The following is a 62,181-nucleotide window of genomic DNA, read 5'->3' on the forward strand; positions in this document are numbered from 1 at the left end:
ACATCCAAATGGCTTTTAAACACATTCAGGGATGGTGACTCAACCACCTCCCTAGGAAGCCTTTTCCAGCACTTAACAACTCTTTCTGTAAAGAAGTTTTTCCTGACATCCAACCTAAACCTCCACTGGCACAACTTGAGGCCATTTTGCCTTATCCTGTAACCTGTGAGAAGAGACCAACCCTGCTCTCACTATAAGCACATTTCAGATACTGGAAGACAGCAATAAGTTCTCCTTCTCGGCCTCTTTTTCCCCAGACTAAATAGCCCCTGTTCCTTCAGTCGCTCCTCGTTGGACACATTCTCCAAGCCCTTCACCAGCCTTGTTGCCCTTCTTTGGACCTGCTCCAGCACCTCCATGTCCTTTCTGTACTGAGGCGCCCAAAACTCAATACAGTACTCGAGGTGGGGTCTCAGCAGTGCTGAGTACAGGGGAACGATTACTTCCCTAATCCTGTTACCACACCATACCATTCCTGATACATGCCAGGATGCCTCTGGCCTTCTTGGCCAGCTGGGCACACTCCTGGTTCATATTCAGCTGACTGTCCATCAGTACATCACACCAACAGAAAGTAAATGGTACTTTCTTTGGAGTTCTTACTGCCATGCTAACAGAACAGTATGAACTCTTCTGTAGATTAAAGTGTTAATTATATTGCACAGGGAAGGGGTGTGGGGGTTGGGGGGGGTGGGGTGGAAAACAAATGGTAACATGGCATTGGGCTATTCAGCTTTCTGACATGAGCTTGCAGCAACACTGAAATAAATCACTCAATAACTTTAAGTATCAATCATACACTCACTTTTCCATAAAATGTGATTTGTTGCCTTCCTTTTCCAATTTGACTCTGGGGACTAAAGATGCCTTCACAGTATTAATTGTTAATCTAAGTAATGTTGTAATTTTAATCTGTGCCTACGGCATCCGGAGATCAGCAAGAACTACTGACTAGATGCTAACAAGAAAACAAATTCAGTTTCAATATATGCAGGCTAAGGAAAAAAATTAAAGCAATTGCAATAATCAAGAAGAAAAATAAGATGTGTAAACTGACAGTACTCTTACTACTCTTAAAAAATACAAATCAGAAACATATTAATTTTCTGCTTTAAATAATCAGTACAGTTGCCCTATGTTGTTTATAAGAATCTTTAAAAATGTTTCTAATATTTGCAGCTGTGGCCTTCCTGCTGTTTCTGATGGCTTCTATTATTTCACAAAGCAGCTTTAAACAGGTCACAAATACAAACATAAAATATAGAACTTATGAATTAACAAGAATGTCAAATATATATCATGACAATCAAAGAGTTTTTTTCTGTTTTATTCATACTGTATGAAACATCAGATTACTTTTGTTCAGAAACCTAGGCTCACAGAACAGAAGAATGGCTTGGTTGTTCCTACTTACTTTGAGAAGAAATAACACAGACTATGTAGTATTTTGTTTCTTTGCATTGCATCTCTGTACTAGACTAAAACAGTGGACAGTAGGACACTGTGTGATGATTTAAATCTATTAAAAGTATGATAATTGTTACCAATAGCAACTAAGGGAAAAAAGAGACTACACAGATCGTGTATGTATACTAATACCTTTTTTTTTTTCCTTCCAGTAACACTTTACTTATTTGTTAATATTAAAACCTACTATTTGAGCAAGCTATGCTTGTGGTGTTGCCAAAGCCAGGGTTTGTGATTCTAGAGAGCAGAAAGCACATTCACAGCAAAGAAGGAAAAGACCAGTTTGCTTTTCTAATTCAAAGGTACACTGAAATAACCCATAGCACTGCAGCATAATGACAACAAAATATACATCCAATCAAGTGTGTTGCCAAAAAGCAGAAAAAATTATTTTTTTCTTTTTTTTTTTTTCTTTACACCACGCTAAGCAGAATGAAGTATATTTGCACTTCACAGAATGACTAAAGCAAATGTTGAATGATGCATGAAATAAAGACAACAACAAACCAAAAACCTCTTGTGACCTGCTGCTCAGAGAAAATGCGGATAGCATTGTGCTTTCATATTTAGGAGAGCTAGATCTGCTAGTTGTTGTGAAATATACAATCTGACAGCATAAACAAAGTCCAAGAAACCTCAAATATCTTTATATTCAAATCAAAATAAAAGCTACCCTCTTGACATTTCATCTGTTGTTTTTTTTTCCTCCTTTCCTTATGGAGCCAGTTACCTGTAATCACTGCAGAATGGAAAACCCTGCTTCTCACAGACTGCAGCTACACCCCTTAACCTTTAAAATAAAAAGCGAAAACTGGAGAGCATATATTTCAGTTTAACCTTGGAAAGATCTTTAACAACTTCTGAGTAATTTCATTTGTGGTTGTATTTTTATTTATTTTTTTTCATTTGACTGTTTCTTTTTTTTTCCCCCCCCTCATTGAATCCATAAACCAGTTTGTCTAGAGAAAAATAAAATGGAATTGCAAAGTTACATTGGAAGATGAAGAAAGCAGTTTCTAAGGGAAACAGAAAGACATTATTTATCCTGTTGTGGCAGCACAGCTGGAGTGCTCTCCGGGGCCAAAAATGTTCATGCTGAAAATTCAGTGGAAAAAAAAAAATCAATAGCAATAGCATCACCCTTTTATCATTTTAATGATCATACACTCAGCAAAATTTTAGAGTTCTGACTAATAGCATGATCATAAGTGAGAATGGCAAGTATTATAGAAGAAAACAACAGCATAATACCTACCACATCTTTGATTTTTATTTTCAGCACCCTTACAAGCTGAATATTTGTTAACATTATTCATGACTTGAGACCATGAGGTGCAATAGAAACTTCTTTATGATGATTTAGATTCAACTTATAACTATCTGTAGAACACTGCATGGGGCAAGTCCTGCTCTAATTAGAATGTGGAAGTTTTGCCAGCAATAAGACTGCAGATTTTCTGTGACTTTAGTATAATGTGCAAAAATACATTGTAAAAGAAAAGGTATTTTAGGAGACCATGCTTCACATCTCTTCATATCCTTAAATAACAGATAAAATTTTCTCTAGCAAGTCTAATGTCTGTTCTCTCCACAAGGTAGTAGAACTCTATCACTTTGTATTGCCTTCCTCTTTATTGCATCTTTTTCCTACTCTAATTGCAAATACGTATTTTTCAGCATACATAGGAAACACGCAAAGTATCTACAAAATGATCTCCTGGTTCATGAAAAATGATGCCTATTTTGTATTTACTCTGCAGAAAATCATCCAAATCCCATTATGTAAAGGAATTACTATGTTTGAACCAGCATTGAATCCAAATCTGAATGGATTTACCAGAAAAGAAAATCGCTAGAGTTTGACATCTCTGGTTTATCAAGCAGTCTGTGATACTGTCAGTCATTAACTCCACTTAAGTGAGAAACATAAGATAATGATTTTTTTTATAAATTATTTAGAGGATTAATATTTCAGTTCTATGAATATGCAGTTTTATTTTAAGATTTACTTTATGAACCAATTCGGTAAGTACATGCAAAAATGTGTATGCAAGTAGTGATAAACAGGGGATATTTTTTGACTCTTACTATCCAACAGCTGGCTACTATTGTTTGTTTACTAGGTAAATAAATTCATACTGATGGAGACCTGCATAGGATATGAAGAGTGGAGGGAATGATGAAAAAGGAGATGTTACCATCTTCTCCTTATATCTTGAATTGCACCCTAGTGAAATATCATGCTGTCATGGTGTCAAGTCTTGGTATCTACTGAGTTGGTACATAAACAGAAGTTGTTTAGATATGAGAAGCTTGTGGAAAAGAGAAACTTCCACACAGAAAATAGAACAATATTTCTCTTGATGAAAAAAGTTAAGTCATATTAGATGATGAGAAAAATAAAGAAGAAAACGACAGCTACTGCTACAACAAAATAGAAGGTGATAGTGGGGGATAGTTAGAGCCTAGAAAAGCAGAAGAAAAGGAATAAAATGACATGAAAGAAGAGCAGTAGATATTAATGAGGCTGAGTTAAATATCCAGTTGAACACAGAATTTGTTACTGATGGTACATTTGACAGATTCCTGCTAAAGTATCAGAAATGACTTAGCCAAACTGATAAAGTAAAAATAATAATAATAATAATAAAAGGCTTTCAAGTGTTATTTTTCCTCTTTTTTTTTTTTTTTTTCCTTTTTTCTTCTTTCTTTTTATTTTTTATCTGTTTTTTACACTTTTTTTTTTTAAAGTGGAAGAAGTAAAGTAACTGCAAAAACAGTCAGATGAATGGCCTGAATCAAAACCAAACTGAAAAGACAGAACAAACTGTAAGAACAATGGCAGGACCATTTTGGAACACTTCATTAATTACCTATGTCCTTCACCAAATTATAACAAATAAGAGGGGACCTTCTGCTAGAATCACAAAAATCACAGCCTCACGGGGGGTGAAAGGAACCTCGAGAGATCATAGAGTGCAACCCCTCTGCTAAAGCAGGTACCTTACAATAGGTCACACAGGTAGGCATCCAGACAGGTCTTGAATATCTCCATAGAAGGAGACTTCACAACCTCTCTGGGCAACCTCTTACAGTGCTCTACCACCCTTACCTTAAATAAGTTCTTTCATATATTAGTACAGAACTTCCTATGTTCAAGTTATAGGCCATTACGCTTTGTCCTATCACTATACACCACTGAGAAGAGCCTGGCCTCCGCTATTTACGTATCACCTTTAAATATTTACAAACAGTTATAAGATCCCCACTCAGTCTTGTCTTCTCCAGGCTGAACTGACCCAGGTTGCTCAGCCTTTCCTCACATGGGAGATGCTTCAGGCCTTTTATTGCATCCCTCCTCTGGACACCTCTTAGGAGATCCCTGTCTTTTCTGAACTGGGGAGCCCAGAACTAGACACAGTATTCTAGATGTGGCCTCATTAGAACAGAAAAGGAGGATAAACTCCCTTGACCTGCTGACCACACTCTTTTAAATGCACACCAGGATACTGTTGGTCTTCTCGACAAGAATGGCACACTGCTTTCACTCAGTTTTAGTAAGAAGTAACTAAGAGTTAGGGGTTGAAGACAATAGGAATTTTAGTTTAGGAATATGAAATTTCTTCATGCTAAAGAGACTGCACAGAAGACCTGAAAATGTTGTCTGTCTGCAAATCTTAATAAAGTACACTTGCCTAGGGTAAGTTATTCTAAAAATCACAGTTCATACATCTAACGATTTATTTATTTAGTGTTTTGTGTCTATTGGTTTCTTTTTTGTTTGCTGTAGTTGGTTTGACTTTCTTCATTTTTAGTTGTTCTAGCCTGTATGAAAGCATTTCAGGTTATCTGATTCTGAAAACCTATCATATAAATGCCAGCACCTTCTTTATTTCATGCATTCACAGCAATTAACTACTGTCAATACGACTTCAGATTTCTTCCAATTATTTAGAAGAAAATGCTGTTATAATTCCTAACTATATATAATTTCTCACTGTTCTTACCAGGAAGGATTTCTTGTGACATTTCAGGATAATCACATATGAAGCAAGCTGGAATTTTAATCAAGGATTCCTACCTCCAAAAGCATGAATGCCCGCCCGCCCCCCCCCCTCCTCCCCCCCTCCTCCCCCCCCAGTACTCAAATTGAGAGCTTTAGATTTAATGCTCTTGTTTGTTATTGAAAGGTGTGAGAGAGTCAGGAGCAAAAATACAGATATTGCGCTAATACTGGCAGTTTCAGTTCTGTATTTGTTGGCTTTTCCATATTGCAGCTGAACTCTGATAAATTATACCAATTTATAATTCTAAAGAGGTCCCATGAGTATCCTTTTCTTTTACATTCTGGCATGTAGCTGCAGTGATACAGTTTTACAGGTTCATTTTACACAGCAAATCTAGCAGAGCATTTTTCACTGTAATTGTCATGCCATGCAGAAGGACTGCATTAGGATTTGGGTAAAGGCCATTGCAAGTATCCTTTATTACACCTCTCACTTCAGATAATGTATTTTTTCATCCTGCAAGTCCTGGCATGATGTGAAAGAAGGCATAGAGTTATTTCTTGGTTTAACAGAAAGTAATTGGAAAAAGCCTGGGAAATATTTTAGGAAGTCAGTTCATCTCTTCATCCCAAAGACTACAAGAAGCAGTCCTCTACAAAACTGTAATATAAGCCTAAAACTTTCTGTGCTATGGCTGAAATAGAGTGTCTCAAGTGCGGTTATATGTTTGCTTGTAATTACACTTATCAAAACGCACACAATAAAATCTTTAAGAAGAAAAGCTAAATTTAAAAAAATACAACTTTGCATAATTTCTACATTTTAAAATTGTTTCTCAAAATTTTCTTCCATCATAGCTTTTTGCAAAATTTTAAAGCATGTGAGTTTCACTCATCTGCAGTTCTTTCTCTGTTCAGCTTGGATTACACTTTACAAGAAGGAACTGCACTTTTTTTAAACAGTTTTACCTGAGCCAGCACTTTCTACGTAAGAAGAAATACCCCAAACACAGTGAGGATTTTGAGGCTTTATATTGTTTTTGTTTTTAAAGAGATTTTTAGAACAGGAACATAATTTAAAGTGAAATACTAGAAGTCTTCCTTGATGTATATATTCCATTATCAATAATGCATTCAAGCTAAACCATGTTAAACTATTATTTTACAGTTATTTTAAGCTTGATTAATTATTAGTGGATCTTTATAATTTTAATTGTTTATGAATATTAACTCATAAATTTCTTAAGAGAATTATGCAGTCTTGATTCCCATAAAGTTGACTTAGCTAACAAAAATATTTGATCATCAAGAATAGGCTTTACCCTACATTACAATTCATCATTATTTCTGCCACTTTAGAGTTTATAATGGAATTAAGTGATGTTTATATATTTATTACTGTGTAATTTCATTATACGCTACTGAGTTTTATGACGTTTCTAAGTAAATTAATTATGTCTGTCTATTTCTCTGGTCTCCAATTTTGCACACACGATTAGGGGCCATTTGAATTAATATCTATAACTATCCTGAACAGAGGAGGTGTATTTGAGGTGCTTGACTATAAGAAATGCTTGACTATGGAAATGCCATTAAAATGCTAATAAAATAATAAAGGAACACCATTAAACAGATGTAATCGTGCTATACTATATGTAATGTGAGAGCTCATGCCTATGATAAAGACACTGAGAACATATTTAAACAACAGTAATTCTGACCAATGTAAAACTTGAACTGAATTATTATTTACTTAAAAAACTACTTTTTTTTTGTGGTACTGCAACATGAGACATTTTCAGCAAGTCAGTTGCGATCATGTAGTGATTCTTATTAATACCCATAATGGAATCACTTTCTTTAATTATCAAGTATATGCTAAAAGTAATTTAGTAATAAGTGACAATCTACCATAAAAATCTCACCAAGAGTATATATATATATTAATAGAAAATAGATGTTATTTGAAAATTCTCCTCTGTATTGTATATCTTATGAATGAAATTGCATCATTCCCACTATTTTGGGCAATGTTGAAGACTACTACTTGTATCTATGTAAACAACTTGTTATCCTCCAGACTGTGTTAGATTTAAATTTGTCACATAACAAGCCCACAAAGGATCCAGATTTTGCTGTCAGCCACCAGCAATTGCATGAATATAAGTGCAGCCTTGGATGTGAAACTATACACTTAACAGGCTATAAAGATCTAGAAAAAGAAACAACAAACTAGAGATTAGATTAAATGCTGGGTTTCATGACTTAATATATCTGTACATGCATTACTTGTGAAAGTAGACAGGAGAAAATTCAGGTTACACTTGAAAGGTAACATTATTATTCACAATGCTTTAAATGACTGCTGTTCACAATGACTTGGTATCCATGGATGCAAATAACTAGAAGTTATTTGGAAGACTAGATTTATGATTTTTTTTTCCCTGTTATTTGTCTATTGGGTTCTAAAGACAGAATTCACTGCTTGATAAACAGAAGTCTAACAGATAAATTGATTTAACCCCTCTGCTGATGTGCAGTCTTGTGTTTAAGTATTTTTGCAGTACTAAGGAATAATAATTGGTCCATATCTGCTAGTTTCAAAGTAATATGTTCTGCAAAATTATAATGCCATTTGATGGATTTAAAATTTTGAGGGCAAAGAAATACAACAAATAGTAACAGCAAAAATTTGTTACTCTGGAAGTTTTAAGCTGATTTTTAAACTGACAGTGGTTTTCTATACTGAGATAACTGAGACATAACTGAGACAATTAAGATGGTCTTTTTTTAGGTGAAGTTCATTGCCATAAAGCGCACAAATGGTGCTCAGTTCCAATATAACACCCAGATTCCTGTACCTGAATTTGATTGTTAAGCATAATATAAGACTAAAAGAATTGTTTAAATAACCTTCCAGTTAACCCTAAATGTACAAAAAAACAAAACAAAAACCAAACAACAACAACAACAAAAAAACCCAAAAAATGCCTCTCAATGCAGTAATCTGAGTTACAGAGATTCAGCCACAAACAGAATACTAATCACTTATTTTTGTACCATCACCCTGTACATGTCATCACAAAGCATTTTAGACAGGTTCAATCACAAGCAGCAGAGTAAAATGAGACAGTTCTTTAAATTAGTTTCTGGTTTTAAGTACAGGTGAAAGTGAGAGTGAGAATTTCCTATTCATTGACCACCCATTGTTTATAGGGTCTTATAAAGTCATAAGTTTGTAACATATCATTATCAATTGTGCCTGTGCAATTGGGATGCATTTTTGTCTGAAAATTTTAAAAAAAGAAAAAAAAAAAAAGCCTAAAATAACAACAATGTATTCAAAACATTATGACCAAATCTTTGTAAATTACTAGAGCTATTGATTCAGGCACAAGTTTGAACATTTGGAGGAGTCTGGTCATTGTTGTTCTCCCCCCCCTCCCCCCCCTCCCAATGTCACATTTTTCTTACAGTGCATGAGGACAACAGAAAAATAATCAAGTAGGACTGTACCTTTCTAGTAAGAACATCAAAGTACTTGTTTAACAGAGCATGAAGATTTGTATAGAGTATTGAGGAAGATTTCTAAATGCTTTAGAGGCATGACTTCTGAGACAAACAAAAAAAGCCTTCAGGAAATAACTATGTCAGAATCTGGGTCAACATGCAAAAAAATACAAAGGAAAAAAATTGATTTAGTGATAAATTATGTACTTACCAGTAAACATATGTGCAACACCATGTGAATAAAATATTTTTAAGTAATCATAGAAATGTGCTTAGGAAAATGGAGCACCTCATGCAAGGAGAGGCTGAGAGACATGGAACTGTTTGGCACAGAGAGGTGAAAGTTCAAGGCAATCTTCTCAGTATATATTAACACCTGATTGGAAGAGCATACAAGACAGAAACAGACTATTCTCAGTGATGCCCAATGAAAGGAAAACAGAATGATTATGCACTGAAATGCAAGAAATTTCATTTAAACAAAAGAAAAAACTTATTTACTGTAAGGGTGACTGAACACTGGAACAGAGTGCCCAGCCTGATTCTGTATTCTCCATCCTTAGGGATACTGAAAACCTGAAAACATGGTCCTGAGCAACACGCTCTTTAGCAGAAGGTGAGATTACATAATCTCCCTTCCAACCTCAGCCAGTGATTTTGTGATATATGATATGGCAGTGGTAATGAGTAAGCATTCTAAAGAAACCATGCATGCAAAAAAGACTGTAGAATTGACTAGTCTCCATTTGTCATACTTGCCATTTAAATGTTTTGCTTGCATTCTTTATTTCTGTTGCTTGAAACTGCCTCTGCCTTGCCAATGATTGCAGTGGCAGTGGATATGTCTGACATGTCTTTGATTTACTCTGGTACTAAGCATCCACAAAATATTGTGCTCTCTGGACTATAAGCTGTCTCTCAGTTGCGAGCGTTTGCAAAGCTAGAACATAACAGGCAATGTCAGCAAAGGCCTCTAACTATCAGAACAAAAATGCATTGTAGTAGACCTGTAGACTACTTTTCTGCTGGGCACAATCCTGCCATAAGCAAGCTGTTCAAAGGTATAACTTCATAGACATAGACACACATCTCATTTTTTTTTCCTAAGTTTTTTGTTGTTTTCTTTTAAATCCTTTTGACTGGAAGAAAGTAGTAGTGGCCTTCATGGCAATCAACTAACCAACAACCAAAGCAGTTAACAACTAACAGGAATGCTTAAGAATACACTTGTAGTCCAGGAAGGATTTATAACATTTGAATAATTTTGTCTTGAGCACAGCAGAAAAATTATAAAATGGAAAGGATAAACTTCTAGTCTAGAAGGGAAAACAGGAAGATTCAGGTGAAATAATAGTTGCACATAATACCTTCTATTTGGCATAAACAGAGAAAGTGAAAATAGATGATCTAATCATTCAGGAGACATAAACCTAATTCAGATGGTTTAACAAATCTAGACTCTGTTTATAGTAGGAAATCCACATTACTTCATGTTGCATTTTTCCTGTATTTCCCTAACAGAGCTTGCTTTTTCCACCTTTTTCAGGCCAACATGCAGCCTCAACATGCTTTGTCACAAAAGAGTACACATATAAAGCATACATTTAAAATTCAAGGTGATGTTTTGGAGGAAAGGTTACTTTACACTACTAAAGGCTGTGGCATGCATGCAGCATGTAAATGCTTATTTTGTTGTGTTTATGAAATAGTTGCATAAGCATGTCAACTAACATTAGAGCTAAAAAAAAACTTGTTTCCTCACATGATACAGCATACAGCTGAGAAAAATACCTCTGAGCTTTATGGCCAGCTCTGGATCATTTTACCACTCTGCCTTTCCCTCCCAGACACAGATTTCAGTATAAGCTGAATCCCCACACACTGCTGCATCCATCCATTCATCAATCTGAACATATATCTTGTCATATTAAGAAAAAAACAAAAAACAAAAATCCCCACCACTCCTGACAGTTACAGAACCTCCCCCTAGCAATTTTTCTCCGATTGCTCCAGAATGGAAGAAAGACACAATGAGAAGACAGCAGTTCTGATCTCTATTTTAAGGAATGTGTCCCAGAGGCAGACACATTAAGATTAAGCAGATCTCCACTGGCACTTAAACAAAGATGATCTAATGCATTGTGGTAGAGAGCTAAAGTTCCCCGATTATATTCAAGGGGCTTAAATTGGTCTGCTTGAAGTTCAAGCCCAGGCATGGCTAAAACATGTAAATTGGAATAGATGTCCTGAGTATTCCAGATTAGAAAAGATTCCCGTGATTCTTGGTTATCTTGCAGTGGGTCCTGTTCCTTATGCTCCACCCTTCTTGAGTTAACACTGAAGGGACACTTCACTTCAGAAGGATGAAAGAATAGCTCTTATGAACTTGCCATCATCTGCACCACAGCTGGCATCAACAACACTGCTGAGCCTCACAGTGAAAAGAGGCTATGAGCTAGATCTGGTGAGAATTAAATGCTTTTAAAGTGTTTTGGGGTGAAAGGGGATTTACAAAATATATAGATGTCTTCAAGCTCTCTTCACATTTTTTTTTTATTTTTTATTTTTAAAATAAATACTGATTAAATTTAAATGATCAGGATGGAATTTCATTAAATGTATGTTTGACAGTATATTTTAAACTGTAGCTCCTTGTATATCATTCAGCTGCCAGAAGACTGGAGAGGTAAATTTCACTGATAAAGCAGAAATTTGCTTTCATATTTTACCTGAATGATGTAGTAAGATTGACTTAATGACTTTAGACTGAGATTATGATATAGATTGGTTGTGGTCCAGACAAGTTATTCTTTGTTAACGTAAAAATCATTCTAAAATAGATCCTTTTTCAGTTGATTTCACATAACAGAACTGTGCTGAACATCCTGTAAGTGCCCATTCATTACATTTACTGTCAATTGTTTCACACAAATCATTTATAGCAAATGATCTAAAAATAAATAAATAAAATAAATCAATTCTAGACTTTTGATTTTCCAAAGCCTTAGGATAAGCAGAAGTGAAGCTTTAATATTAATTAGAAATAGATCTTGCTTTCCCCCTGCCATATAATGAAAACAAAGAGAAACATACCTTTCTGAATCTTAAATATTAGTACTTATTAGACTTACACTAAAAACTGTATGCTATACCAGTTTCGCTGCTGGTAGTGGCTTCCTTATCCACACAGTGATGCCTGACACATGCATTTTGAGTGCCCATTGTTCCCTTCTTACAGGCTCATCTACTGGGAACTCAATCACTCAACTTAACTTGCATAAAAAAAGGGAAGTACAATGCTTATTTTTGAGAGTGGTTGGTTAACATTTGGTTTGGTGTGCAAATGAGCAGTTGTGGCTTCGGTCTGGAATGCAGGAGAGGCACCTCTTGCACCCGTTCCCTCAAGTATTTGTTGTAGAGAATGGCACTAAGTAACTGTACAGCACTTTGTCATGTTTTTGTTTTTTTTAAAAAAAATTAAATTGTTTACATACACCTGTAGAGAAACTGATTATCATGTCTAGGAGTGTTGCAGCTCAAGTGCTAAATGGCTGAAATGATGACAGTTCCCATTTCTCTGAACCAGAGGCTCACAGCCTTTTTGACTTGAGGTAAGACAAGCAGTTAGTAGTGCATCACTTGTTTAACAATAAAAACGGTATTTTTTTTTCCTGCTTTTGTGCAGAAACATTTCTAGGAAAATACTATCATAGGGGAGATTTTTTTCAGTTTAGGGAATTTATTAAGCTGACTAAATTAGGAAGGCTGTATCAGGGTGTGCTTTACACAGACACACTCCTCAGTCCCACAGATCCCTCTGGCTCCTTCAGCCAAGCTTGGTGAATGCAGCATTCCTTCCAGTCTCAGCATCCTGTGAAGCAGCTCAGCACTGCCTGTTTTCCCCTTCGCTGTACTACTTCTACCCGGCATCAGAGAACTATGAAACATTCCCCAGTCTCAGCTACTGAGAGACTCTATGGCCACACAGTATCACACCACATGACGAGTCCACAGTAATACCATGTCAACCATTTCCCATGGGTTCAAGTATTTTCTCCTGTTACTTCTTCAAGGCTCAAAAAAGTTCAAAAGGTTGCTTGCATTGTACTCAGCTCTTGGTCAGGACTTGGTAGTCCAATATTACACACATACATTATTATTATTATTATTTTAATGACTCTAGCACTTAAGTAGGATTCAATTCTTTCCTTTTTCAAGTGAGAATTAGGAACCAATTCTTTCCTTTCTCAAGTGAATCAAAAAATCTGACAAGTAATTGTGAATGTATTACATTAAAAGGGAAAATTCTGCACTACACATCATGCAATCTTCTGAAAGAAATGTGATTTCAGGAAGAAAAAAGTAGAAACAACAAAACACAGTCCTGATTTGCATTGAGAGAGAACTGAATGTTTTTCATAAATATATGCATGTCACCAAGAGATGAGTGAGCTGATGCATGACTGTTTATGCCCAACAGCTGTCTGATTCCTTAGTTGCTAGTCTCATACCTGCCACCATCTAGTTACTGAATCAAGGCATCTTGGGAAGGACAGAAAAGAGAAGAGCTTATTATGAAGCTAAGAACAGTGTTCAGCCCTCATGCAGAATATCTGTGATATTCTGGATATGGTAAACAGAATATTAAGTTAAGCTTCTTTAATTAGCAATTACAGTACCTATAAAGAGTAGAGGGTCACACTTGCCTGTTAAAACCAGCCTTAACTATTCAGTTTCTACATAGGAGATTAGTTCTAATAAGTGAATAGTTCTAAATTCATGCACACAAACACGCTACTACATGAATTATATATTAAAAGAAAAAAAATATTCAGGTGACTTGCAACTATAAAGTTTAACACGTGTAATGATAGGGACTCCTTTCCACCTCAAAGACCTCTGCATCTTCACTTTCAGATTATGTTCGTAGGGGTTTTTTTTTGTTTTTTTGTTTTTTTTTTAAATTATTAGAATACAAGCTGTCATAGAAAGGAATTTTAGCATCTCTTGTATTATAAGAAAAAGCAAATGGGTTTTCTTATCTTTGTTTCTACCTTGAGACACTAACATAATACAAATTCAGTTAAGCTTTAGTCTCAGAAGGGCCCAGGTCTCCCACTGTTTGGAAGGCTACTAGATATTTAATTCCTCTTCACAGCTTAAGTCATTGAAATTTTTGTTCTGGACAACCAAATTTCTTACTAAGTGAAATTTGGTGCAATTATTCATAGCTCTAGAAGCTTGCTAGGCATCAGATACTGAAGACACTAACTTCCTTTAGGTAACTAAATTCTGTACTAAATTTGTACTGGATATCTAATTCCCACCAAAACCAATGAATTGGAAAGAGAAGCTGAGGTGAACCCCTCATTAGGATAGTACAATAGGTCTTTAACAGCAGCACATAAATAATCACTTCTGATTCCATGGTTGTAACATTTCAGTTATTCTTTGAATTCCAGAATTTCAGGAAACAAAATGAGAAAAATGGTAACTTACTGATTTCTTTTGTTAACACTGTCAGATATTAAGGGAAGTGGAAATTTTGTATGGTAACTGATTTTAAGTAATTTAGTTTTTAGTAAGCATGTGACAAAGCATATAATTGAAAGAGTATTTTTTTTTCAGTCTCTTTCTAAAGCCTGCAGTAAGAAGACATAAGTGTTATGCAAGCACCCAATGAAGTATTCTTAGCAACTAAAACTATTCACATTTTAATGAGTACAATATTGTTGTTGTCTTCAGAGGAAAATTAACTGACCCTATCAAAGCATCTATTATACAGTCTCCAATTACGTTCCTGTAGACTTGATTAGGCTTTTTATTTCAAATAATGGTGATAATAAAAGGGACTCAGCTTTCACACGTGAAAATCCTTCATTAATCAACTATATTTTTAAATAATTCAATTGCTACTTACATAAGTATTTACAGATTAAAATCAGTGTTGTGGATGATGGTGTTATTTCACCCTTTGTGGAAAAGCATTCCCCTGAGTCATGTAGGATTAGTTCTGTTATGCTTGACTGACCTTACAAAAAAAAAAAAAAAAAAAAAAACTTACAAAAAAATGATGCAACAACAAAAATAATTAGTACTCCATGCTCCACTTGAATTGTCAAGACATCAAAATTTAAACAGTGAATGACAAAAGAATCATTAACAAGAAGATTTTAACAAGCAACCGGGAGCCAAAGTCACTCTTATTCATCTATCTGCTTGTATCGTTCAAGCAACAGGAAAAGCAAGACTTACAAGTGCAAACTAATGAATAAAATCAGATATTATAAAAATAAGAATATTTGATAGAATGTACATATTTAGAAGAAACAAATTAAGTCATATATATAGAAAAGTGGTAGATCAGTATATATAAACAGGCTAATAAATCTAGAAGAAATTGACTGGAGATTAAGGACTAGCATAGTACTGTAAGTATGATTACTGTCTCATCTACAGACATAAGAGACTGGAAAGAAATAGTCCCAGAAGTATTTACATAATTGAAAAGTAACAACTGAAATCAACTATATGTCAGCTGTTTACTGAAGCTTCTGTAGGTGCCAAATAAATGTACTGCCTTAATCATGCTGAGTGAGAATACTAACAGGAAAGAAAAGAGGCTATAACTGCACTGTTTGTTTGACTAGAAGTTTGTTTTTAATGTAATCAGCTATACGCTTTATTTTAGCACATGGCGAACAAGGTTTCTTAAACAACTTAAGAAGTTTCCATTTCATAGCCCCATAAGATGCGGCATATCAGCCAACCGTATATTTCTTCCCTCTCCCTTCTCATTTGCTTCAGCAACTATGTTTTTACTTTCTTTAAAAGAAAATTAATTAAATTCTATCAGCTAGAACATTCAGAACAAGAGAGATCTGTACCAAACTATCTGCTAACACTGCAATTAGGGCACTCTGCTGAGATGTAAAACACTTTCATCAAAATGCAATCACATAAGGAGGAGACATTAACCAAGTCCCAGCTGAGCACCCTGTCAGCTTGCAGCTGTGCTATGGGGGAGGAGTGGACACTTCTCAAACCACAGTTTGTTGGTTTTTTTCCTTCTTCCCCCCCCCCCCCACACACACACTTTCCTTAAGAAATGTGGATTGCTCTGAGTATGCCTGTGAGATCAGGCCACGGAGGTTTAATTTGTGAATCCCACTATCAATGAGATACAGAATAGACAAAGAGTAGCTTTACTGCTGGTATTGTTCATCCCCAACAGCAGAAGCATAAACACTTCTGAGAGTTGCTGGTTGTTCTAAAGGCTTTGGTGATTTCACCTGCTGTGTGCCCCTGTGTCTTTCCATGCTTAATGAGGAATTGCAGTAATGGTCTCCCACTGCACACTACAACATACTGTACAGCACCCCGCTTCCAGTCAGTAAAGGAGATCAACTTAGCACATCCTGTGACTTAAATACTCATCACAGAACATTCTAGTGTAGACTGACACTAGTTTTTGTTCATTTGTGAAGTAGCGTGCCCAAAAGTCAAGACACTTTGGCCAAATCTAATTGATAGTCTGCACCTCTGTATTGCCATTAGGTTTGACACTATTTCTCAGTTTGATGGAAAATGATTTGTTCTGCTTCTCAATGGTATTTCAAGCAGGGACGTACATGTGAGATGTGTGAACTAGACAAAACTCTTTTGCCAGAAAACTGTAAACAGCTTTTCTTTAGCCTGCCTCAAACAGATTTAACACGTCTCTTATTATTTTTTGAAAGAGAGAAAAAACTAGGTCAGAAACTATGACATCTAGTCATAAAAATCACTGTAAAATGCATCAGTGAAAGGAATAAGCAAATGATGGCCTGAAGAGGAGCAGTAAGATATTCTAAACTTAATAAGTCTGTTTAACACACCAGTGCCCTGAGACTCTGCTTTGTTCTCCATCTTCCTTGATGTTTAATAGTTATATATTTTAAACATCTGTACAGTATACTTTAAAACTTTTAGTGTTCCTATTTCAGTTTCCTTCTTAAAAGAATCCTTCTATGTCAGACTGCTTTCATGCTTGTCAGTAAGTGACTATCTGAAAAGCTCCTGCTGTCCTGGAAATGACAACCAATACATCTCCATAACTAAACCTTACTGCTGGTCAGAATCAATCATTCATTTTCTGTCATCACTGTAGTCTACACCTTAGCATAACTTTGAAAATTACATCTTGGCTGTCTGCACTGGAAGGACTTGAACAAAGTTTCTGATGACCTTCCTTACACCACTGAAATGAAATGGGAGCGAGCCAATAGTTAACCACTTGTATTTACAAACTATGATACTGTTCCAGTCTGACAGCATCTGACCACACAATGGAGAATAGCATCAACATAAGAAGGAAATAAGAAGTAATATAATTGTGATATTTTTATTTTACTACTACCCTTTGCTCCTGATGCATGGGCATTGTTCAAGGAGACTATATAAATCACATCCAAAAAATAGCCTACTAACCTATAATGTTCTCATTAAGTTATTGCTTCTCCAGTTTTCTGTTCTTTAAATACATTTTCTTTTATTGTTTTCTTTTGTTCTTTTCTGTAGCCTTCCCTCATTTTTTCCCTTATGAGAATTTTTACAACCTATTCTTCATGTACAACATACAAAAAGTCAGAATAGACCCTTACAGATGAGACCCATTCATACTTCTTTGTTTAATTTAGTGTAATATTACAGGCTTAAAGACAAAACATTTTATGCTTTGTAAAGAAAAAGCAGCTCCAAACCTTTCCAATCCTAAACTGCGTGCTGAATCCAATCCAGAACATGTGAAAAATTGCATTTTTCTCTGTTTCACAAAGCGTTCAATGATAGACAATGATTAAGAGGAATGCTAAATACCAGATGAAGATAGAGAAAAGCAAGGCGGAAGCAATGTCAAAAAAATATTCTTTTTAACTTATTTCAATGCCAGGTATCTCACAAACCTGAAAATAACTAAGTTAAAAGTTACCCAGAAGGGGATAATGATCTCTGCATTTCTTAAATGTCCTTATGCACGTATTACACATTGTCATTTTTGACTGCTTTAGAAAACTAGAAATATATACACTTGTATCAACATACAGGTTCAAAATCCAGCACCAAGTAACTCCTTAAAAGACATCAAAATCAAAATTCCTTAGTGGGATGAGCAGCCTATACACACAGGTGTACAATTAACAAACATACAGTCAGCAGAGCGGTGTGGTGAGGATGGGAGCTTATAGGCTTTATAGTTAGATCATTGTGATGGAAAGAGATAATCAAAGATAAATACTCACCTATGTCCTAGGCTCACAGTAGAAAACTCCAACAGGAGCAGTCTTCAGAAAGGGAGCCTTCTCTCACATCTGGCCCTTAAATGAGGTCTAGGGTAGGTGCAGCCAGGCTCCACCCCTTCTGGTCACACTTGTGAACTGCCTTCAAGTGCTCCCACGGCTGACTCAGTCCTTGCTTCAGGTGATCAATCAGTGGATCAGGCTGTGACTCAGCAGTTCCCATATAATAGGCATTATTGCTTTCTGCAATACTGAACGTTGTTTGGATATGAAATTATTTAAAATAATAATAAATAATGATATTTTTAAAGATTATTTCTATCTATATAAGCCTATAACATTCTATTTGTAAGGGCTTCTTAAAGCCCATATCTCTAGACGTTAATATGCTAAGAATTAGGACTGTCAAATTGACTTGTTATTAGTGCAGTAGAAAGAACATTAATAGAACAGTTAAAAGTCTTAAGAACAAGTGATAGACCATTAATATTTTCAGTAATTCATTTAATCTACTGTGTGCTTATCAGTAGCTGGGAGCAATTGTCCTGTGTTAACAGGTCTTAGTGAAAGTCTTGCCCTCAAAGAGTGTGGAAAGCTCTCCTCAAAACAGTCCAATTCTTTATTTACTTTCAACCATTTCATTAACATTTTAATTTCACATGTTTCAGAGGTGCAACAAAATCATCATGCACACATTCAAATACTTGGAAGACATAATTTCTCGGAACCAAACCATACTTAATGTGTGAGCTGTCAGTTTAAATATTATAATATGAGGCTGCATTCTAACAAGGCTTAAGGCCAAATTTATCAAGAACTTTAAGCAAACATTTGAGTATTTTTGAGAACTGCAGTCTTAATCTTTTTACAAGAGCAATAATATATGTGTTATGTTCTTTTAGTGAACCTGATTGTCTTTTATAATATCTTTCGTTCAGATAATCTTGTTTTCTAAGATTTTAAATTTTTTCAGTAAGAATAAGAAATGCTTGAGAATGCTTTGAGAAAAAAAAAGACAAAAATACATCTGAATAAGTTAAATTCTATTCTATTTTTGAAGTTCTTTAGCACTAGAGGAACAGAATCTGTCTTAAAAGTGATCACATGAAAAATTCTGCAGAATGGTAAATGAAACTAGGGAGAAGCTGCTGCATGCACTGAAGGAAAAGTTAAATAACTTCCACTTATGTTGTAATTGTATTACTGATTACTGTAGCTGTTTTTTTTTTGTTTGTTTGTTTTTGTTTTTTAATGAGATTAAAAGCTTTGGAGAACCACTATAGAATGATATTTCTATCACAGTCCCTTCCAGTGTGGGGGAACTTGTAACACAAGGAACAACGCACAAATTGCCTAAGGCATAGCAGGCCAACATATAAGATTTTCTGGCCACAGCTAGAAGAGACTGTGGCTGGCTCCTGCACTCTGTCACAGTGCCCTTTTTCATCTTGCATCCCTTAATAGACTTCTTACACATGATTTTAAAAGTTCTTGCTTCTTGCTTAAATAGAAAATTCAAAGGAAAACTTCATGAAATCTTGGATTTCTGGCTCAGAACCGGTCCACGGTAGTACATATAGTCAGTCTTGATTATGAATCACATACTATTAAAAAGTGGTGGTGGTGAACCTTAAGTTATTAAAAACCTTTTCTCAGGCCTTTAAATCTCTAAATCTGTACAGGGCATCTGTGATTTATTTTAAATGGCTTTTTTACCCTCATTTTATCCCCTTCTGTCAGTGAACAATAACAATCGAAAGATTTCTTTCTGCATGTGACAGATATTCTGTCTTATGATTTTTTTTAGCTTTTTCATAAATACAAATCTGAGTTCCCATGGGACTCCATGAAAGCTTATTTTTGTTACTTGAGATTCTCTTATTTTTGTCACACATAATTTTAATGCTATATTTTAAACTACATTAATATATTGGAAAAGAATGATAAGAAATTTACTGTGTAGGAAACAGCCTTCTGTAGGTATGCTTTTTTTCTGTCGTTCATTGTCAGTGGTTCAATGTTATTGCTAATGCTGTTGATATGCACATGAATTATTTAGGAAGAATGGAGTAAATAGCTCAAAGGAATTGCCGAGCAGGTGTTCCTCCCTCTACTCTACCTCCCCACCCAAGCCCAAGATTACTGGAAGCAGTATTAAATTATCCTCTACATATTTGTGCAATATATAGATGAGTTTGTATTGTATTTATAGAAATGACATCCTCATACACCTAAAGATGAAACAATGGCCACTTCTACTATTGCAGGTATAAATGGTGTGCTAGAATACCATAAAATAGTTAAAATACAGTGCACTTTACATAGAAGTAGAAGGAAATAATAAAGCACAGTAAAAACCTGAAATGCTAAGTAGGGCGTGTAACACAGAAGTGGAGATGAAACTGGTGTGGTTGTTTCTTTATGTGGCATCCTGTAAATTGAAAAAAAAAGAAAGTACAATGCAGGTAGACCTGTGGTAAGTTCAGAGATAATTTCTTGAAAAGAGGTAAATATCCGAAAGAAGTGATCACTTAGCTCAAGAAATGTGCCAGTCAGAGACTGTCAAAATAAAACAAGGTTTAAGGATACAGTTTCTGAACTGCTCATATAAAAAGAAAGCAGGAACTACACAAAAGAGAGGCAAATTCTAATTTTATTCTAGAGTATCTCCATGGGAGATCACAGAATTAGGAAATAGAACTGGAGGAAACTTGAGATGCCATTTCTTGGTCAAAAGATACGATCCACTAAACCAAAGCTGTTCCTTAGAGATACTGTCTAATCTTTTCTTAAAAGCGTTACAGAAGCCTGAGATCTGAGAAAAGCTGTAGTGGAAAATCAGTAGGAAAAAATTCTATGACATTTGCAATTCAGTCTGTTTAATAACATCCAAAATAATTGAAAAGCTGCTACCAGAGACAAGGCTTAAGTTTTAGGAATAAGGCATGTATACCAATGTACTTTTTACAATATTATTTCCCAGTACAAGAATGGTATCAAGTTTGTAATTTGGTCTAAAAGCAGCATTTCCAGTAACAGGTAAATTTGATCATCTAATGTTATGAAATAACCTTAGAAGTGCTTAAAGCTGTGTTTTCAGGTTGCTGGCATCCTCTTCACTGTTTGGAGCACCACTTTTATTTTTAACTAACCTTCAAATTTGAATATAGCATATACCTATATAAATTAGCATATATTCCTAAGAAATTAATTCAGCATCTCGAAGCAAAATACTCCCCTCTTCCCCACAAAAACATTAAAATGTCAATATATATATATATATATTTTATCTCAAATATTTGACCTACATGAAAAACATACTCTGTCATTAATTGCTGGTTTTCAAAGATGATAATGTTACAGTTCAACATTCTAGGGAGCTAGGGAGAATCTTCATCCCTTGTTGGATGCCGGGGGCACCACAGTGACCAAGGATCAGGATAAGGCTGAGGATCTTAATGCCTTCTTTGCCTCGGTCTTTAATTGCAAGACTCGTTACTTCCCGGGAACAGCTCCTTGCGCTGGTAGATAGGGAGGGGGGACAGAATAGGCCTTGCATAATCCATTGATCTTTACTGCAAGGGTTGTTAAGCGCTGGAATAGGCTCCCCAGGGAGGTGGTTGAGTCACCATCCCTGAATACATTTAAAACCATTTGGATGTGGTGCACAGGGACATGATTTAGTGGAGGGTTCTTAGTGTTAGGGTAGTTTGGTTAGGTTGTGGTTGGGCTCAATGATCTTTAAGGTCTTCTCCAACCTGAGCAGTTCTCTGTTTCTGTGATTCTACAATTCTGTCTTTCCATTGATGGGACCAATGGCTACATATTATCTTGGGAGAGAAAAGGCTGCACAGAGAGAAAAGGAATCAGTCTCTGTGTCATCTGGAGCTTTTTCCTCATTCACCAGTGTGATACTAATGCTTTTCAGAGTGAGAACACTGAAAGCCCCAAGGGCAGCATAGGGATAACGGGAGGAAACTCATAAATCCTCCTCCCAGGACACAGAGCAGCCATCTGGACACTAGCTGTGCTTGTCTTCATTCAGGGAGGCTATGCACACCTCAGGCTCTGAAGAGCCATGAGGGTTGACTGATTAAAGAACATTTTCTGAGACTAAACACTGCACTTAAAGCTCCATAAAAATTAATACAAACACAACTGAGAATGTGAGCTCAGCTGAGCATGGGAAATCGTGGCTTTCAAAGCACTTGCTAATTTTGTAATGGCTCACTTGAAAGTCCAGCTGTGAAATACAGCTTCTACACATTATAATTATTTGAAAGGGAATACACTAAATGTGAAAAGAAAATGCTAATGAGTTGTTTTGCTTGTCATTACATTTTATTGTACCTTCTACTGGCAGCCTTCTTCTGGATTATGGTTGTATGTATTTCAGAATAGTAAGTAGGGCTTTCTTTGCTGTGTGCATCAGAGAAGAAGCCCCCATAATATGAAGACTGTGCTTATTCCAGGGTAGGGATATGGGGGGGGGTAGGCAGTACTGTAACTTCTTGATTACCATAAAAGACAAAGAGATATCACTTTAGTGGATGTATGGGAACCGTTGAGTCATGGCCTGAACCACTGATCAAACAATTGCAGACAAGACCCAGTCAGCTCTGGGAACACAGGTGAAGACAGTTCACCTGTGTGACCAGAAGGAGTAGAGCCTGGGTGCACCTCTCTTAGACCTCATTCAATGGCTGACTTCCCCTGTGGAAGGATCTCTTTTTGGGGACTTCTCCTCTGTAGAATTTCTATTATAAGCGTAGATACTATGAGCCTAGATCATTGTAGATGGATTGGCTTTTCTACTCTTTCTTTGTAACATATTCCCATCACACTCTTCTCTCTACCATTACATTTAGCAATCAAAGCAGATTAAAATATTAAAATGGTTTCCTCACTTTAATGGGTTAAGGGGAGAATATTACTGCTTTAGATAGAACTTTGCCAGGGTATATCCCAGGATTTCTGGGTATTATGAGTATGGGTATTATATCCCTGGTTGGATAGTGGGATTACCTTTCGCTCCCCATCCCACGTAGAGGAATGTTACTATGGACAAGATGAAGACATCCTAGCTGTAAAAAAGCAACAGCTGGCCTAATCCACGGTGGTGTGTCCATTATCAAATATATTGAATTCAGAGCTCTCAAATAAAACCGTAGAGGATGGGAATCAATTACTCCTTGGATGCACTGAGAAACTAGAATAACAGCTTCACATATTAACAAAAAAAAAAAAACAAAAACAAGCTTAACTTTTTCTGTGAAACAAATCTGAAATATTGGGTTGGAAAATAACCAAGCCTCTGAATCAATAGACATAGGTAATCCAAAAGACAGAATTTCAAGGTGAGATCTCAAAGCCATTCCTGAGACAGGCCTCTTTGGGAGCCAACCAACAGGAACATAAAAAACAAAAAAAGTATGGGATAGACCAGGAGGGGAGTCCCCTGGTCAGCATACCCTTACTCAGACCCACCTTCACATGGCAGCCTGCCTTCATATAGCATCTGAGCTGGTGGATTTAGTGCAGCAATTTCAACAAAACAATGGGAAAGTATACCTGCTTGGCTCTTAAGATTATGGGACATGGAGGCAGAAAGCGCTGTGGTGAATGGACTGGAAATTTCAAAACTGACATCCATTACTACTCACCCTGCCCTCAGGCAAAGACTGTGTGTTGCTATACAACACCACGATGAAAACAATTTGCTACTGGATTGGTTAATGGCAGTATGCCCCATTACTTGCCCTAGTAAGACCAATATGCCACTACATGTGGATTTATGATCCTCCATGGTGGACCTTCAAATATATATCTCCAAATTGGTCATGAAGGAGGCTATATACAAGGAAACATTTGAAAGTCTTTATTTGTTACAATTTCTGGCAGGGATGAGAGACCTAATATTACAACAGTATCTTTCCCTCTGAATGGGAAGTGGAAACAGAACAATACAAAGTCCTTTGGGGAATTTAGTATGTACTGCTTTTCTGATAACCAGGTACCCAGAAATATTGGCAATCCATGGGACTGGAGCATTAACTCTTTAACTACCAGGGCACTACATAATGTCACAATGTGGAAAACCAGTAACAAAACTCATAAAACCATGCCATCAGGAATGACAAAGGTGCTACCCACTACAATAATAGGCAAGGTTGAGGCATTCCCAGTCCCTGCCGTGCCATGGCAGCTGCAGGAACTGTTGGGTATATTGAGATGCTGACGTTCCTTTAGAGCCCACCTAGCACAGCTGCTGAGGCTTTTGTATCAACTCACAAAAAGGGCTGTAAATAAGACTGGGGGAGAATGGAACAAGAGGTATTCTAGCAAGCAAAACTAGCTGCTATACAGGCCCTTCCAGACAACCTAGATCTCCATGCAACTCAGGATGGGTTTAGCTGGGGCCTGAGGCAGCCTCAAAATTGTGCCCAAACACCAGTCATATAGCCACCAGTGATGAAAGCGTACCAGCAAAGAAAAGCTCTGTCACCTTCCTCCAAGTTTCTCATTCTATTTCTATATAGATTGGCTCCAGCAGATTCTCTCTACTTAGTGCTGCAGTGATGGATTCACAGTTTGTACTGTGAAGAAGAGAAGGCACCACTTATACCCCAGCAAAACGCTCCTGTAACTCTTTAAGCTCTGCTTTCACTAAAGGAGAACGACCAGCAGTGAAAACTGGGAGCAACTTTTTTTTTTTTTTGTATTAGCTGAAGTAATAAGAAAATTGCCATTCTTAATTTCATAGTGTAAAATTTCTATGAATGTTAAAGGAAATTAAAATGAAAGCACTGTCAATCTGTTAGTTTATGACTGCTTTTGAAACATTGGGGTCAACTCTTATTTCCACACAAGAACTGTTAAATGTTATCACAGTGTATTTGTGAATATTAAAATAAAACAAGACAAAAAAAAAGAGTATTTTTTTCTATTATTGGCATATTTAGTATAATTTGCTAATTATAAATGAAAACAAATTTCTTCAATATTAGGTTTTATGGCTGACATAAAATGACTTACGCGGTCCCTTATAGAAGGAGAAAAACAAACACACCAAACCTTTTTTCTCTTTCTCTCAATCCTTCAGCAGAAGGAAAATGCTGATTTAGTAAACAAAATCTATGCAGACTCACTGAGGTTTTCAGGCAGATTTTGTATTTTATTCCTTTTATGATAGCTATCCTGCTTTGCACCAGATTCACACTGAAAATAAAATGAGGTACAATGATGGGGGGAAAAAAAAGTAAAACTAGAACAATCAAACAAAGTAAATCCCATAAAACAGGAAAGATTCAAGCAAACATCATTAGACAAAATGAGACTTGCACATACATATCAAGTTATGAATAAAAGGACTGAATCAGCCTTTGAGACATTCCACTGTTATCGCTGTCATTTTCTAAAACTGGACAGAGTCCTGAAGGCTTTGATTTCATCCAAATTTTGATATTATCATTTTTCAAAGTATTTGTATTTTATGAATTTTATAATCATATCATTTTTTAACAGTGATCACAATTTACAACATTAAAAAAAAAAAAAACAACAAAAAACAATTATAGACATTTCTGGCAATAAGCTATTGTGGAGCACTACCAAGAGAAAGAAAATCAAAAGACATTAGAGGTAGGAAGGAAGCCTCTTGTAAGGGTAGCCTTAATTTAATATCATAGATTTCAGTTAAATTCAGTGGATATTATTTCTGGGATTGTCATCTTGCTCTGTCCTTTTGGTGATACACTTTAAAGCAAGATGATGGGCATACAGACAGCACATCACAATGAGCTTCTAAGCAGCTTTCCAAAATACTTACTCCACTGCATATCATAGCACAAATTTTTTTGCATGGCTTATGAAAACTATCAGTAGATTGAAACGTTGCTTGATATAATATATATTTAAACCTCATGAAAATGGAGGCCTTCACTCCTCTGAATGTCATCTTTGTATATGCAGCACATTCTTGGTCAGATACTCAGCAAACATCCAGGTTGCCCAGTTAAGCTGTTTCATGCATAAACCATAGGCATTTGGCTGTGGCATTCTCATTAAAATTATCTTAGCTTACACATGAAGGTGTAAGTGGATCTCAGCTGTCCTGGTCAAACATAGGCAGGTAATTCTTGGTAATTACAGATCTGTTAGCTAAGAGCTTAGACAAATGCTCTTTGTATTTTCTTGGAACTTCCTTGATCAGAGGAGCTGTTTATCATAAGATGCAGCAGGAAGATAGTAAACCTAGTGCAAAACAAACACACAGTCCTTGGGCTGTTTCTACTGCTTTATTTTATGATTCGGTATGTATCTAAAGTTCTCTTCTGTTCCGCATTGAAGTAATTTTATTTGGAAGATATTTGATTCTACTTTCTGGCATGTAGTGCTTTATGCTCATTGAATTTTATCTTATTGATTTCAGTTTCTCCAGTCTATCAAGAACATTGTGAATTCCAGTCTGGTCCACCAAAGTGCTTGCAAACATTTCCATTGGATTTTATAAGGAGATTCTTTATTCCTTAATGAAAGTCATTAAAGGAGATATTGACCACTTTCTTGTCCAGTACAGGCCACTATTAAACTCTCCTGATGTAGCTGGGAAGTAAGTCATAAATCAATAAAGTCAGAATGTCAAAAAAATAGTGATTTCTAGCACATCAATCTATAGCTCTCCTCACTGTAGACTATTCTCACACTGAAAAGCAGAAAAATAATTATACTGTTTTGACTTGACTTCTTCCTCGAAAATTCACACTGGCTATTTCTTGGCATCTTGTTATTCTAGCCAATCTAACTCTGTTCTTTTAGAATGGATTCAGCAATTAAATTTATGCTTTGTTTATGGCACATTTTAAAACAAGTGACTTCACAGGAGGTACAGAAGTGTTTAACAGCTATGAGGCATTAACACGTGGAAGTTGAAAATTACATTAATTATTCCATCATTTTCTCAACTTAAGAGGGACATAAACAATCAGCAGAGGCATACTTTTTTTATACTTCCAGCATAAGCATGTACTATATTCTTCACTTTACTACACTGATTTTCATAGATTGAAACAAAAGATTTTTTTATTCAAAAAAAAAAACAACCAAACAACAAAACAAACAAAAGAGAGGGAGACAGACAGAAGCAATTCAAAACTATATCCAACTGAATTCCTCTCATGGAAACAGCCTTCACTGACACATCTCTAGCCTGTTACTTGGCAACCTTGACACATTAGACATCATCTATGTCCCTTTTTCACCTTAAGAAAAAAATAGAAAGAAAGAAAAGGGAAAAAAGAAGAAAATATAGAAAGAGCAGAAGCTTTAAAAAGGTCAGGTCAAAGTTGGACTTTGTCTTTCCAGTGCAGTAAAACATACTATTTTCAGACAGCTCATACTGTCAAGGTCCTTGCTAATAACAGTTATTCAAAACAGACCAATATACCCCTAACAACAAGTCCATAAACAGAGAGCTAACTACAAGCATCTGGACTCAGACTTTTGTAATTCATGCTGTTATTAATGTCCAGTAAGTTCTTTTTATTGTTGTCTTTTTTTGTATGTTGTATTTTATTTTTTCTTATGGAAGGGAAAGATACTCTCCAAAGACTATCATATTGGTATTAAGAACAGACCATATATTCAAATTTAAAGAAGCATCATAGCAGTTAAGAGACAAGGTTATATCTTTTATGCAATAAGACTGAATTCTTAATGAGGATAATGAGTATTTTCTGTGTACACTAGGGCCAGAAGGGTACTGAAATGTTTTATTCATGTAAATGTAGAAATATGCTGTAATTGTATCTTTAATCTGTCCCAAAGATGGGACAGTGGTTCTGAAGTGAAATGCATGTCACTGTGAAGGATGTGAGAGATTCAGTCTCAAAAATCTAAAAGAGAGTAAAAGCCTCACTATGAATCTAACCATGAGATAAAGCAAATCTAATTGTGTACGACATCTGAAGAAAAGCAAATAAGTCAGCTTTAATTTAAAAGAAAAGATTTACTTGTTACACTCAGAAACAAACTGTGTAATGGAAACCTCTTGCTCTGATTTACAGATAACTATTTTTGTTATAGCTTCAGGCTTCAATACAAGTTATGTGATGTGTCCACTTGCTTGGCCTGGTCACTATATATGTGTATATATACATGCCACCTTTTCCTTATCATCCCACCTTTGCTGACTTTCATTAAAAGCAGATGGACTGTGCTTTGCAGAATACACACAGGACAAAACCTTTAATACAGCCTTAGTTATGCTGTTCGAACAGTTGGTGGGTAGAATTGTTATCACGTTCCCTAGTGACTGAAATAACTGATTTACCATTTGAAAATACTTAAGGGCTTTAACACATGCTGAAGCTCTCGCTATATTGCAGAGCAATTTACAGCTGCTTCTTTTCATCTAAAGATCTCAGTATTTTTATGATTGTTATATATATATTTCTGATACTAGAGTCATTTAGGAAACCTTTCATTTGATTTTGATGAGCTGGACTATAGGTGATAGAGCACTAGAATATGCTGCCCAGATAGGTTGTAGAATCTCCTTATCTGGAGATACTAGAGAAACATGTCTGGACACATTCCTGTGCAACCTACTCTAGGGAGTCTGCTTTAGCAGTGGAGTTGGAATAGGTGATCTCCAGAGAACCCTTCTGACCACTATGATTTTGTGATTTAATTATTTGTTTATATTTGATTTCCCTTATCAATATTTTAATATATACACACTGACTCTGCCTAGAGAAGGATGAGGTTTTTATTTCCAAGTAGTTTAACTTAAAGCTCACATGCTGTCTTAAACCCTGGTTAGATAAAGTGTAATGTGTGTGTGTCGGGGGGGGGGGGGAGCGAGGAAATTTCTTAAATGTGGGGGAAAAAAAAAAAAAAAAGGGGGGGGGGGGGGGGGGGGGGGGGGGGGGGGGGGGGGAGCGAGGAATTCGCTAATGACTGAGAAATACAAATAACCCCAGAGGGACTAAAGTTACACAGAGAGAGAGCAATTACTACTGTCTTCTCCACCACCTTACTGGCACACTGCTTTATCTGTTGTAGCTCAAAGATCCCCACTGAGATTTCTGGCAGAGTTAAGAAAATCCCTGAATCTCATAAGCGAATTGCAAAATGGCAGCTGGTCTGGAGATGAAAGGTATGACTGCAAAAGAGAATGCACTAAAAGGTATGATGCAAAATTTTCAACTCATGGTGGTACTCTATGCAAAAGTGATTATTAATAAGAAGATTTGGAAGAAATATAAAAGACTGAAGAAAATGTGAGGATATTGAATCACTGAAATTAGAAGATTTTTTGCACTAAACTGGTGTACAGTTGAACTCAGAAGAGGAAACTGCATGGAGCAGAAGAAAAAAATGTGTAATTAGTGCATACTTACCGAACAAGCAGAAATCCCAAAACATGGAAATGACCAAACAGAAGATCAAGAAATAGCACAAATACAAAATATTTCATAACAGGAATTATGTAACAAGAAACTCCCATAGGAGTTTCTGTATCCTAATGATACATCATAATTTCTTGCCCATAGCAAAAAACTTCAGTTTGCTATAACCTCTCTCTACTAGTTATCTGTTCTGTCAAACAAGACATCTTCTTTGCCTTGACCGCTTCATTGAGGCACTGGAAAAGCCTGTCCAAAATTTACCAGCATTAAATTTCTGGAAGATCAAAAAAGTCACAGTACAGAAATGCTGGCAGTGATAACAGATGGTATAATATTGTCTCCATTTGTGATACTGAAGTGTAAACAAATGCTGAAGGAATAGTTGCCTACTAAAATAATTGTGAGGTGTCAAAATGGAGGATGGATGTTTACAGTGCTAATGAAGAACTAGCCAAAAATCATTTGGATGAGAAAACAAGGTGTGTGATTAAGGGAAAAAAAAAACAACTTGTCCTGGATGCATTTAGAGATCATTAAATCCACCTGTGAAAAGTGCTGTCAAGGAAACGAATGTTGATCTTGTGGTTATATCAAGTGTAATGACATATAAACTACAGGCTCTTTACATAACAGCAAACATGCCCTTTAAAGACCATTTGAAATCTTCATACTCAGAATAACTATTAGCCACAATTACGCTTGAGCTTCTCAAAGAAAAACTGAAACATTGTAAAACCATAAGGTGAAAATAATACAAAGTCAATAATAATACAAGATGGATGGTGATAAATAGCCAACAGGTTATCTATAGGAAAAACTCACCAGTATAGAAGCCTTCAGTCTGGCTGTAAAACACTGGGACAATCTCCACAGAGGAACAATCTCAAAGAGATGCTGCCTTAGTGGTGGCCAGCCCTTAAATGAAGTCTAAAAGAAGTAGAGTCAAGCACCACCCCTTCCAGGAGCACGGCTGAATTACCCTCACCTGTGCTCCCACAGCTGACCCGACATTTGCCTCAGCTGATTAATCAGAGATTCGGGCTGTGATTACCAGTTTCCCATACAAAAACTCTCATTATATTCAGAGAACACTGACCTGTTAAATCCAGAATTTGTAGCTAATGATTTCAAGAAATACTGTATTTAAAATTATGCAAACAGAACAGAAGATGATATGAGTTCAAAGAAGAATCTAATAGTAATGAAAACGCTACATAAATTGAAGATGGTGAAGATAATGACAGAAATGTTGGTCTGCAAAAAAAGTGAAAAGCAACATGTTAAAACATATTAGAAAAAAGTAGATTGACTTTGTTAATGAAAATATTTTTATGTCCATTATAGGAATTCAATGAGAACCTTACTGTGTATAAAATTCAATGAAGGTCATCTTAATTTATCTCTTTCTTATGTTAAATAACTGCAGGAGCTAGGTTCTTCTTGCAAGAACCACAGTACTTCCTCTGAATGCTGGTAGTTATTCCTATACTGTACTTATGTTAAGTCTGTTGCAGGGGACTAAAAAGTCAACATGTTCTACTTTAATGTGGATATGTGGATAGTTTTTATTCAGATATTTTTTATGGCTTAATATTTTGTTAAGAAGAAGTGGGAAATTAAACTTTGTCACCTTTATAAGTGTTGCTTCCCAGTAAGACTCTAAACAGTTCAAGTATGAATCAGAGGAATAATTTTTAAATACCTAATTTGAGATAAAACTTGCTTTGTCCAGGTGTTTGACAGATATGATTTCCTTTGCACACTCATTTTATTTTAACTGAAGCTTTCACAGAAGATAATCAAAGTAATCCATACTCTACCAAGGCATACTTTTTTGAAATCTTCTATTGAAGTTTTTCACAAACATAATAGAAAGAGTTAACTACAATATCTATATAGCTCTTTGTGAGATTTATTTCAGTTAATATTAGATTAGTTACTATTCATTGCAATTAATGCAACACTTCCATAAAATTTGATTTAATGAGAGAAGATGAAGGATTCAAACAATTGAAATATATAGACTTCAGTAAAAAGCTTTGGCATTATCAGTCACTAAAAATTAATCATCACTTAATAATTTGGGCAAAGTATGGCAATTCAAATGAAAAGCTCTTTAGAATTCTATTCTACTGAAAAATAAATTCACTATCAATATCCTTATTCCCTCCTTCTCCACTAAAAAAAAAGAAAAGTTTACTGCAGTGAGAATGAGGTGATCAGAAGCTGTATGAGTGCCCTGGACAAAGAGAATGTAGAGAGATTATGAAAGAGATCTTAAAAAAAAAAAAAAAAAGAGAGAGAGAGAGAGACTTTGGCATGAAGAAAATGGACTGAGATAAAATGTTCACATCTTTGCCAGAGTGTCCCTTACAAGACTGAGAAAGTCTCATAAAACTGCCAGTCAGTTGGAGGTTGTAAACATGAAAAGGAATCCTTTCATTGCAACAGATTTTTGCTAAAATATATTCTGGGTTTAAGAAGTTGAGAAAGAACTCAGGGACAAAGTTCAGAAAAACTTGGATGGGTCAAACAGACAGATGCTAAACAGACCTACCATGCTACACTTGCAAATTATTTTATCTTATAGTTGTTTGAGATTTAGATGTTACTGCAGGTAAAGATATTGGCTTTGTTCCTAACCTTCCTTAGACATCTGCTTAGCTCCATTCTTGGAGAAAGAATGATGATTTAGACTGACTCTCAGGCTGGACCAGTGAAGCCAGTCTCGTATTTTTTCACCAAATCAGAGCCTGCCAAAGCCAGTACTGTTGATGGTCCATGGATAGTGTGGATCACATCCTGCACTGGCAAAAGATGCATCCATCTTTCAGTGTATGGACTTCTTTAAACTGATTTATGCACCTAATCAAACTACTTATTAAACAGTTGTACTAGTCTTAACCAGGACCGACTGGTCTGCATAGATTCCTTACTGCATGAAAGGGACTATGCAACTGCCATAGATTCTTGTTGAAATGTGAAATATGATACTTCGGGAATGAGAGACACTATTAATTTGGTTATATTTGCCATCTTGTAATCACTATTCTGTACTACATTCCTAAATTATTCCAAGAATCTATTTGTTGTTATACCTGAAAACATGCATCAGATCACATCTAGAGGCTAGAGTTCCACTGCTGAAAGAAAGACAAAGGTGATTGTTTTGGCAAAGGAGTGGTCTGCCAGTTTGTGGAAATATTCAGTTTTCTACAAATCCAACAGCTATTTCTTTCAGCAGGCACTACCTAGCATGAACTCAAAATTTTCTTTTCCATTCTTTTTCATTCTTCCTGTCCAGCCCCACCAATCCACAAAAGTACATAGACAGCTACAGTATCTGTCATTTAAATACTATGATTAGTTTCATACTTAAAGATGCACTGAAGTGCTTTTCTGGACCAGGACCAGATGCACAGCATCATTCAAGATCTAGTTCATATTTATGAGTGCTTTGTAAGTGAAGAAAATCATAAAATGGAATGATTTCCTCCCTATGTATATATATATATATTCTCCTTTGTCAAATAAGCAAAATTTGAATCTGTGTGGGGCATTTCTTGGCAGCTGATGTTCAGATGAGAGTCATGAGTTTTAAGTATCACTTAAATCTAGGGCATCTTATTGAGTAAGCAGGTGGGCAAGTGGAGCTTATCCACTTTGAATGTATGGAAACAGCTTTCTATATCGTATATGTGAGAATTAGTTTTCTGATTGATTACTTCCTTTTCATTCCAAGCAGTCTGTGGGTCAATCACAACCAATGCAGTTTTTCTGCATGAAATGTAACACTGTATACACAGAGAACCATTTCTAAGTGAACCCTTACTGTTCTAAAATCTGTACTAACATGGAAGAAACACAACCAATCATATTCTTTTTATAACTCATAGAGAACTCATTAATTGAGACATGGCTGAATAGGCAAAGAAACTATTTAAGTCTGACAGGAATCACTGGCAGCCATTTCTAGTCTGACAATTTGTATGATATAAACATTAGTTATGAACCAGCTATTAAAGTGCGTTAAATCAGTTACCAAGCTACATCCTGTATTCTGGAAAACAACTCAGTGCTTAAAATTTTACATACAGAGAAAGGGAGAATGCATTTGTGAAATGTATCCAGTTTTATTCTAATAATAAGTGGTTAGCAATTAAAAAGCTTTCCCTCCTCTAAAGCAGCTGCCAACACAAAAATATCTCATATAAACAGCTTTCAGAGGCAACATACTAGCTCATGGCATTTTCAGAGGTTTAAATGAAGTTTAAGCAGGAGTTCATACGTAAATTATTTTATCTATTTGAGGCAAGTCTGGAAAGTACTCTGACCTAAGCTATATACATGTCTTCATCCTGTTAGTTTATTCTTCTTATTTTCAGACACCAAAGTTCATGATCCCGTGGTCAGTGTGAATATGTGAAAAGTGTAAGTTGACCTTTGCCTCTGTTAGTGCTGTCACTCTTTTTGAAATGTATCACTTTACTCATGACACCTGAACCTGCAAATCTGACAGTACAGACTCACACACTTGCCTACAAAGGACTGCATTCAAGATTATTTTCTCTAAGATAAGACAATATTGCAAAAAATATTAACCACTTTTTTTTCTTCTGCATGAATATATTAGCTACACGCACCATTCAAGAGTTGTATTGTTTGTTCATATCAGAATATTGAATAGATGCTATTTTTGAAAGGAATGTAATATCAAATTTATGATATGAAGCTTATGCATTAAACGATAGTTGTTTTTGGGTTGGGTTTTCTTGTCAATTACACAAATTTTAAAGAACCAGTAGAGAATCAAGGCCTTTCAGGTGGAAAAAGATGTAAACAAATTCCTGTGGTAATCACATTAATGTAGTGAAATAGAGATCACCGTTTCTGCTATATTTTATTTGGGAAATGACTCGTGCTCTGAAAATTTGTGTATGTACCTTAAGCTTCAGTGCTTAAGTCTGTACTGTGTTTGATTTGAAGACAATGTTAAACATAAGGGATGAGATAAGCAATTATTCAAGCCATGGACAAAAGGGAAGGACTTACTTAAAGGCAAAAGGTAGGCTTGTGGTTCAAAGCAATCCAATGTATGGTAGAAAATTAATATACCATAATATAGAGAGCAAAAAGCAAGAGCATATTTAGAGGCCAGACAGATGGACAGCTAAGTGGAGAGTCACAGCATTGAGAAGGGTCTTGTAAGAGGATCAAGAAGGAAGCGGAGGGAAACAATGTGGTTCTGAAAGAGAGGAAAGACAGGTCACATGGAAAGCAATGTCATGTGAAGGGAGATTCAACAAGGATCTCAACCAAAGAACAGTTCTCCATTTTCATTCAAAGAATCCTTGCCAAGACATCAGCTTAGGATGCTTTTGTGGTAACAGTATCTCTATATATGTAATGTATACAAACTAAAAAAGGATGTTGAACTTTATTTTTCTATTAACAAGTGGGTAGATGGAATATTACTTAATAGCGTCTGAAAAATATTCTATTCTAATTAACACCTACTTAGAATACAACCATACTTCATAACCATGCATGAGGAAACCATGATCTTTTTTAATATTATAGTTTAAGGCTCATTTCTGTACCAGTTTTCAAGCATCTATTTATTGTCTCTTACTAATATACTACTGCTTGATATTTTTCTCCTGAATTTATCCTTGCACTCACAGCTCCCTTTACAAGAGCATTAGGTACTTGCAAATGTACTTAACTTACACATTTGAGATGCTATTCAGCAGCTGCTTCTATCTTCATTGACTAGGCAAATAGCTTAATACAATATTCCTAACTTTTGTGTAGTTATCAGGATAACAGCTCTTAAACAGTTTTTCTCAAACACTGAAACTTTCCAAAGTTTCTTTTTCCTTTTTCAATCTTGTATGCATTTTTTTTTTCTTTCTCTTATAAAGATTCATTTCTCTGCAAGCTCTTATTGCTTCACTGTTCTTAATCATTTTTTATCTTGAAAAGAGTTGAAGGGTTTTATTTTCTGCTTCTTTCCTGCTGCATATTTGGCAAATGCTACCTTTTGCTTCTGAAGCACTGCATTTAACATCTATCTAAAGAAATATAACCAAGTACTACATGAAAAAGAGCACTAAGTTAATGAGAATGCTTTATCTTCTAATAGTATTACCGTGGAGTTGGATAGATATCACTTTTAATGATAAATTATTTTCAGAGAAGTTTTTATTATCTCCTTTTTCTAGAACTTTCATCTGAATTTAATATATGTATAATTCTTAAAACAACCTGGCTCTTTCAATAATGAAACTTTGCTCTAAGATTGAAATGGTAATATTGTGGACATACGAATTAAGGACACATTCTAACCATACCAATATTAGCATCTATATGCTGATTTACTTAAATATATAAAACTTTAATTACAACACTAGAAAATTTTAAGCAAATAAGTCATAGCAAAAGCATTTGCTTTCATTATTAGGTTTTCAAAAATCTTCTTCTGATTCTAATTTTAGAATTTTAACAAGTATGTATTTCACAAACCATACTAAAAATTCAAAATATGTACAGTAAAACCTAAAATTGGTCAAAGCAAGAAAAAAGGCAGTTGACTTGACATCTCATTTCTAAGTCCCTGTAAGCAATTTCCTTTCAGTGCCTGATAACTGATCCATGTTTCTTTTTAGACTACAGTAGAGGAGTTATGAAAATCACAGAGGCTAGAAATATAACAGCAAATACTGTTTATCTTATCAATGATCTATAACCTTACCTATTTGTAAGGTTGTTCAACTGCCATGTAAAGAAATTTAACTTTTAATACTGGTAGTTGATTCTAATTATTTCTCTGATTAACTGAATCACTGTGTTCTGAGAAAGATATCTGGCATTTGATCAGTTTTTGGTCAGGAATACCTTACTCATTACAGAGAAGGGGAAAGGGTAAGACAGAAATAGAAAGGCAACTGCGGTGTCTGGCATTAATTCCACAGAAACAGATTGATCCATAAGGAGGGGATGTAGAGAGACACTCGCAGGTCACACAGACACTGACTGTGAATAAAAAACTGTGATGAAACACATGAGATCATGAGCTAAACAGGGAAAGCTCTGATATGAGATGCATTGACTTCAGAAAAGAGAAAATGACTTGGCGAGAAACAGGAAGCAGACAGAAATGATTCTTTCTGAGAAAGGAATCACAGTCACATTATCCTTGTTTGTAGGAACAAGGTCCAGCCTTTCCTCATTGACTTCTTCACCCTCAGCATCAGTTCCCCATGAGAATCAGTGCTTGTGATCATGAGGAAGGATAATATTGGCGGGAAGACATTAGAAATGAGAGGTGTCTAAGATAGGATGGTGAGGATAGAGAACCAATGAGGAATGGCCAGTCTGGCTCTGGAATGAGAAATCTGAAGAAACAAACAGTACAAAATGTATTTGGAGATATAAAATATATAATACTTAAAATAAGAAAGAGTCTTACTGAATAATACTTAAAATAAGAAAGAGTCTTACTGAATAATACTTGAAATAAGAAAGAGTCCTACTGCAGTTGGCCATTTGAAAAGCACTAGCAAATAAGGGAAAAAATAAAAGGCAGACTGTGCTCTGTGCTGGAAGGTTCAAGACACATAAGCTAACTGCAGAGTAGGAGTAGGAAAAGACTGCAGTGACAGGCAAGGATAGAGTGCAGGGCAGAAGAGCATGTTGTACCTGGTCAAAGTGTGCATCTGAGCTCAGTGGTTTTGAAACAGCTAACAGGAGAACAAAAACTATCAGAAAAAAATAAGTAGAACAACTATATTTATATATTCTTTTTTAAGGCAAGTTTCAGTAATACACAATAAATTGGGAGCTGAAAATAAGAGAGAGGATGAAAAAAAAATAAAAAATTAGAGTCCTACCCGCCTGCTTCCTGTGTCTGATTTTCTTTCAAATAATGTATTTGTACAAAGGCCATCTGCAGGTTCAGTGGCAAATTCCAGCATCTCCTACCTTTAAGACAATTTTCTGGCAGTTATTTGCAGTAAGCATTACAGTGTTTTTAGATGAGAAGTATTTTAAACAAATGCATTTCTTTGATAATAATATTATCCAGAATTGACTGTTTTGTGTTGAAATCTAGAGGAAGACATAATCTATCTGCTGTAGAGATTGTAATTCAAAACATCAGTCCTATAAACAGCTCCTGTGGGACTTTTCTACTATAAAGGCTAGGTCTATGATCTTCTACAATTGTTAAAGAACATAAGATATATAGTCAGAGATCAACTTTCTAACAGTCATACACCAAGCTAAGCCTCTAATAGAGCCAATTCAAGAAGCAACCTGCAGTAACTCCAGAAACATTTGGGCCAGCATAGTTCCTCGGGGAACCATAGAGATTTCTGGATGCCCAAAAGAAGAATTGCCACTGACAGTAGCTGGAAGTGCTTCAACTGAGTTATTCTGAAACAGCCCATCTGTAATCAGCCACAGTAAGGCAGACCAATATCAACATGATAAAATGCCACTAGAACTAGGACTGGCTGACTCCATTAACTCTGCTAACTGGATAAGTTTCCTCGTGCCTGAGAAACAGTAGCTTCTTGAAGGGAGGAAAATAAGTTTAACCAATGACATTTTCTAATCTACTACAACATTTTTCTTAGTAGTATTTGCTAAAATGAAGAAAACTACTACCACCCAAGCCCATCATGCAATCTCTGGTCAGAAAAACAATCAGTTTGTGATCCTCCTCACCAGCTGAAATTAATCTAACTTCTGGAAAGACCTGATCTCAGGTAGATCTATAAGCCTTGAATCATGCTGCAGCTTAGGCATCTCCAGCAATAGTCTATAATTTTAAGCCCACACAATGTTCTTTTTTCTTGTAAATCCAAAAAAAGAGCTTATTGTAAGCTTAGGCTGTAATAATCTTTTCAGCAATAGATGAGAAAATGAGCAAGCAGGTGCATATGCAAGTACCTAAAGCTCTTTTAAAGCGAGTTTAAAAAAAACACAAACAACAACTAGGATTAATTTAGGAGAAATGAGTCACAGCAGGTGCCTGCATGTGCATGCAGCTGTGAGAACCTGTATACACGTGTGTGTGTGCATCTATGGGTGTGTGATTGCAGTTTCTTGGGATCAGCTACAAAAAAGCATGTGTATCTGTTGCACTGATACAGATTTCAAGTCATTCATTGATTTCTGGTTAATTATACATTGTTAATAAATCCATAAACTGCTTTGGTCCTAATATATCTGGAGCTATGTTAATGGTGCAGTTTTCCCCTGTGACAGTCAAATGTCTTTAATCAGACTTAAAATTTATTCTAGAAGTCTTTTTAATACACAGTTTACATTATAACATTTTCTTTTTTTCTTTTTCTTATTGTAAGTGAAATGGGATGCTACAGCTGCAACAGGTAGCAGGTAAAGATCGCAACATCAAAGAAAAAGCAACAGTTAAGTCAATTTATTTGTGGTGAGGTTCAGGACAAGAAAAACAACATAAGAATATGCCAAAAGTATTTTTGCATTTCTTACAATTAAATGCAAAACATGGGTTTCCATTATAATATGAAAAATGTTTTGATATGTAGTTACTGAAAGGATAATACAAAAATATTTTGAAAAGGAACAGAGAAACATTAATGGCAATGTAAGCACTATTTATTCACTGAAGTAAGAAAAATGGGCAGTTAGGTAGAGACTGTGCATGGTGCTACACTTACATGTTCCATGTAGCCAAGTTCATAATTGGTATCTAAGTTCAGAAAATCCTTGAGCTGTCTTTAAAGTTAATGCTGCAATTTAGTTTCCAGAAATTCTCCATTTTTAACCTCTTCCTGAGCAATCCAATTGCATTTCAGCTTTTCTTACTTATAGATGATCTGAGTTATTCTGAACCTGAAAAGCTCTTCAATATTCTTACTAATCGGAAGTCTAAGAGTGTCTAACTTTTCACTAAAAAGACACTTCCTGAAGACATTTTTCATAAAGAAACTAATACATGATTAGCAGAAACAACAACAACAACAACAAACCCCATAAAGAAAAAACAACAACAACAAAAACCACTTATTTTTCTATATTTCAGATTGTTAGTTGTATCTTATATTGAAGACTCTTTTTGAAAGATCCAGGACTGATTTATTTTTAACCAACAGACACACATGCCAGAGAAGGGAAATTTGTAGTAGTCAAGTTCTGTATTAGCTATTGATGTCATTTGGAAAATGACTGGTTTCTATCACAAAGCCACTGATCTGTCATGATACCACTAGTTCTTACAATGGCAGACAATTTCTGGATTCTTTTTACTTGGCAGATGTTTAGAACTGAAGCAGAGGTGGTACACACTGAATGGAGATTATTTTTTTGAAGTTCTATGGGACAGCACCCAGAAGCCTTCAAAAAAAAAACATCATCACAATTTTGAGGAAATAAGAAAGCTTACAAAGAATTAGTATTAGGTATTAATATTATTAGTCGCAACTTAAATACAAAAGGTACAAAAAAATATTACCTCTATGTTTCTGCTTATGATTAAACTAAATAGAGTTACTAGGGCAACCAGTGTGTCTGTCTGCCATTTGCAGCCAGCACAGTTTGAACTCATACCAGCTAACTTAGCTGTTCAACAAATTATTAGGGAAGGCTTGATGTTGTTTTTGCCCATCCTCAAGAATGAAAAGCTTGTGATGCCTATTCTACTGAAATAAATTGTTGATTTAGTGGTTTTGAATAGAAATGATGAGTAGTTTGAAGATCTTTTTGTACTCACACTAATGAGTAGGTTGTTCAGATTAAAGTATTTTCTGAGCAGATGCTTAAGAAAGTCAATAGGAGGGCAGCCTTTTAAGATTTCTTTTGGCTTTGAGACCAATTCCTAATTATGTCCCTGACTTGAGGCATTTTGGCTTATATTCATTAAAGTTCTGAAGTGCTGAGTAAAGTCAAAACCTAAAGCTTTCATAATCTGCACAAGACAGAATGGGAAATAAACATGGAAATGCACCAAAATTAGCAGACGGCAGAAATCTGTGCCATAATTCCCCCTCCCCTAGGTTTACTTGGAGTTGCTTTTCTCTTATCTCTTTCCTGAGATTTTACTGAGAGGGAGGCATTCAGCTCCTTCATTCCAGTTGTTGCAAGTGCTTAAAACATATTGCTTTCAAGTAGAAAAAGTAGAGAACTTTGTAAGCAGATGAAATTTTATAGAATATGAAGCAACAAAACAAATAAATCGAACAAACAAATTCATCCATCTGTAAAGTCAGTACAAATGTCCATTTCCTAACATCTGCTAAATAAGTCAAACAGCATGTATCAGGTTGACAAGTGTCAATTTGTCCTCCAATTTATAGGAGGGAGGGGAAGTTCTTTGATATATGTGTGCCTGGCATGGGATTAAGAAACAACCGTTCAAATGTTGGTCCAACTAGTTTATTACAAGTCCTAGCTGTTTAGGGAGATCAGGAAGGGAAGATGGGCAATAGGAAAGATAGGAAATATAAGCAAGGAGTCTCTGTAGAAAGCAAAAGAGATCACCACCGTGGGCCCAGTGAGGTGCGTAGTAAGTCCATTGACCTCAAGAACTCATCTGATCACTGCAAGGGATGGGAAAAAGCCAGGAAGCTCCACAGCAAGCAGGCCTTGGGGGGTTCTTCCAAAGAGATTTTCCCCTCAGGGAATTCTCCGTCAAAGGTGTCTTTGGGAGTTTGTCTCCAAAATCTCTAGTTTAGTGAGGGCCTTTTTATCCCCCATTTCTGTATTTTTTTTTTCCTTCTTCTTCTTTTCTCTCAGTTAGTGTGACATACCTTGGTCAACAGATAAGCCAGCAGGGAATTGTGCCTCTGTTGCCATGCACAAGCATTATCACCTTTTGCAGTGGTTAGCTCCTTCAAGCCACACCCCCGAAAAAGACTGCTTGTCCCACTTCTGCTTATCTTTACAATCATAAGCAGAGGTACTGTGGCATGGTGACACCCACCATTCACCCCCCTAGATAATCAGCAGTTGTCAGAGTCTTATCACCAGAAAGGCCTCACAAAGCAAGCTTTGAGACAAAAAAGAAAAACAGTTCTGACTTTCACAAGTCTTTGATAGAGCTATTAGACTATTAGACTAGAGAAAATGTATATTATGCTACATTGCATCATGTTCCTAAAATACTGTCTTTTAGTTTTCTACTGAGTGAAGAATTTTCATTTTGTATATAATCATGATCTTTTAGAATGGTATCTTAGAGTCAATATCGATCCTTAAGGTAAAGCAAAGTAAAAGTATACTTCATCAATTGGAAGGTCTCAAACTGAGAGAATTATTAGCATACTGAATGCTGTTGCTGATTTTATTGTCATTGTACTACTACAGCTTAAAATCATAACATGTATTTTCAGTTAATACTGCAATGGGGAAGCAGAAGATATTTTCAGATGTGCCATGGCAAAGCTTCTTTGTTCCTGTCTTGTTCTGTCTTCCTACAGGAGAGAAGAAATTGCATGTTGATTATTTTAATCAGTACTTGCTCAGCTACTTTCAAATTATCTGTTTTCTTCTACAAGAAAAAAAGACTTGTTTATTATGATGTTTTTAAAATGCATATTTATAGCTAGGAGGACATGATCTGGAGGCAAATTACAAAATATTATCAGTACACAATCTATCAAATTCTTAGAACATTCATCTTGCTTCAACTCATGTCCCCTTTCTGCTGGCTTTCAATTAATCATCTAAAGAGTTTCTTATGACCAGTAGCAGGAAGACTGTGGGAAAAGAGTCTGAAATTCTTAGCTATGATAGCATAGAAGTTGCAGTCTGTTCTCTCACTGTTGGGTTTTGTGTTTATCGGTGTATTCCTGCAGTTTTTTCATTCCCCTCCATATGTCTGTTTTGGTCAACGATTCTTGTTCTGTTCATCTTTAGATAATTAACTTTTGAGGAAAGCCAGAATTCTTCTTCCCCTTCTGTAGCATATAATCTATAAGCTATTGCTGAGACCACTGAAAAGTACCTTAGAAGAATTATTGTCTGATTAGTTATACATACTGCTTTACAAAATCTAATAAATAATATATAATTTATTAAATGCAATTTCCTGTAGAAAAATAAAAGCAACATTTAAGGGCTTGTAAAAAAAAAAAAGTATTTATCTAATATTTTTATTAAATATTTTTATGCATACCCAGTCTTGGTCATTATAACACAATATTATAACTCAGTAGGTTAGCAAAATATTTTTTCTTACCTCTCAGTAGCCACATTTTTTTATGTTCAGGTATGTGTCTCTATGAAGTGTCAAAATCTCAGCTTGCTACACACAGCCTGATGATAATTTCTACAGCTTCAGACATGTCAAATGTGGAGAGAAAAAAAAGGAGAAAATAGTTTGAAAATGTCAGCTCAGTTACAGGTGTAGAACTACAGGAAGACTTTGTAAGGATGCAAGCTTTTTAAACCTTCACCCTGAATTATGAAAGCTATGACAGTACCTTGGGAAAAACTACTTTTACTTTGGGTTATCCATATGTACACATTATAGTGTCAGAAGGACATTTCTTTTCCAGGGTTGACATTATTAGGTTCAAACAGATTCCATCTCAAGGAACATTACTGGGGACACATCTAACAGATTATGCTTTAGTAATACATTGTAGAGTCTTGGAACAGAGAAAAAGCACTGTGATGTGAATGCTAATTTTTACTAATAAAATGAATTTTTTATACATTTAAGTAATAATAAGTAAGATCACTCTCAGGGCCGTAGATCAGCTCTTTGTGATTATGACAGGGAGCCCCTGAAAGCAGGTAGGTCAGGGAGGAGGACAGTGAGGTGGCTCCCATTTGCTTTAGGTAGATCTATTCCTACATCATGGTACATCATTTTGGAACTTCATGCCAAGAGTGGCTAGAAGGCACTGAGCCACAGGATCTACCATAGCCATTTTGTCTAGCTTATCCTTAACATTTGCAGGTCAAGCGAATGTTGCTTTAGTTAGCATTATCTCCTATGGTTTTCTGTATGGATCATCTCAGGATGATTAGCAGACATATGTCCTATTTAAAAAGTTAGAGTAGAGAAAACACTAGCCTTAAAAATACTAGGTTTTCCTAGTAGTGTACTTCTCTGTTTTCCACTTTGATTGCAAGACTTTATCTATATGACAATTTACAGATAGAGTATTTAAGCTTACAGTATTTTTTTCTTTTTTTCTTTTTTTCTTTCTTGCCTCTTTCCATCTTCAACTTCAGTGTCCTATCAAAACACTATTATTTCCTGCTCACTCTAACTATTATGCATGATATTAATACAGTTTGCTTAATAAATGTATACATGATTCCCTAAACAAATCATCAGAGCGCCCAGCTTTGGAAATATTCATTACTGCTCAGCAGTAAAGTCTTCTGAGCATTTTCTGCCTCCGATTACATACAACTCCTTGAATAAAATCACAGCCAAACTCCAGCTGTCAGGCAGAAGTAAAATGTGACAGAGAAGGTCACCACTCTAGAGAAAATCTTCTGTGTGGTGATCAGACAGACATAATAAGGGAATAACTAATTATGACAGATAATGTAGCCTTTGCAGGTACATCATCAGTGAAAGATCCCCATGTTAAAGTCTACACCTTTATTATAAAATCCAAGTGTGGTCTCTGCATTATATTTTCTAATTGCAACAGGTACTGGTGGGGGTGACGCAAAAATCTGTCATTTTTAAAATTGAAGGGGCAAACTATGAGCTTTCATAATGAAATTACTCTTGAAATTGTGGGATGAAATGTAAGAACATAACTTTTATAATATTATGAAAGCATGCAGAGAACTGTGCAATTTGAAGACAGAAAATTGTGACATTTTAAGTAAAACTGACAGTAATAAAAAGTAATAGAATTTTCTTCACAGACATTAACAATTAACATACTGAGAGAACAGCTTAGTCCAAATAATTTATCTGCTTTCAAACACATTTTCTTTCTACCATAGAAAAACACTTTCTTTAATATTTGTGACTTTATTTAATTTCATTGGCATTTTTTCAAACAGTGTAGAATACTGCCTTCAGGTGATACAGGAAGGCCTTATTCTGAGACATTTTCAAACTACTATTTAGTTTTTCCAAAACACTGCTAATCAGGTTAGCTCTTGCTTTAATCAATTAGTTCTTACCTTCCTGGGAATTGGAATAAAAATTCCTTCAATGTGGAATATGATTTTTAATCAAAGCAACCTGTAAAACATAAAAATAAAATAAAATAAAAATCATAACTTTTATGAGCTGAGGCATTTAATTAAAACCTGCTTAGCTACTCAGAACAATCCATAAAATTAACCTTTTTAAACAGAGCATAGAAGGACACAGTGAAATTTCTAACTAAGCTCAATGCAAAGTGCTTTGAGGAGTCAATTTTTCCTTCTGTTTCTGCCTTCTATCCTTAGTTTAAGATTCTCAACATTTTAAATATGATATGAAAATGAATAATTGAATTATACAATACTCTGAGTTTGGGGGGACCCACAGGGATCATGGAGTTCAACAGGACCACACAAAATTCAAACCTCCTGTCTAAAATGTTGTCCGAATGCTTCCTGAGTTCCAGCATCTTGGGTCTCTGACCACTGCCCTGTGGAGACTACTCTATGCCCACTACCCTCTGGTGAATAGCACTGTCATTACAAGAATGACAGGTTTAGCAAGATATTCAAAAGCAAGATAAAGCTTCCTCTATAAAGCTTTGAGTTGTTCCTGTCAGTGCATATTAATTGTGCTTGAAAAACACTTAGAAAATTCAGATCCTAGTATTAAGCATGGATGTGCCTGATTTCTGCATTTTAAAGAGCCTCAGAAAGCTATCCTGCCTTTCTAATCAGCTAAATTGAGGAACTGATGCTTCTGGTTGATGAGAAGCTATAGAATCATAGAATTGCTTAGGTTGGAAAAGACCTTCAAGATCATTGAGTCCAACCACAACCTAGCTGTAGCAAACCTCTGCTAAATCATGTCCCTGAGCACCACATCCAAACAGTTTTTAAACACATTCAGGGACAGTGAGTCAACTGCCTCTCTGGGGAGCCTATTCCAGTGCTAAACAACCCTTCCTGTAAAGAAGTTTTTCCTGATATCCAACCTAAACTTACCCTGGCACAACTTGAGGCGATTTCTTGAGTTCTTGAGGCCATTTTCATCTAAAGGCATGAAATGGGCTCTAACTTCTTCTGTCAAACAGTACATGAAAAATTTACTTGTCCCCTCAAAAAAAAAACCAACAACAACAAAAAATCAACAAAAAATAAATACGAAAATAACCACAGAAAAATTATAGCTTTATAGCTTCAATTAAGTCTTCCAAAATATGGCATGAAAAAAAGAACCTACAAACTATATACCTATATATTATATATATAGGTATATATATGGTATATAATCTATAATATTATAAATAGGTATATAATATAAATTATATAAATATATATTATATATATTGTATATTAAATATATATATATAGGTGTGTGTATATATATATAGGTATATATATGGTATATAATCTATAATATTATAAATAGGTATATAATATAAATTATATAAATATATATTATATATATTGTATATTAAATATATATATATAGGTGTGTGTATATATATATAGGTATATATATAGGTATGTGTATATATATGTGTGTGTATATACATATATATAGGTGTATATATATGTTTAATATAGGTGTGTATATATATATATTTAGTGCTTATTATATATGTTATATATATACACACATATTAAAAAAGAACCTACAAACTATATACCTATAGGTATATAGTATATATATAACTATATAGTATATAGTTATATACTATAGTTATATACTATATAGTATATAGTTATATAGTATATAGTTATATATATAGAGAGAGAGAGAGAGAGTTATATATATAGTATATATAGGTATATAGTTTGTAATATAAATAAACATTAAAGTTGAGCACTTTAAAGGATTTCTGTTTCAGGAATTCGCAGCATGTTCCATTTCTGTGAGTACATCAACACTTCAGATGGCAGTAAGTAAACTGTGTTTATCTTAATGATCATTAATATCTATGATTCAGCACAGTAGGTCATACTAAGGATTAGCTTGCAAAGAAAAAGTAACTCCATTATATAGAAACTGAACAGTTATTCTGCACCAAATTACCTTCTTGGTTTGACTCACCATCAGGCACAGTGGAAAAGCAGAATGTAACACATGTTCAATTCCAACACATAGACACAAACTTCAGTACAGTGATAAATTAACATAGACTTTCATTGCTTTTTCACATTCCTTAACTGATTTTCTAGTGTATTTGTAGACAGTACATTGAAATATTGCAAAAGCATTTTTTTCACAAATTTTCTATTGCAGATACCTACAAATTTATGATATAATTTAAAAAGACCTCTAGAGAATAAGATTTCAGAGGATGAAAAACTTTAAAGCAAAATGCAAGAAGTCTTAAACAGCAGCACTAAATAATAAATTTTCTTGTATACTGTAGAGATGTCTTAGACATAGCCTGCTTTCAAAAGAGATTTAGTCTTAATGCCCTTAATTTGGATAAACTGAAGATATACTCACTAGATGTTTTTATTGTCACACAAAGTTTAGGGCACATACATTTTGTCTAACTTCTGTACATAGAAGAGATACCTACATGTTAAAAAAATATATTTAATAGAACTCTGGAGATTGAGACTTTAGAGAATAAAAACCTTCAAAGCAAACTGCAAGAAGTAATAAAAAAACAGCATTAAATGAACTAGGGAATACCTGGGAAAACATAATTTCTCAGCTTTATTTCCTTATGGTGCCAGAACACACCTTAAAAGATGCTAATAATGTTATAAACATTTTATCAATTTCTAAAAGAAAAAATGGGATCCTAAAAAATGTCCCAAAACTATTTTCAGTTCTTAAGTTCTTTTTAATGACAGTTTTTTCTTTATTTTTTAAAATTAAGTTTAATTAGGCTATCATCTGGGGGAATTACATTTGGTATCAATAAATAAATAAATCAATAAATAAATCAATAATAAATAATAATAAATATTATTTATATATATATAATATAATATTATATATATATATATATAATATATATATTTATAAATAAATAAATAAATAATTGTCACATTCTCTGCATAAATCTGAAGCCTCCTGTCAAAGAATTTCAGTATGCCATTGCACAGCAATCTATTTCAAGACAAAGTAAAAAAGACAATAATAATTTATTCCTTAAAATAGTGCTTTCTTTCCTCAAAACTGTTAGAAGGGAAGGTGTGTTTTTTTGTTTTTTTTTGTTCTTTGGTTTTTGTTTCTTTTTCTGAAAATGACAACAGAAAATTTTGATAGGGTATACTTTCATTTAGATTTCTAATCTGGCCGTTATCTGGCCAGAGAAGATCTAACACAGTTCATTTTAGTTCTGAGCTCTGCTTAGTCACATTTACAACAGTGCCCTCACTTTTTTCCATGTTTATAGTGACAGCACAGCCAGTCTTTGAGTAAAAAATCATATAATTTCAGCAAAAAAAAAAAAAAAAAAAAAAAATCAAGCACAATTTTTTTTCTCATTCCTTGCTTTAGTTTTTATAATTAATCACTGATTTCTAGGACAGGAAAATGATCAGTTTAATTTATTTTATTTTTTTTCCACTCTGTGTCATAGTCCCCCTTCCTCCTCCTCCCCTATTGATCAATAAAATAAATAAATAAATAATGAATACTGCCCCAAATAAACACATTCTTATTCAAAGGCTACAATTCTTGTCCTGAATAAAATCCTTCTGTCTTGCATGAACCATTCATCTTGGACTTCCAGGCAACGAAAACCTTAAACCAAATTCACACTAAGCCTACCTTGTATACTATAAAATCTCTTGGAAAACTGACAAAGTTTACACAAGTTTACACATGCACCACAAGATTAATACATCACAATACAATGGTAAAACAATTTAAGTGTATTCTGTTCTCTCTAGCTTACTCGGATAAGTCTAAAGCAGATGAGAAAGACAGAAGACTTTACATGATGCCTGACTGTGCTCAGTTCTGCAAGGTTACAGGTGTACATTATGATTAGCTTATCGGAATGTCATTACCGATTTACCTACCTATTTCCAAGTGCCTGAAAAAACTATAGATAATTATGAAACCTATGTTCAAATCTTACCTGAGTCTGTGTGTAGTTGAGTCAAAAGTTCTTTTGTCCTGAATGTAATGCAATATGTGTATAACAGGATTTGAAAACTGAGTTTTAAATATCATATTTATACAGAGATTCAATGATGTAACTTTATTCCTTATGGCACTTTTTAATGATATTGTTATTTATAATGACTTATCATAGTTGTAGTATCTCACTACTCTGAAAATAAATTGGGCAAGTAAATCCAAAAAGAAATTATCAAATTAAAATGAAAATGATTTTCACAACTGTGTTTTCCTGAGTGGTTTGAAAAAAAATTAAATTTTCTTTGATTGAGGACTACATAGAAATGTACATTAGTGTAAGGAAGACACATGAAATTAGGCCGAGTATGGTCTCAGAAAGATTAGACTACATAATGCTGCACAGTATTATATAAATAAGAAGAGTAATTTATACTCTGCTTAAAATTTCTACTGCAAATGTTACTATGCCTTGTAGAAGATGATCAAATATTATGAGATAGGTGGTAAAAACTGGGACATTTAAAGAGATTCTTTCACCATCCTGCCCATAGCCTGTTGTCCAAAGGTACTGAAATTCTCCTCTGATATCTAAGTTAAAGGTTAATGGAGCTAGTCTGAACAGATGCTAAAAATGTTTTGAGTCAATTTAGCAAACTTTGTGTGAAAGCAGATACTGAATGTTCCTGAACCTTGATCTTCCAGACAAGTAGTGGTGCTAATAACCTTCAGACAGAGGCAAAACCAAACAGACTGTAACTATTTAGCAGGTTTCACTGATGCAAGTTCTTCAGTGGTGTATGAGATTCTTCAACACTGTATGAGATTTCAAGGAATTTCCTGACTAAATAAATCAAGTAAAAAAGTAATGGTTTAAAATTTTGACCAAGAAACTTTGAAAAACAGCTTATCCAATATTTTTCTATACTGTTCAAATGGGAAAGTTCCCATTTTAAAGCATTTAAGAATTGTCCTGTTACTTCATTTACAGATTTCCCTTTGAAATAGCAGTGTGAAGAACAGGACAATCTAAAAGATACACTTGGGATAAATTTCAAACTTTATGTTTTTAATTAGAAATTTGTTAAAAGTTAGTATGCTATTTTACAGTAAAAGAGATATTAGAGCAATAATTTTATTTGCACAGAATGCTGTAAATGTGTAAATTTCCTTAAGCAGAAAGCCTGAGAAAATACTACCTGTTCCCAGTTTGGACATTTTTAAAATTTTATTTCTTTGTTTATCTCTATCCTTCATAAATCTTCAGCATCTCTCCTATTCTGTTTGCATTCAACTTTAAACTCACATTTCTTTTAGTTATGTTTTCCCTTTGGCTTAGTCATGAAAGTTTGACACTGAAATTCATTTCAATCATTTTAAATGTATGCTGTTCCAGGTACTGAAGCAGAATGGAAAGAAATATAACATTTGAATTAACATCAGGAATAACTATTAAACTCAGCAAAGTACTTGTAACAATGCAATAGAAAAATTCCAAGCAGCAGTCTAGAGGAAATTGCCATTTCAAGCAGAAAACTTTACTCACTGATGGAAGGATGTAATGCTACAATGCGGGTGATAAAGGTGGCATTAGGTGTGACAGTTTTACAGCTAAGAGACACATTTTTAAATAAATCATCTTTGAAGCATGTATTATTCTTTCTTTTTGCTTATTTTCTCTTTCTCCTATGCTATGTTTTTCACTACATCCCTTCATTTATATCTGCAAGGAGAACAGAGCATTCTTTTAACAGCAGGTAACATACACTGGAAAAGCAAATATATATTAAGTGGTGGCATAAGACAAAGAAAAAAATCAAACATTTCAGTGCACCAGTACTCGTCATCACTTCGGATAATTCTATTACTTCTGGAAAAAAAAAAAAGAATTAAATCTTTAGTGGAAGGACTTGTTCACAGTATCTTTCTGTTGACATTGAGAGTACAAGGAGCACAACCTCTAAGCACATATAGCTTTAAAGTTGAAGTCCACGTAAGAGAGTAGGTGGGTAAAATTAAGCAGAAATACTACTAAGTTGGACAGTTTTTGAAAGATTTGTGTAATTATTATTTTATATAAGTGAGTGTGTGCTCATATATAATATATATGCACACATACATATTATAAAAGTTTGGTTGCAACAGAAACTGAGAACAAGTTATTTCATAGTAATAGCACTAGTGTGAAATCTATTGAAACCTGCTCCCCTATTCTTTAGGGCTGAATTTCTCTCTTTATTATTCAGCATGCATACTGCCTTCAAAAAGAAAGCTCATGAATATTTTCAGTATTTAGTGCATATTTTATATTCTAGTTGAGAAGCATTTGCACAGTAAATGAGTATTATTTGTAGCATTTTCTCCTGGATTAAAATGTATGGGTAAAATTCCTATTTTGCTATAATACATACTTTTGAATTGAAAACTCACCTGGCTGGATGTGTGTCCTTTGAAATTTCTTCAGCTTAAGGCAAGTAGTTTTGATTAAAATCTATCTCCATTTTTAGACAATTATATTTGGCTATAGAAGCTCTGATTTCTGACAAATATTTACATCAGGGACTTCAGATGCACAATGTATTAACTGCTAGATGCTGTGGCAAATATTACTAATAATATTATTTAGAATCATAGAATTGCTCAGATTGGAAAAGACCTTAAAGATCAAGTCCAACCACAACCTAACCATACTACCCTAACTGTAACAGCCCTCTGCTAAATCATTTCCCTAAGCACCACAGCCAAATGGTTTTTCTAACACACTTGGGGATGGTGACTCAACCACCTTCTGGGGGAGCCTATTCCAGTGTGTAACTGTTTGAAAGCTCTTTGCATAGTTTTGCATTTCAACATCAGTAATAATAAAGGAAAAATACTTTAACTGTACTACTGTAAGAGTAATACAAATATATTCTATTTTTAAGCATTTTCTAAATTCCCTGTAGGCTGCGTCCAGCTTAACACATCGATAAATTAACAGCTACAGGAAATAACCATTTCTGTGATATCACAATTCCTAAGCATCTCCACTCTTCTCTTTTTCTAAAATTTTCCCGGAGGCAATACCTGTTAAAATGATATCTGAAAAAAATGTTCCAGATACTAAAGAAATATCTTTAGGCTTAAATCTTCTGTTATTTTATGTTACAGAATACAATTCTCTTGGATATATATATATATATATATATACACACAAATATATATGTTATATATCTGTTTATGTAGAGAGAGAAAACAGAATGTTCTGTGCAGGACTTCATGAACAAAAGTTGTGGTAGGAAAATTATATGCAAAATTATTATTATTTTTTTATTTTCAAGAGGGCATTTACTTTCATTAATTTTATTTTTGTGGTGTCATTAGCCATTAAAAGGAGACTACTACTGTCCGTTAATCAGGATCACCTGGTATCACATTGTTAATGCTTGTTATAAACAATATTAGAGAAGATGGAGAATCTCTGTTTTGCACTGACATCAACATACAGGAACCTGTAATTCCTCAGCATACTTTCACTATCAAAAATACAGTTAAATATGGCAGCATATTTAAAAGCACTTATTGTTTCTGCTTAGGAGAAAACTGATTATGTTTATAGAGTTGAGGGAGAATCTTCCAAATCACGGTCTATGATTGTTCTTAAAAACAGAATTAAAATGACATAGTAGCAGCATGATATAAAACTTAATGATAGTCTTGCATGACATTTGCTGTATATTTTTGAGCTTCATTTTCTCCCCTTATTTCAAGCCCTACTTACCAGTTTTATTATTGTTATAATAAAAATCTTCCAAGTATCATAGAATAGCCTAATATTGTGCAGCAGTGCAAATTGTAGTCCTATTTCAATGGTAACAATTTTACTGTTCCCTGAATTTTAAATTTTGTCTAATTGCAAGGAACAAAAGCCTAGACGGGCAAGCTAAAAACCAGTGTACTATGCTGAATCAGTTAGAGAGGTGAAAATATATTTCCTGAAATCCTCACTGTGTGAACCCTATTCACAGAAAGAATATAACTTTTTTTACTTTTACTTTTTTCCAAATCAAGTGTAGTACTTCAAATCTAGATTTCATTAACTAGATCTAACTAATCTAAAAAAAGCAGAAAATGGCCAAGTGAAAATGACCTAGTCCAAGTTATTTCCATTTCATCCACTTGCTTTTCTTCATATAAAATTTTCAAATCTATAAATATTATTAATTAAAACTGGGATGTGATCTGTATTTCATACTAGAGTATGAAAATAACACTACATTTTTCTAAGCTTAAAATTCTGCAGAAAGTCTATAATGCCACAGGTCAGAACAGAACCTTTCTCTGTTTACCTATGAAGGAGAACAATAGGAATCAGCTCACAGCAAATAAGAGCAGAGAACAACCACACTCTAAAAAATCATTCCCTAGAGGAAAAAAAAATAAAAATAAAACAACATACAAAAAAAGACCAAAAGCAAGAACAGATAAAATACAAAGACATTATTTCCAAAATTAAGTCTTCCCAAAATGAAAATAAATTCAAAACTAACAAATAAAACAACACAAATAAGAAGAAAAAAATTAAAAGGACTGTGCAGTATTATGAATGAATATGTTGAATGAAAGTGATACCAGCCACACACAGATGATGCAAAGGGCAAGAAGCCCCTTTCCTGCTCTGTTCAAAGCCTGGTTGATGGTTTAGACAGCAGTCACAGGTTAGCCTGCTTCCCCAGCTCTACCACAATGGCACTCACACTGTTTGCTATTGGCAATTTCCTCTCTTTTGTCCTAAGGGAATTAGAGCGCTATGACTTCTATACAGATACTTAACATCACTCAGGTGTAGAAGAAGAAACGATGAATATTACCTACTTACTATTTTTAGTTAATCTTCTTCACTGTTTTTCTTTTGCTTTATTATTTATTGCTTAGTTAGTACTGAAGTCATCCAGCCAAATATGATTTTGATCTACAAAATACAAAACATATTGCTTGGACAGATTTATAATTTCTACTAGTTTTGCAGAATGATTCATTCCACAGAAAATGGATCCATTAAAACACACTCCTGAGACCCCTTGGTTGTTATCACTGAACTGTATCTTAACATACAATGAAATATAGCCCCATGAAAAGTTGTTTGGGTTTGGTTGTTGGATTTTTTTTGCCAATGTGACTCCCATCTACAAGAAGGGCCATAAAGAGGATCCAGGAAACTACAGGCCTGTCAGCCTGACCTCAGTACCAGGGAAAGTTATGGAACAAATCATCTTGGGTGAGATCACACAGCATGTGCATGGCATCCAGGGGATCAGGCCCAGCCAGCACAGGTTCATGAAGGGCAGGTCATGCTTGACCAACCTCATCTCCTTCTATGACTGGGTGACCAGGCTGGTAGAAGAGGGAAATGCAGTTGATGTAGTCTGCCTAGACTTCAGTAAATGCTGTAGGGATTCATTTCTAGTGATAGACTGAACGAAAAAAATAAAAGTATTCTCTTTCCTCCAAAAATTAAACTCAAAAAAACTATCAGAATGTAGTTTTTGAATTCATATCAAGATTATTGTTCTGCGTCTATACAGTACTAGTAATTTATCTATTACTGGAGTGCTGGTTTGTTGAGATGACTGTTCTTTCATTAGCTTGCTTTGCTTTGTTTTGTATTCAGTGTTGAGCTTTTGATCTTTATAAAATGTGAGCTTTTAAAGTGCTCACACCATCAATAGATATTGCTATTGACTGCTTTTATGTAACTGGCTAAATTGTGATAACAGAAGCTACAAGAGCACAAAACAAGAGCTGAAAACTATGAAAGGCTCACTGAAAGGGAACTACATTTACTAAGATACACCAAATAGCGTGAGAAATGGATACAAATGTAAAAGCAAGCCATGAAATAAAAGAGTACAGAGTTAATGAATCATTACAAAAATAGTCCAGTCTTACCTTGATTTGCTGATATATCTTCTTGAAATTATTTCCAATATGGAGTAGAATTTCAATGCTAGTTTATGCAGAAATAAAATAAAATCAGGCTCTTTTTAGCCAGAAGCTGAGGTGAATTTGTATCACTTAACTGCCTACGTTTTTTTAATAAAACAGTCTTCCAGTGCTTCAAAAACCAGTCCTTGTTCATGACTTGATATCTTTTTTAATGAAATATTAGTGCAATAGAGAAACTAAATAAAAATAAATCAATAAAAATGATTATCCACTAGGAAACAGTATTTTAATATATACTAGACAAATGCTCTTGCTCCCTGTGACTGGTTTGAGACTCCAACTCTTTCCTCACAATTTCTATGTTTGCACATGCATTTTAGGAATTTGAAGAAGAGTCCCTCTGAATGGCATCCATTCCCTCCACCGTATCGGCCACACCACTCAGCTTGGTGTCGTCAGCAAACTTGCTGAGGGTGCACTCAATTCCCTCATCGATGTCATTAATAAAGATGTTAAAGAGCACTGGTCCCAAGACAGACCCCTGGGGGACACCACTCATTACCAGCCTCCACCTGGACATAGAGCCATTGACCACCACCCTCTGTCTGCGGCCTTTCAACCAATTGCTTATCCATCGAGTTGTCCACCCATCAAATCCACTTCCCTCCAATTTGGAGATGAGGATGTGGTGAGGGACCATGTCAAAAGCCTTACTCAGGTCCAGGTAAATGACATCAGTTGCCTTCCCTTTGTCTATCAATGCCGTCACTCCATCATAGAAGGCCACAAGATTAGTTAAGCATGAACACAGAACTTAGGTTGTCTACATGGACACAATGGGCAGCTGGAGAATATTATGCTAATCTTTTTTTGTTGTTGTTTTCTTTTTATTTTTAAATTGATTTCCAAAATTAACTGTGTTAATTTGAGCCTTAAGCCTTTTTGTCTCTGAAGGGAGAACGTCTTTAAGAAGACGTTAAAATACATTTATTCTGCTGCAGTAGCTAAATCATTGTCACATTTATATATATATACACGGATAAAGAAAAAGGCTACTGCAATAACAGTATGCGCATAAAAGATTTAGAAAAATAGGGGTATATGAAATGATAACAAAGATAGCTACTAACAGAATGTTTCTGTAAGTGGGAAGAGTTTTGGGCAAAACAACTTCACCTTCAAGTTTCATGAAAGAGAGTGGCTAAACTCAACTTAATCCTCTCTCTTCAATTGTTTCATTCTCGTTCATATTTTTACCATGTTGGATGAAACAGCATTTGTAATGTTTTCTTACTCTTTATGTTGAAAATATAACAATGCTGTTAGCAGTTTCACTGTCCAGCAAGTATTTTTTGCAAATATCACTGACTTATGTCCCATAAGACTAGTCCATTCAATAACACACTAATAGGTTTCAAGTTCTTGAACAGATACACTTTCTTAAGATCTTTGTGAGATGTTATTTTCCAGTTTGCTAACCTTGCTTTCTTTCTTGTTGGCCAATTTCCATTATTTTGTCTGCTACAATAACTTCATGTCATTTTCAATGAAGTCTTCAAACCCCAATCATACCTGTCTCACATATATTTCTTTTCCCTACAGAAAAATTCATTTTTACCCATCAATTTTCTGCGACATTCCTTCATCCTCTTGTCTTCTACAACAAACACTGTATCATTTTTACATGTTTCCTGTGTTAACAGAAATAATTTAGATTTTGTTTTAACATCAAAACTTAAACTGATTATCAGAAAATCACTTACTACTGTGCACATTCAAATCCCTGTTTTCAGTCTGCTCTAATATCACTTTTTTTTTCCCTCTCTCTTAAAAAATTAAAATGTGTATGACAACTGAAATCCCTGCCACTTCTTGTTAGAGAATTCAGGAAAATACTATCTCCTTTTTCTTACTTTTAGAAGAAGTAATTTCTTTTTCACTTTGAACTTTTGACCTGCACAGAAAAGTATCTCCCTGTCTGCTTCATTATTTCTTTAAAAGTTTTCAGGAAAAGTCTATTGTAAACTCAAAATCAGTTTGTTTTTTTTTTTTGTTTTGTTTTGTTTTTTGTTTTGTTTGTTTGTTTGTTTTCCCTTCCCACTTAAGTGATAAAGCTCAGTAGTTGCTTGGTATTCTACATTGCACTGTGTCTATGGAAATGAAAAACTTCCACTAACTGTGTAAAGTAAAACTTCCCCAAAAAACTTCCCAACACAAGAAGATTGTTTGTTTTACATTTTCCCTCTAGGAAGAAGTATATCTAGAGATTTATTCCTTTTGCAAAGGTTGTATTAAGATTAGATTATTGCTTTCTTGTTGATGAGTTGTTGGAAATATTACCAATTGCCATCACTGCACTCAGGAATCTCACCTTTGTTTTGTTAGGAAACAAAAAGGAGTTTGTTGTGCTATACTATAGACTTTCTACATAAACACATGGCACAAGCAAAAACATTACTGTATTCTCTAATTTTCTTGTTCCTTTAATAATATATCTCCAGTCAAATGGATACGTGTTTACTCAAATAAAGTAAAAAGAAAGAAAGAAAGCTTTCATTCTGAGTGACCTTTTACACTGATATCTCTACTTTTGTGTTTAGAGTCACATGTAATGCTTCTCATTTCTAGATTAAACTTTTGGGTTTATGCTCTGGATTGCAAGTGTACGTGGATATAAAAAAAAGGTCATTCATTTACTTATCTTCATCAGTAATAAGGATTGCTTCTGAACAGAAAAAAAGGGTTTTTTTGTGTATGTTTTGTTTTTGCTTTTTCTTTTTTCCTAGTATTTGAGTACTACAGCCCATTACAGAAGTCACTTTGGATTTCTACAAAATCTGAATATGCTTAAAGCTGTAATACGAAGATCTGTAAGCAAGGTACATCAGCAAGGCCCAATTGAACACACAATTGCATCAACAGAGATATACATGTTTACATTAATGACGCTGAACCTGACTCTTTGTCTGATTTAAAGTCTTAGGAAGAAAGATGTTTTGTCGATTCAGGTTCACATCTAAACCTAAATCTGATGGAATCAGTATTCAAACATCATCCTGTACAAGAAAAAAATGTGATATTCAAGTTATTTGAGATATCACTGTATGAAAGAATTTAAGATGGAAATCATACACTGAGATGGAAAAAAATATACTTTTATGCTTTAACCTGGAGAACCAAGAGCTAAGCTTTAGAGAAGGAGGGAAAAAAGCAGAAAACCCTTTCATGTATGGACTAGTGGCTGAGAAATGTGTCTTTGGAAATTCCAAGCCATGAATAATGATTAATCATTTTGCATTCCACTTTCAGGTATTTTTAGCTGCTTTAACAACGACAGACAATTGCTGCCTTATTTACTGAGCTGTGCAAGAAGATGAAAATTATAAAAGCATTCTGAAATCCATATTTTCTAGAAATCATTAGATGTTCTGGGTTGAAAAGGACCACAATGATCATCTAGTTTCAACCCACCTTCCATGAGCAAGGCTGCCAACCATGAGACCAGGCTGCCCAGAGCCTCATCCATTCTGGCCTTGAATGCCTCCACAGATGGAGGCATCCTCCACATCCACAACCTCCTTGGGCAAAATCTCCCAGTACGTCAGCACCCTGAGTGAAAAACTTCCTCCTAATATCTAACCTAAATCTCTCTCTAAATCTAAAATAATAATAATAAATTCAGCACTGGGAGTTTTAATGTTATTTAAAATGTTAATTACATAAATTATAAATATTTGAATATGTATGAAATAGGAAGAAATAGGGTTTAAATAGTACTGATCTTTATCATTCCTTTCCCAGATGCTATGAAGAATGACAATTAAGAAAGTTATTACATGTGCTAAATGTTTAAAATAAAACACCTGAATCTAGCCTCTAAAGAGGCTCAGGAAATCAAAATTCCAATGGCTTCAGTGTAAGTGAGGACAAGTTATACAATCAGGAAAATTTCATGATCCTTGAAAATATTCTGATATTTAGTGTTTACTTTAAAATACCCACTAATAAATACAAGGCATTCCCTTTGAAACCTGAATGAATGGTTTTTTTCTCAAGACCCTTTCTATTAGTCTTGAACTCTAAATTGAGATACAAATTGATCCATGATATAAAACTAATACAAATAGCTATTTAATAGAAAAAATAAGGCCTTTAAAGACTTGCAATAAAAGTAACAATTAACTTTTTATATTGAATAGCTGGCAAATAAATTTCTTAGATTTTAATATAAAGGTGCATATCTCAACAGTGATAGAATGTATGGCAAAGTAAGGAACCCATGTGTAGCTCTACAACTCTCACCAAAGAACTGTTAACAGATGAAAAAGAATAACAACAAAAAATAACAACATTAAGGCAATTTATGAAATTAGGTTTTGAAATATTAAAAACAAAGGCATACATACCTTGGTTAAAATGGAAATTGAGAAGGAATGGCTTAGGGCAATATCAAACTACTACTGAAAGATGGAAATGTTTCACTAAGAATGTGAAAGGAGGACATAAGTTGGTCTGGAAAAGTAGGAACAGTGAGAAGTTTAGCCAATAAAAATAATGGTCAAATGGAAAACATAACAAATGAAAATAAAAAACACATTATGATAGTGTGAACAAATTAGGTGAAACAATCTCTCAAGGAAAGCAAAAATTATATAATTTTCTTCATTTAAATAAATGTTCTTAAAGCCTTAGAACATTTACTGAGCTCCCTACTCCTTCAGCAGCTATGATTCTACACCAGTAAATTATTTCAAACTTAGTGATAATATCAAAGACTACAAGAGTGGAATAGATAGCTGGAAGAAAGAAAGAGACAATAGTACATTACAATAAATTAATATTTTCTCATATCTATGCCTATTATACCTTAGATATCAACTACATCTATCAGAGAGTTTTCTGTCAAGACTATATGCTTCCAGTAATTCAGGTGGACTAAAAGCAAAATTTTAAAAATAAAAAAATATTTTTTTAATGACTAGTATAGCAAATTTGAAAACTACTAGGTAAATACAATTAGATGCTTTCTACTTATTTAAAAATGGCGTAGAACAGTACACATATCCAATATTAATTCCCAGAAAAGACACCATAATCATATGAAACCAGCCACACCTCACACTATGCACATTTGGGCAAATCATTGCCATGGAGATTAATTTTTATTTTTTTTAAGCTCTCATAATATTAGTAAGAAATTAAATATACTAGTAACATAAAGAATAAATTAGATTGAATTTTATTACTAAGGTTTTACTTCTGCTGCTAAGTGTGTGCTTTCCCTAAATTAAAAATAAATATATATACATATTGTTCAGCTTGCAGATCACTTGAAGAGAAACATTTACTAAAAACAGTGCAAACTGATGTATCTGTTTTACTGGCCAACCACTAATGGGGGAAGGAATTTTATCAATTGGTAAAAACAGGGAAAATAAAAGAAAAAGAGAAATCAACAATGAAAAGTAATATCAATGTTTTAAAATTTCTCATAGTAATTTTTTTCATTAATTTTTTATATAAAATATTTTCAGGTCTTATGCCACCCTTTACATCTGAATCAGTTAGATATATTTTCTTTACCTTTATTGTTTTGCTGCACTAAGCTTCTATGATAACCTCAACAGACCCAAACAAAAGCATGTGCTCACCTCCAGGTGATACAAGTTATTAGTCCATTTTCTTCACAAAAGATATTTTCCTACACAAAGTAAAACCCCAAAGCCATTTCTAGCCTCATTTAATCTTTTCAATACCTTGATAACCTGCCCTGCAGTATTTTGTCTTTATCACGCTCATGAAAGAGAATGCTTTTGTCTGCTTTTTTTCATGGCAACAGAATTGCACCTCAGACTTGTGCTATAAGACATGACACAGTAACATATGAAACATTAATTATTAAAAAAGTAAAGGAATCTTGAAACAGAATGTCTTTTCCAGAGGCAAAACTTCAGTCTGGGTTTTCGGGCTGGATAGCTTTATCATCAAATCCAACCAGAACTTGACCTGCAGCAAGATGGTTCAGACCATCTCAGGTCACTTCCTGACAGTCAGGATTGTACACAGTTCAGCTGCAGTATGAATTTTTCACTGAGAGAGATAACAAAACAGATAGCTACACATTCATGTTTAATGCCGTCTAATAACTTCCTCTCTTCCCCATGACCCCAACCATGACCAAAGCTAGTGATGCAATAAATAAAAAAATACCAATGCCTTCTCTAACCTTCATGAAATAAATAAATAAAATCCACTGCCTTCTTCATACCCCTCAGAAGACTCCCAGGAGAACTCACAGACACTGCAGTTTTAAAACACTAAGGTTACTAGTTACACTTAAGTGTCTTTAATCCACACAAAAAAGATAGCCCTCTGCCTAAGGCTGCCTGAGGAGCTGTTCGTGTCCCCATTTGCTGGCTCCACTGGGGTGAGCACTCTCCACTATCCATCTCCCAAGTACTCTTTGCTCTTGTTATACAATACCATCTGCAGAGTTGGTCAGAGAATTGTACTGACTTGCTTACATATCCCTAGTCTCACTTATGCCCCCTTTTTCTCCATTCCTCTGAATTTGTTTCCTTAATCCCTTCTTTTCCAAGCTTTTATTTTTATTTTTTTTTCTCTTTGTAAACACTGCATAAATCTTGAACAATGTTCCTCTTCTATCTGGGCATCTCCTAGTACATCCTCTCCATTTTTACGTAGTTGTTCCCCTTTGTGTGTACAACATTCCTATGCAGAGCCACAGTCTTTTAGACTAGACACGTCATTCATCTGAATGCAACCTTACTTTTGATTTATCATACACAAAATGGTCTATAACAGTATTATTTTTAACAAAACAAAGCTTCCTGGGAAAAAAAAAGAAAAAAAAAAAGAAAAAAGAAAAAAGAAAATGAAAATGAAAATGAAAATGAAAAAGAAAAAGAAAAAGAAAAAGAAAAAGAAAAAGAAAAAGAAAAAGAAAAAGAAAAAGAAAAAGAAAAAGAAAAAGAAAAAGAAAGAAAAAAAATTTTAGATTAGTACTAATTCATATGACAGAAATTAGAAGTATTAAGGAATTTAATCAAAACCACAAATCAAACCACAAACTCACACCAGAAATGATTTTATCTAAGTAAAATCAAAGATTGAGTTCTACGATATTCCTGACTAGTTTCTAGCTTCTTTCTTCCTTTGTCCTGAGAATTATATATATATATACTTTTATATATGTATATATATATTATATATGTATAATATATATATATTATGTGTATATATATATAGACTTTTCTCTATCTTCACCTAAACACAGGGTTGCTGAAAACTATTCTACACAGTTTCCATGAACAAGACAGTAAACAGCACTCCCTTATGAAAACAAAGACGCAAAAAAACAGAAGTCCACAAAAATTTGCC

General features: G+C 34.7%; 2 long non-coding RNA genes across 2 annotated transcripts; both read right to left on the reverse strand.

Annotated features, from left to right (window-relative positions):
- Positions 1-25,411: 25,411 nt before the first annotated feature.
- Positions 25,412-30,616, reverse strand: LOC107312986. The gene is made up of 2 exons (XR_001554720.2): positions 30,492-30,616; positions 25,412-26,862 (listed from the first exon to the last, which is right to left on the reverse strand). It is a non-coding gene; the product is annotated as an uncharacterized LOC107312986 (long non-coding RNA).
- A 12,278-nt stretch (positions 30,617-42,894) lies between these two features.
- On the reverse strand, positions 42,895-45,986 carry LOC107313000. Its single transcript, XR_004306906.1, has 3 exons — positions 45,786-45,986; positions 44,817-44,877; positions 42,895-42,990 (listed from the first exon to the last, which is right to left on the reverse strand). It is a non-coding gene; the product is annotated as an uncharacterized LOC107313000 (long non-coding RNA).
- Positions 45,987-62,181: the final 16,195 nt, after the last annotated feature.

The sequence above is a fragment of the Coturnix japonica genome, chromosome 4 (genome assembly GCF_001577835.2).
Source record: "Coturnix japonica isolate 7356 chromosome 4, Coturnix japonica 2.1, whole genome shotgun sequence".
NCBI classification, from domain to species: domain Eukaryota; kingdom Metazoa; phylum Chordata; class Aves; order Galliformes; family Phasianidae; genus Coturnix; species Coturnix japonica.